This window comes from Dendropsophus ebraccatus, chromosome 9 (genome assembly GCF_027789765.1).
Source record: "Dendropsophus ebraccatus isolate aDenEbr1 chromosome 9, aDenEbr1.pat, whole genome shotgun sequence".
In the NCBI taxonomy this organism is placed as follows: domain Eukaryota; kingdom Metazoa; phylum Chordata; class Amphibia; order Anura; family Hylidae; genus Dendropsophus; species Dendropsophus ebraccatus.
The window spans coordinates 97,858,901-97,930,989 of record NC_091462.1 but is presented as its reverse complement, the minus strand read 5'-3'; the positions used below and the strand labels follow the sequence as shown (position 1 = coordinate 97,930,989).

At 44.0% G+C, this 72,089-nt stretch overlaps 1 protein-coding gene and 1 long non-coding RNA gene across 2 annotated transcripts; both read right to left on the bottom strand.

Annotated features, from left to right (window-relative positions):
- Positions 1 to 31,828: 31,828 nt before the first annotated feature.
- On the bottom strand, positions 31,829 to 36,558 carry LOC138800411 (uncharacterized). Its single transcript, XR_011364457.1, has 3 exons — positions 36,441 to 36,558; positions 34,334 to 34,475; positions 31,829 to 32,009 (listed from the first exon to the last, which is right to left on the bottom strand). It is a non-coding gene; the product is annotated as an uncharacterized lncRNA (long non-coding RNA).
- Positions 36,559 to 45,948: 9,390 nt separating this feature from the next.
- Positions 45,949 to 49,271, bottom strand: LOC138800410 (noggin-2-like). Its single transcript, XM_069982067.1, has one exon. The coding sequence runs from the start codon at positions 47,776 to 47,778 to the stop codon at positions 47,122 to 47,124; it is 657 nt and encodes a 218-aa protein (XP_069838168.1). The 5' UTR covers positions 47,779 to 49,271; the 3' UTR covers positions 45,949 to 47,121.
- Between the last annotated feature and the right edge of the window lie 22,818 nt (positions 49,272 to 72,089).

The following is a 72,089-nucleotide window of genomic DNA, read 5'->3' as shown; positions in this document are numbered from 1 at the left end:
GAAAGCCTGTGAGTCTATGTGTAGGCAGGGAAGGAGGACTCACAGGCTTTCTCTATGTGTGGGCGAGGAAGGAGGACTCACAGGCTTTTTCTATGTAAGGGCAGAGAAGGAGGACTCACAGGCTTTATCTATGTGTAGGCAGGGAAAGAGGACTCACAGGCTTTATGAGTAGGCAGGGTAGGAGGACTCACAGGCTTTCTCTCTATGTGTGGGCAGAGAAGGAGGACTCACAGGCTTTTTCTATGTGTCTGCAGGGAGGGAGGACTCGCAGGCTTTCTCTATGTGTGGGCAGGGAAGGAGGACGCACAGGCTTTCTCTCTATGTGTGGGCAGGGAAGGAGGACTTACAGGTTTCTCTATGTGTAAGCAGGGAAGGAGGACTCACAGGCTTTCTCTATGTGTGGGTGGGAAAGGAGGACTCACAGGCTTTTTCTATGTGTGGACAGAGAAGGAGGACTCACAGGCTTTCTCTATGTGTAGGCAGGGAAGGAGGACTCACAGGCTTTATGAGTTGGCAGGGTAGGAGGACTCACAGGCTTTCTATGTGTAGGCAGGGTAGGAGGACTCGCAGGCTTTCTCTATGTGTAGGCAGAGAAGGAGGACTCACAGGCTTTCTCTATGTGGGGGCAGGGAAGTAGGACTCACAGGCTTTCTCTATGTGTCGGCAGGGAGGGAGCACTCACATGCTTTCTCTATATGTGGACGGGGAAGGAGGACTCACAGGCTTTTTCTATGTGTGAACCTAGAAGGAGGACTCACAGGCTCTGTCTAGGTGTAGGCAGGGAAGGAGGACTCACAGGCTTTCTCTTTTTATGTAGGTAGGTAAGGAGGACTCACAGGCTTTCTTAATGTGTGTGGTAGGGGACTTGCAGGTTTTCTTTATTTGTGGGTGGGAAAGTCAGACTGACAACAGTTAAACAGCACATTGTATAAAAACAGAAAACGCTAAATCAGGTAATAGAGAACTGTACATCCCTGAACTCACTGCCTTCCTCTTACCCTATGTAGCCCTCATATAGGAGACCTGGCAGAGCCACTTTAAGCGCCCCCCAAACGTAGTCTTCTCTGGCCATGAAGATTGTGCCTGAAATACACTGATGTGGGATTTGGCCCAAATTAATGTCACCATCTCTATTTTCAAGCACCAGTCATATATTTTATTCACATATGGAGAAAATAATGTATAATTCAGGAGTCAGACACACCAAGGAGCCAGCAGAATCTTTCTCGGATGCCATAGAGTATGAGAAGCTGCGTGCCAGCGGTAACATCATCACTGGGCCCCGTCCAGGCTGCATTAAGCGATTAGTCCTATAAATGTATATTTTTATCATGGCGTGTGAGCTGCATCATGTCTCATTGATCAGGCCTGAAACATAGAAATGACTAATTCTCAAAAGATCTATTGCCCCTAAATCTCTGCTAATATGAGCACTTTTGGCTTAGATTTCCCTTTAAGTCATTTAGAAGATGTTCACTTTCAGCTCAGTTCCATTCAATGTACATCACCTTATATTCTATAGAAATGTCCCAGTATTTTTCAGCTTTCTCTCATGATTCCTAGTTGTGTCTGTAGATAAGTGGACATATATGATAGTAAAGGGACAAGGATGTATGTGCCACAGAAGCAGACTATGAACAAAGGTGTAGGAAATGAACTAAGGATCATGGGGGCAAACAAGGACAAGGTAGATAGAGACGTGGCTGTGTTAAAAAGCACCCAAAGGGAGCCCCGTTTTATTCTTAGCTATAGGGACCCCCTTACATCTATGTAAATCTTAAGAACCGGGACCCCAGTCAGAATGTAGTGGTGGGTCCAGCATGCACACCACTGCATAGTTCATTGTCTATGGCACAGGACAAATAGGAGAGCGCTGTACTCTACTATCTCCAAGAGTTTTCAAAAACAATGAGTGGGTGACCCATGGGGGATTCTAGGGGTACTGATAAGGCTAGGTGATGTGATTTTACCTGCTTGCACCGTACCTGTGGGACTAAACCTATATATACATCCCTCTGAATGAGAACGAGATCAGAGCGTGACAGAAAGATGGTCTGGAAGGAAGAAAGGAATGTGAACTCTGGCTCACAATGATATTTTCCAGGAACTCTGTCGCATATGTTACGTTTGCAACACTTGAATATACTGCGCATGAGTAATACCAACCTATATTCTATCTATAAAAGTTAACACAAAACAATAAAGGGGGCGCTTCCCAAACTTATGTTACTGATGCGTACATCAGCTGTCTGTGTCTGTGATTTTAAGTTGTAAGCAGAACTGCAGCTGCTTACTCTCAATTAGGAACCATCCTATCCTGGGGAGTTTCAGGCAAAACAAAAGTTAAACTTATCAGGGTCCCACCGGTTACCCAACTTGTGAAACTCTAGCTATTGTAAATCTAGCCTTTGGCTGACTGGCTGTCGGAGCATGATGGGAATAGTAGTGTAAGGCTGGGTTCACGCTACGTTTTTTTCATCTATTTTTTATACGTTTTTGCAAAAACAGATTTTATCGCACACAAAAATAAAGTAAAGTACGTTTTTGTTTATGTTAAAAAAAAGGGTGCATTTTGATCAGTTTTATTTTATATTCAAAGTCAATGGAAAAACTGATGCACACAACTGCATCCATTTTTCCATGAAAAAAACTTGGTGTGAACCCAGCCTTATATAGGAGGTTAGTTTTGCAAGTGCTGTAGAGTCACAGGTTGGGAAACACTGCTTAAGGGTGCGTTCACACCTACAGGATCCGCAGCTGATTTGATGGTGCAGATTTCATGCTGTGTTCAGTTATTTAAATGAAATCTGCTGCGGATCCGCAGCAGAAAATCAGCTGCTGATCTGGTAAGTGTGAACGTACCCTTAAAGGGGAATTCTGGGTAATAGTAGGGGTAGTACTGGCTATGGCTTGGTTTTAGCTAAAAATGTTGTGTAGTCCTTTTATGTTAGTGTGGTAGGAAAGAGAAAGGGGTAAAGTAACCCAAGTGAAGACTTGGAGGCATATATGGATCTTGTCTTTGAGGTCAAGCTCCACCCCTGAGTGATGTCACCAGCTTTGACCAGCCCTTACACCCTACATCACATCTTCCTGTCATATTTATCTTTATTGGGGCATTAGAAAAAATTATATGCGTTAACATTATGCTGCCTTTTGCTGAGCAATGCCAAAAGCAGAGGAGCAGACAGGGAATTAGTGCAGCAGGTGCTGCATACTTATTTCCAGCTGAGCAATAGTCTTTTGTGTACTGAAATGCTCTGCAACAGCTTTGGCTGGGAACTGTCTGGAGTACTCTGATAAAGAGAAGAGAGATGCGTGTGAGTTGAGTATACTGAGTATACTGTAAACATGACAGGGGTCCTTTAGACCACCTTATACCCCCAAACCCTTTCCCAAGAATGACAGAGACATCGCTGGAATTGAATCGGCCACAGCAGCCTTTTTATTAACAAAACAACACAAATAATCTAACTACCACCTCTCAACTGAGGTCCTGTTACTGTCTGACGGAGACGGTCGTCAAGGCCCAAATATCCCTGGCGGTCCCCCCGGTATTAGCAATCGACACAGGATTTGCCCGCAGCCGATAGCACCCCTTGGCTCACTGTCAGCCCCTTAACACCTGTGTCCATCCCGTATATTTCACAGTCCAGGGCTTAGGCCCCCCGTGAACCCACCTAATTCTTATAGGCCAACCGCCAGCCCATCATGTGCCTCAAATTAACTAGGGAGTCCAGAACCTCCTTGGTTCCCCCCCTACCTCTATCACCATGTAATGTACTCCAACCTCGAGGACCCTCCCACCACCCTGCTACAGCCGATGCGACAAACCACCGTCGCCAACGTAAAAAAAACAGCCTGTCCCTACCCAGACCACACACCCGCAAAGCGAACACTTCCATCACAACCACCAACCAAGGGAGGGAGGGTGGGAAATTCCACTCCAGCACTGGATCACTGAAAAGTGGCTGTCCCCTTCCTCTCTGTAGCCCCCTATATCACTTTTTCTCCCCCCCCCCCAAGCTCCTCAGACCCCTCCAACCAATCCCAGCTCAGCTCCCCTCCCCTGTCCCCTGTCTGCCCTCGCTGCCCTTTACATGACCCCACTGCACAAGCTGCTGGTCCCTCCAAACCCTGTCATGTCGGCTTCCCCTAAGGGCCCTATTCCACCGGACGATTATCGTTCGCATAATCGTTAACGATTAACAATCTCAAACGACCGCTATTGCGAAAGACCTGAAAACGTTCATTCATTTCCATGGAACGATAATCGTTTCCATGGAAGGATAATGCATTTCAACCGAACGAATATTGTTTAGATTCGAACGGTTTAACGATAATCTGAAGGATAATCGTCCGGTGGAATAGGGCCCTTAGGCTAAAGCCCCTAGTACAGCCTCTCTTTTTTCCCATCTCCCCAGGGCTTCACCCAACTTCTTCAGCCACCGATAAGTGGGTCGTGCACATCTCTAATTTAGGATGGAAATCAGTGCATCCTGGGAATTGTAGTACTGAGCAACTGTTCCACTAGGGTGTAGTGAGAGGACATGGTAGGGCAAAGGATTACACACCCAGAAAGTAAATTTTTGATGATTTTAGAGCTGGGGCACACAGGCAAACAATGTTATGTGCTTCTGCAGCATATTTTATGTTTTCACCTGATGTCGCAGTACTAATTATTTCTCTTTGACTGTTGTAGAATTGCTGCAGTAACTTCATGTGAACACCAGATGTCACTATTGCACTTTCCAATATTTTTCTGCATTACATCATTTGTGTTAACAGCGATTTTGGATCACCTTCCTCAACTTTCAGTGGTAAATCTTGAAGTACTCAATTTGTTATATGAGTGTTGTAGCCTTAAAACTGGCGTGGCGTCTGCCATATTTCTCATTTATAACCCTGGATATTTTTAAGGGCAGTTTATGGTTCTTAAAGGGATTATCCAGGATTACAAAAGGCACAGCAACTTTATTACAAAAACAACGCCAGCCCTCTCTTCAGGTTGTGTGTGATATTACAATTCATCTCTATTTACTTCAATGGAACTGAGCTGCAAAACCCACACCCAAACCGAGGACAGGAGTGGTGCTGTTTCTGGAAGAAAGTGGTCATGTTTTTCTCAGCCTGGTTAACCCCTTTAATTGAAATAAACCTATGGCCTTATTCACATGTCCAGTAAAGTTGTCCGTAATTGCGGATCACGTTTCAACTTAGAGCAAATTGATTTATATTGGGCTATTCACAGAGTGCGTTTTAAGTATTATCAGTAATCAGTTCTGTAAAAGGATGTCATATCTGTGATGTTCGGAAAAAAACGCGGATCAAATCTAAGCAAACTAGTAATATTCACATTTTATGGATACGGATTCAATTACATATGTAAATACGGATTATTTTCCTTTGATCACAGAATAAAAATAGCAGGAGGTTTTGCTGACCAGAAACATTACTGAAGGTGTGAATGAGGCCTAAGGGATAGGATTTATTAGAAATGTTTTGCAGGTAGAAGAGGTCAGACCTGGAGCAGAGCATCATTTTACATCTTGCTCACAATGACATTGTGTTGTGATGCAGGAAAGCTGCCGCATGATAACACATCTAGCTTGGTGACAATAAGATGTGAAAAGCATTTCTTATGCAACATGTTATTCAATGTAACAGATTTTTTTTTTTTTGTCATCTTAGTCTATAAAACCTTTATTATGGGCCAGAATTTGTGTCTGCAATATCATGGATAAACCTGGAGAGATAGAGAGAGAGAGATAGATGTAGGCCCGGATTGGTAATCTGGCAGATCTGGCAAATGCCCGGTGGGCTGCCCTGATTGGCAGCCTGGGGGCCGCATTGTCTGCATTTTTTAATTTCTGTATTAATGTAAAGCTATAGCACAGGGGCTGGCCACTGTGCTGCTTATGAATCTTACAAAGAGGGCCCCTGCCAGACACTGTGAGGGCCGCCTGCAGCCGCAGACTGGCACTGAGGGCTGCCCGCAGATGCTGACAGTGTCATCATCATCATCATCACAGTGACATGCACATGGTGCCGGTCTGGATGCTGCCGCAGACAGAGTGCACACATTGCCAGACGCTGTCGCTGACGGCTCAGAAGAGGAGGAGGAGAAGACCATGTTTTGTAGTAGTGCTGTGCCAGCTGTCTGCCACATGTGTGTGTCTACTATTTGTGGTGTGTGTGAGTTAGATATGTCCTGGGCTGGCCTGTTACCTGCTCTGATTGCTGCCCTGGGGTCCTGCCGTGGAAGGTGGCCTGGCTGGCTCCGTCTACTGACACCTTAGGTCTGCAGGTCCGTCCATGTTGTGGAGGTGAAGAAGGCCGCAGGTGAGGTGTGTGCAAGAACTTGGAGTTCTGACGTTCTCCATACACTGATTCCTCTGCCCCTCACAGTGTCTCCTGTCACTGCTCCCCGTTCTTACACTAATCCCTCTGCTCCTCACAGTGTCTCCTGTCACTGCTTCCCTTCTCCTTACACTGATCCCTCTGCTCCTCACAGTGTCCCCTTATCCTGCCACTTCTTCCCTTCTCCTTACACTGATCTCTCTGCTCCTCATAGTGTCCCCTGCTCCTGTCACTCCTCCTCACAGTGTCCCCTTTTCCTGTCACTGCTCCCCGTTTTCCTTACACTGATCCCTCAGCTTCTCAGTGTCCCCTTCTCCTGTCACTGCTCTTCACAGTGTCCCCTTCTCCTGTCACTGCTCCTCACAGTGTCCCCTTCTCCTGTCACTGCTCTTCACAGTGTCCCCTTCTCCTTACACTGATTCCTGTGCTCCTCACAGTGTCTCCTGGCACTGCTCCTCGTTCTCCTTACACTGATCCCTCTGCTCCTCACAGTGTCCTCTTCTCCTGTCACTGCTGCCCTTCTCCTTACACTGATCCCTCTGCTCCTCACAGTGTCCCCTGCTCCTGTCACTGCTCCTCACAGTGTCCCCTTCTCCTGTCACTGCTCTTCACAGTGTCCCCTTCTCCTGTCACTGCTCCTCACAGTGTCCCCTTCTCCTGTCACTGCTCCTCACAGTGTCCCCTTCTCCTGTCACTGCTCTTCACAGTGTCCCCTTCTCCTTACACTGATTCCTGTGCTCCTCACAGTGTCTCCTGGCACTGCTCCTCGTTCTCCTTACACTGATCCCTCTGCTCCTCACAGTGTCCTCTTCTCCTGTCACTGCTGCCCTTCTCCTTACACTGATCCCTCTGCTCCTCACAGTGTCCCCTGCTCCTGTCACTGCTCCTCACAGTGTCCCCTTCTCCTGTCACCTCTCCTCACAGTGTCCTCTTCTCCTGTCACTGCTGCCCTTCTCCTTACACTGATCCCTCTGCTCTTCACAGTGTCCCCTTCTCCTGTCACTGCTCCTCACAGTGTCCCCTTCTCCTGTCACTGCTGCCCTTCTCCTTACAATGATCCCTCTGCTGCTCAGTTTCCCCTTCTCCTGTCTTTGCTCCTCACAGTGTCCCCTGCTCCTGTCACTGCTCCCCGTTCTCCTTACACTGATCCCTCTGCTCTTCACAGTGTCCCCTTCTCCTTACACTGATTCCTCTGCTCCTGACAGTGTTCCCTTCTCCTGTCACTGCTGCCATTCTCCTTACACTGATCCCTCTGCTCCTCACAGTGTCCCCTTCTCCTGTCACTGCTCCTCACAGTGTCCCCTTCTCCTGTTACTGCTGCCCTTCTCCTTACACTGATCCCTCTGCTCCTCACAGTGTCCCTTCTCCTGTCACTGTTCCTCACAGTGTCCCCTTCTCCTGTCACTGCTCCTCACAGTGTCCCCTTCTCCTGTCACTGCTCCCCAGTCTACTTACACTGATCCCTCTGCTCCTCAAAGTGTCCCCTTCTCCTTACACTGATTGCTCTGCTTTTCACAGTGTCCCCTTCTCCTGTCACTGCTGCCCTTCTCCTTACACTGATCCCTCTGCTCCTCACAGTGTCCCCTTCTCCTGTCATTGCTGCCCTTCTCCTTACACTGATCCCTCTGCTCCTCACAGTGTCCCCTTCTCCTTTCACTGCTCCTCACAGTGTCCCCTTCTCCTGCCACTGCTCCCCCGTCTACTTACACTGATACCTCTGCTCCTCACAGTGTCCTCTGCTCCTATCACTGCTCCCCGTTCTCCTTACACTGATCCCTCTGCTCTTCACAGTGTTCCCTTCTCCTTACACTGATTCCTCTGCTCCTGACAGTGTCCCCTTATCCTGTCACTGCTGCTCTTCTCCTTACACTGATCCCTCTGCTCCTCACAGTGTCCCCTTCTCTTGTCACTGCTCCCCTTCTCCTTACACTGATCCCTCTGCTCCTCACAGTGTCCCCTTCTCCTGTCACTGCTCCTCACAGTGTCCCCTTCTCCTGTCACTGCTGCCCTTCTCCTTACAATGATCCCTCTGCTGCTCAGTTTCCCCTTCTCCTGTCTTTGCTCCTCACAGTGTCCCCTTTTCCTGTCACTGCTCCCCGGTCTACTTACACTGATCCCTCTGCTCCTCACAGTGTCCCCTTCTCCTTTCACTGCTCCCCTTCTCCTTACACTGATCCCTCTGCTCCTCACAGTGTCCCCTGCTCCTGTCACTGCTCCCCGTTCTCCTTACACTGATCCCTCTGCTCCTCACAGTGTCCCCTTCTCCTTACACTGATTGCTCTGCTTTTCACAGTGTCCCCTTCTCCTGTCACTGCTGCCCTTCTCCTTACACTGATCCCTCTGCTCCTCACAGTGTCTCCTTCTCCTGTCATTGCTGCCCTTCTCCTTACACTGATCCCTCTGCTCCTCACAGTGTCCATTTTCCTGTCACTGCTCCTCACAGTGTCCCCTTCTCCTGTCACTGTTCCTCACAGTGTCCCCTTCTCCTGTCACTGCTGCCCTTCTCCTTACACTGATCCCTCTGCTCCTCACAGTGTCTCCTTCTCCTGTCATTGCTGCCCTTCTCCTTACACTGATCCCTCTGCTCCTCACAGTGTCCCTTTTCCTGTCACTGCTCCTCCCAGTGTCCCCTTCTCCTGTCACTGCTCCTCACAGTGTCCCCTTCTCCTGTCACTGCTCCCCGGTCTACTTACACTGATCCCTCTGCTCCTCACAGTGTCCCCTTCTCCTGTCACTGCTCCCCTTCTCCTTACACTGATCCCTCTGCTCCTCACAGTGTCCCCTGCTCCTGTCACTGCTCCTCACAGTGTCCCCTTCTCCTGTCACTGCTCCCCGGTCTACTTACACTGATCCCTCTGCTCCTCACAGTGTCCCCTTCTCCTTACACTGATTGCTCTGCTTTTCACAGTGTCCCCTTCTCCTGTCACTGCTGCCCTTCTCCTTACACTGATCCTTCTGCTCCTCACAGTGTCCCCTTCTCTTGTCACTGCTCCTTACAGTGTCTCCTTCTCCTGTCACTGCTCCTCACAGTGTCCCCTTCTCCTGTCACTGCTCCCAGGTCTACTTACACTGATCCCTCTGCTCCTCACAGTGTCCCCTTCTCCTTACACTGATTGCTCTGCTTTTCACAGTGTCCCCTTCTCCTGTCACTGATGCCCTTCTCCTTACACTGATCCCTCTGCTCCTCACAGTGTCTCTTCTCTTGTCACTGCTCCTCACAGTGTCTCCTTCTCCTGTCACTGCTCCTCACAGTGTCCCCTGCTCCTGTCACTGCTCCCCGGTCTCCTTACACTGATCCCTCTGCTCCTCACAGTGTCCCCTTCTCCTGTCTTTTCTCCTTACAGTGTTCTCTTCTCCTGTCACTGCTCCTCACAGTGTCCCCTTCTCCTGTCACTGCTCCTGGTTCTCCTTACACTGATCCCTCTGCTCCTCACAGTGTCCCCTTCTTCTGTCACTGCTCCTCACAGTGTCCCCTTCTTCTGTCACTGCTCCCCTTCTCCTTACACGACCCCTCTGCTCCTCACAGTGTCTCCTGCTCCTGTCACTGTTCCTTACAGTGTCCCCTTCTCCTGTCACTGCTCCCCTTCTCCTTACACTGATCCCTCTGCTCCTCACAGTGTCCCCTTCTCCTGTCACTGCTCCTCACAGTGTCCCCTTCTCCTGTCACTGCTCCCCTTCTCCTTACACTGATCCGTCTGCTCATCTCAGTGTCTCCTTCTCCTGTCACTGTTCCTTACAGTGTCCCCTGCATCATGTTAAGGGACACACTGTGTATTATCCTGAATCATAATAAATTACAGGGCATCATATTGTATTTTACTGGATTTTAGGGGTAATAATGTATGTCATAATTAATATCACAGGGCAATGTTCTACTGGAAATCTTGTGTCCTGGCATCATGTGAATGGTAATGTGATATGTACCACCTACCTAACCATTGGATACACAGAGTCCACCCTTCATGGCAGTGGGATCTCCTAATGGCAGGGTGGTATAGATTCTATTATCCAGTAGGTGGCAGCCAAGAGCCTTCCTATATGATCCTTCACCTATGCCTGAGAATTTAAAAGGGGCTCTTACATAACTAAGTCTGAAGCAGCAGAGCATGAGGTGGATTGCCAGCTCTACATAAACCTACGGTGGCTTATAATTCTGGCCTCACTACTGAGCTTGAGCTGTATATATCCATCAGCCTCCATGTATAAATAGAGGCTTTGGGATCGTATACTTTGCATTCACTTAAAAAATAGGGTTCTGATCCAGACACAGGTTGGTTTGTTAACCTTCTTTTAAAGGCATCACTGTATATTGTGCAAGGATCCATTGGAAATAAGGATAAGGGAGCAGTATTGTGAGGAGAGCTGTCAGGCAGGAGCCCTCAGTCAGCAATACTGAGAACACTTCCAGTAACACTTGTATGTAAGCGCTTGATGTATTCTCTGGGTTAGGAAGCAGGAGCCGCACCGTTTACTTTTGCCGTAACTTTTTTTCCCTAGCCCAATCTGTACTTCTTCCTTGTCTTCTTTAAAAAAAGCAGCCCACATCTTGGCAGGCCTTCACTTTGGCCGCCTGCCCAGACGTCAATCCTGTCTTACTCTAAGTTTGGCAATGGTCTCCCATTCTATTTATGCAGCCCTGCAGGTCTGCAACCTGAAGTGGCGGCCTGACTGATAAAATATATTGAAAACTAATATATATATATATATATATATATATATATATATATATATATATATGTAGTATATATATATTCACACCACTGCCATATAAATGAGGTAATGTGCTAGTGGGGTCACTTCATCGAGAACCTAATGCAATCACTAGATCTGTCATCAGCTGCTGGTTAATCAGATAAAAAGCTTCACTTTCTGTGAACAATAAGTTGAGGTAACACAAATAAATCCTGCTCCTCATGCCGCCATATGGAACCATTGATTTTTGGTGTGTAAAATGGTGCAGTTACTAGACAGAAAACCAGAGTTTCCATACTCAGCAGCAGCAGCGGGGGCTTCAGCAGACATCACATCTGTGATTGTTATTTCTATTTCATGTCTTTATCACTAGAGATGAGCAAACCGATTTTCTTGTAACGTTTGTAATAAGTTTGTAAAAATGGCGGCCACACAATTTAATACACATAAAAAACAAAAAAGGGCCTACGCTTACCTGTGTGGGTGGATCTCTGGTGACCCCCACCAGCTTTTTTTGTGTATATTTCTTATCACAGCATGTTTTCGTTTCAGGGTTGCAGTGGGGGATGAAAAACTGTAACATTGTAATGAAAACATGCTGTGATAAGTAAGTATACACAAAAGAAGCTGGTGGGGGAGAAAGCAATCAGCAATACACCAAGTATTTTAGGCGATTAAGCAGTGGCATACAGTTAGTTTTCTGTATGCTAGCTTTGCATGGACGCAATCCGTGTGTATGCTGATTGCTTTCTCCCCTGCCAGCTTCTTTGGTGTATATCCCTGTGTATGCCCATTGCTTTCCCCCCTGCCAGCTTCTTTAGTGTATATTTACTTATTACAGCATGTTTTGTTCCATTGTTGCTGCTTTTACTTTTCAACAGGAACATTGCAACAAAAACATGCTGTTTTAGTGCGGTTCATTAAAAATTCAGTCTGGACAATCCCGAACTTTGCCTCAAACTTTTCTAAACTGAACTTTTAAAAAAGTTTGCTCATCTCTAATTATCCCCGTCATGTGACTTGACTGAGTTTTTAAAAAATTATTACATGAATTCACCATAGTGCGACATCACTGTTAATATTAATAATGATATTTTTTATAACTATAGCAACAACATGTTCCGCAGCCCTTTACAATTTTGGGAGCACATACATAGACAATATCTGCTAGATTGACACTTGTTTACTGAGCCTACTACATGGCTCGATGATCGTTTAGCAAGGGCTGCACAGACATTGTTAGCGATGTCTGTACAGTACTTGCCCTAAACTGTTAGACATTACTTCTCCACTCTCCCCGTCTTCTCCTGTCCTCTGCTTTCATTCCCTGCGCTGTGGCTGCAGCTTCAGAGGCCAATGAGTGAAAGCAGAGGGCAGAAGAAGACTGGGAGCGTGGAGAAGTAATGTATAACAGTTTATTCAATCGACTGACTGTGTCTTTAGGTCCGGACCTAAAGTCATCAGCTGCTGTCCGCGCATCGCTACGTGTAATAGTGATGCGTGGACAGCATCTGATGACTTTAGGTTCGGACCTAAAGACACAATCAGCCGATGATCGTTGTCTCTGCAATTCGGCCAATTATCGCTCCGTGTAATAGGGTCCTTAGTTTGTTACTTTTGTTTCATGACATCACTTTGTGCCTCATCACTATACCATGACATCACTCTTTGTTATTTGTGTTCCATGATGTCACCTTGTCCAGAGATAGAAGTGGAGGGAGGGGGCTGTTACAGATTCTGCATTGGGCTTGAAAACCTCAAGTTACACCTCTAGACGACAGCATGGTAGATCACAGTCAGGGATTTAGACTATATAATAATATATACTTTTTAGATGTGACGCTGATCTCATTGAGTTGTCCATGTTCTTTTGTACCTCGGTAGTGAATATGATGAAATGAATTATATAAGACGCATACAGTATTGCAGTAGTACATGGCTCAGAGTAAGTGTCCCCTTCGTCTTGACCCTCCCAGCATACTTAAGTGAGATCCTATGACACCACGGAGGGATCGGGTGGCAGACACCCGGAATTCCTTCAGTGAAAGCTTGCCACACATAAAACTATCAGATTATTTCACTATACCTCCAGAATGCCTGGAATGAAAGCCTGCGAGAAGTCAGCTACGTGCAAGGAATATTCTTACTATTATTGGATCATATTACAAAACGCTAATCCCCGTCTGTCACTTTGTTTGAAAGGTGCAGTATGTCTATCAGATACAGCCGTACGCAGGGTTTCCAGCCGTGCCAACGGTTTTGTCGGCCCCAGCAGTACTTCATCTTGTGGGTTATATAGGATTTGCTTACATCAGGTAGGATCGAAGCAAACGACTCTGCAATTTACATTCCATCAGAAAATTATTGCTGAATTGTGCTCAAAATTAACCCGTCAAGTCAATAAAGGTCACTTAAAGGAACATCGCTCACTGCCTAGTGTGGGGGTCGAGGGGGCGGAATATGACACTGGGAATCAAAAAACAATCCCTATGTCATGCTCCACCCCTTCTGTCCCTGCAATATATATCAGTTTTAATGTTCCTAAATGGTGTCCCCCCCCCCTCCTCAATGGCATCCTTGGCAAACCCTCCTGGATAATCAGATTGATGTGGCCTCGCAGTTGTCACTTCACCCCCTTCCTGTTAGTGTTTACTTTCTTTCTCCTAAAACACCGCTGTCCAGCTTCATTACATCTGAAATAAACCATAAGAGGTGATATCAGGATAATCCACACTTGGCAAGGGAAACCATCATGAACACTACAGATGCTGGCACCGCGGGAGTTCAGTCCTCACAGCAGATGCTGCAGCATAGACTATGTGTCTTTATGTGGCAAAGTTCCACCCTGGTACTCTAGCACAAGTTTAGACCAGCACTTTATTGTAATGGCTAGGAATCATGGGAAACATCACTGGCGGAACTACCGCCGTAGCAGCCGTAGCGGCTGCTACGGGGCCCCGCCGCATCAGGGGCCCGTGACGCGGGCCCCTGGAGCTGACATATCCTGCAGCACCCGGCGGCTGAGCATGCCTCCCGGGTGCTGTAGCCGGGGGCCGGTCCCGTGCTCCTCCCGACCCGGAGACTCCTTTCCCCAACCATAGGGAAAAGGAGTCACTGGGCCAGGAGGAGCACGGGACCGGTCCACAGCGCTCCTGTCACCCCCTGTCTGATACGCGGCTGCCGTCTGATGCCGCGTCCTAGCCCCAGCAGCGCGCGTATCATAGAGTTCTGTGTGGGCTTGTGCTGCGGCCCCGACTTCCGGCACAGAGACGTGTGCCGGAAGTCGCGGCCACAGGCCCACACAGAACTCTATGATACGCGCGCTGCTGGGGCTAGGACGCGGCATCAGACGGCAGCCGCGCATCAGACAGGGGGTGACAGGAAGAAGGCTCGACGGGGGAGCGTGTTGTTAGGTGAGTTTTTTTTCTTTTTTTTAAACTTGCTTTTCTCGGGGGGGGGCATCTATAAGGAAGGGGGGAGGAGAGAAGGGGGCATCTATAAGGAAGGGGGGAGAAGAGAAGGGGGCATCTATAAGGAAGGGGGGAGGAGAGAAGGGGGCATCTATAAGGAAGGGGGGAGAAGAGAAGGGGGCATCTATAAGGAAGGGGGGGGAGAGAGGAGGGGGCATCTATAAGGAAGGGGGGAGGAGAGAAGGGGGAATCTATAAGGAAGGGGGGGGGAGAAGAGGAGGGGGAATCTATAAGGAAGGGGGGGGGAGAAGAGGAGGGGGAATCTATAAGGAAGGGGGGGGAGGGGGGCATCTATAAGGAAGGGGGGAGAGGGGGGCATCTATAAGGAAGGGGGGGAGAGGGGGGCATCTATAAGGAAGGGGGGGGGGGAGAGGGGGGCATCTATAAGGGAGGGGGGAGAGAGAGACCATCTATAAGGAAGGGGGGGAGGGGGACATCTGTAAGGAAGGGGGGGGGAGGGGGGCATCTATAAGGAAGGGGGGAGAGGGGGACATCTATAAGGGGGGGACACCATAGGGGGAGAGCAGGCCATCTATAAGGGGAGAACATAGGGGGAGAGGGGGACAACATAGGGGGAGAGGGGGATATAAACGTACAACATTGGGGGAGAGGGGAACATCTATAAGAGGACAATAAAGGGGGAAAGGGGGCCATCTATAAGGGGACAATATAGGGGAAGAGGGGGCCATCTATAGGGGGGGCAACATAGGGGACCATCTATAAGGAGACAACATGGGGGGGCATCTATAAGGGGGACAGCGGAGGGGGGCAACATAAGGAAGCTATCTATAAGGAGGGGTGACAAAGAGGAGGGCCATATACTAAAATGGGATCACATAGAGTCAGCCTGCCCACTAAATGTGGGTGTAAAGGGGCCAATACAGATGTGCAGTTGTTAGAGATGAGGATGGTGACAGAGTGTGGAGCCTAATATGTCTGTCTGGCAGATTCTGTGGATTCGTGGCTCGGAGAAGTTCTCATAACGGCCCAGGACAGATGGAAAAGAAAATGAAAAGGGAAGAACTCCGATCAGAGAAGACGTCTCCTGTAAGTCACCTGATGTAACTGTACTGTAATTTATATGGTGTACAGGACCTGTGTAGAGCTGAGTGTGTTGATGGCATAGTGGTCGATCGAGAGGGGGGGGGGTTTGCTATGGGGCCCAGCCATTTTGCTATGGGGCCCAGCCATTTCTAGTTACGCCCCTGGGAAACATGGAGATAGTATATCATGTTTCCGCGAAAATAAGACGTCCTCCTAAAATAAGACACCCCATACTACTCTATCCTATAGTGTAAAGTAAATCACCCCACCAAAAGAAATGGCTCCCCCTACTCCAAATTTGGGCACTCCTGAAAGTAAGGCGCCCCCCGAAAGTAAGGCTGCCCGGCGCCACCCAGGACTTACCTAATCCCCTCGTGGAGCTTTACTGCCGGCGCCCCAGGCAGCTTGGTCCATGGCCCCCAACGTCCGCTGTGCATCCTGACGCACGCTCCACACTGCAAGGACCCGCCACTGGGTCCCGATGCACAATGCACGTCCCGACGCACAACGCTGCCACCGCAAGGACCCTCCATCTGCTGCTGGACCCATCCCGCAAGGGTGTGAGTATTCCGGCAAGGTTTGTGGGGAGATGGGGGGGGGGGGGGAGAGAAATAAGACATACCCTGATAGTAAGACATAGTGCCTGTTTTGGAGTAAAAATTATTATAAGGCACTGTCTTATTTCGGGGAAACAAAGTATCTAATGCCAATACACATGTTTAAGCTTCCATACACATGAATACAAAGTTGGTTCAACCTACTGATTTTGGTGGGACCAACTCAGCACAGCCTCTACGATTCTTGGACTATGATGATTTTACAACTTTGCAAACAGCCATCAGCTAAGAAACAGGTATAATTTGTTTAATTCCCCTATCTATCAGCTATCTGCCCATGTGTGCAACTCTGAGCATGATATACGGAGTCCCTTATCCAAGATTATAATTTATCCCCTGCCCACAGAATGTGTGATAAGTATTTGATCTGTACCTCCTAAAACAGGGGTCCTTTGTTCCCCAATGTCGCTTGCGGACAGGGGATCCCCAGTTTTTTAGAACGGTAGGTATCTGACTCCCACAGATCCATTGTCCTCCATGGGGCAGATTGCATTCTCAACCATCACTCCAAGGTAAAATCATTAAAGAACCCCTTTAAGCACCTACCTACCATAGAGACATACTTCAATGGGACATTTGGAGTGAGAAGCCCCAGTCCTTATTGGCCCCATGGTTTTTTTTTTATAGGTGTGGAGAACATATGAAGGAGTGAGAAATTAATTTAAAGGGGTAGTGCAGTGCTACACATTTATTCACTAACTAACACACATTACAAAGTTATACAACTTTGTAATGTGTGTTATTTAAGTGAATGGCGCCCTTCCGCGTGTTCCCCCCACCCCCAGAAGTGTGGTGCATTATACTCACCGAATTACTGTCGACCCCGGCCGCCATCTTGAGACAATGACGTAATCTTCAGGAGGCCGGCTGGACCTCTCCAGCCCTCCCTCATGCCGGCGCCCCTCCAGCGCATCTTCAGCTGCTCAGCTGCAATTGGCTGAGCATACCCATGCTCAGCCAATCGCGGTTGAGCAGCTGATGACGCGCCAGAGGGGAGCCGGCATGAGGGAGGGCTGGAGCGGTCCGGCCGGCCTACTAAAGATAATGTCATTGTCCCAAGATGGCGTCCGGAGTCGACCACACGGGGGTGGGGGAAACACGCGGAAGGGGGCCATTCACTTAAATAACACATATTACAAGGCCATGTTTACACGGCGTATTGCAGCGGCCCGTCTTTGCAAAGATCATCCCGGCCGGTACTGCAGTACCGGACGGATGATCTTTATAGCCGTAGAGTTCTGATGCGGGCGCATCAGCGTGTGCCCGCATCAGAACTCCCCATAGCACACTATGAAGCAAGCGGCCGGAGCCGCTCGCTTCATAGTGTGCACTGACATGCTTTTCTACGACTGCTATTCACTGAATAGCGGCTACAGAAAACTGACATGTCAGTCGTTTGCGGCACCGCTTGGGATCCCGGCTGGATCGTATACTATGTGTATATGCTCCGGCCGGGATACCATAGAGGAACATGCGTGTCTTTTCGTACAAAGTACGGCCGTTGTTGCCGATTGCAACAACAACCGTACTTTTATGCTGTGTGAACATAGCCCAAAGTTGTATAAGTTTGTAATGTGTGTTATTTAGAGAATAAATGTGTACCACCGCACTGCCCCTTTAAGGGTCATGGAAACATAGGATTCATTTGTCTCATTACCATGATGGGGGGCGGTGTTTGATCTTCTTTCTCTGGTGTACCCCATTGGTCATTTAATTTGTAAATTCATTCTTGTTCATGAGACAGCTTACCTCTCACCCCTCCTATATAGCTCCACATATTGGACAATTCTCCATAAAGTACAGGGGGATAGGTTTCTGATGTGGCGATAAGAGCGGGGAGATTTGAGATGAAAAGATCATGGGTAAATGTCAGTGGTTTTCAGAGATTACATTTCAGTGGGCACATGGGAACGGGGCAGAGGATTTTAGGAGACAAGAAGAAGTCAATTTACAAATAAGATGAGTTCATGGGAAGAGACAGCATGAAGGAAGGAGGGAGGGTGAGATGTTTATGGAGATGTCTGCAGAACGTGGGCAAATGGAAGAAATCTTTAGGACAAAGCCAACAAATAGGAGGAAAATAAGAAGCAACATAAACATGTGTAAGGAGGCTTTAGGCTTGTTTTTTTTTCTTCTCTTGGCTTTTAGAACTAAGGGGGGGCTACTAAGATCTACATAAATAGCTTTTAATCTCTAGCAATCCATACTGGAGGGCAGCATTGTTCATATGTTTGGTGTAATCCATTTTACATCTACATCCTTTATCCAGAGAATTATACTTTAACCTTCCATATGAATTATAGACTCAGCAATAAATAAAGAAAAGCGGAGGCTAGGAGACAAAATGTCCTCTGCTGGATGCTCCCACTCAATGCCGTCAACATGCGAGTACATACTGTCACTCTATGTAGGCTCAGACTGCCCCACCGTGGAACAGGTTGATCTCCTGGTGGGCCCCATTCCTCTGCACTGGTTGTCTGCAAATCATAGTTACTTTGTGGTATTCTTGCTGCATCCTGAAGGTCTTAGAAGACACAGTTAATATTTGAATATACAGTAACTTGAGGGGCCCCCCCTAGAGTCACTTCTGCTTGCTGCCATCATGCTCCCATTCTGGTATTGGATAAGTGCTGGTAACATATAGCAATATGACCTCGGTTTTAAAAAGGGGGTTTAGCTATAAGGGTCCCGTCATGATGAATTATCTGCATTCTCCAAATCCATCAGTTAATACTAATTTTCAAGGGGTTTTCTGAGACTGAAGCCTTGATGGCCTATTCTTTTGGGTCCTATTACATTAACAGGCCGCTATCACCCTGCGTAATAGCGCCAATGACTGGCCCATGATCGAGCAGATGTTCTGTTAAGAAAAACTTTGCTCATGGACTGCACATCTTCCCATGTAATAGGGGATGTGTGGCCTACACATGACAGCAGCATGAATGATTGAGTGATCGAGCGATCGAACCACGATTGTTGAGCCTTGTTACAGGCTCTGTAAACCAGCCCCGATCTATGAGATCAACACTTGTTGGGTCGGGTCGGGTCATCTTATAGGGCCCTAAGACTAAATTTATGATCCCCCAGGTCCCTGCTAATGATCAAAACAAAGGGCCTGGGGTGTTAGCTTGAGCATTATGGGTCTTTCATTCTGTACCCAAGTATAGTGACCCATGTGTACAAATAAGCTGCATTCACATTTCATAATTTTTTTATTTATTGGAAACAGCAAGCTTGTCATTCGTAATGGGGACAATGGGAGAAATGTATCTGCACCCAGCTCAAAGCTGCAGAAGACAACAAACCTATACACGAAATCAAAGGCAGGCAGTACATGGGCAAAAAAACACTAGCTGCTGGCCATACCCAGTGCTGGTAGACTCTGAAGATACCCAGGGCACTGCTGGGATGGAAGAAGACAGAACTGATAGAACCGAATGTGAATGTGTTGAGTATCGGAATCGAGGAGAAGGTCTAGGGCACATGCCACTGGTGCGCAGTGCTGTCACTACCACTAGTGTCCACTAGGTGCGCTGTCCTTTATCTAATACTCGGTTTCTCAGCCCGTATCTCTGCCGCCTTGCTCTGTAAGGTCATATGCGTAGATAGAATTCCAGACAGTAGGCACATGGTGGTCCGAGGCTGACTGTACTCTGTTTACATGCTTCCCATAAGGGCCCTCAGTGTCTACACTTTCTAAGATACAGACTTGCTACTTGGCATTTGACAAGATGCTAGATGCCACGGCACCATTCACCTGCATATTCCCTATACGTGTAAATAATCGGCAGTCTATGAGGCTGCTGGAGAATGAATTCCTGCCAGTCTGTGAAGGGGTTACATTTTTGCTGTTATTAGGGGAGTGAGCAGCCTGGTCTGAGGTAGCATTATGTACAAGTTCTTTACCAATCTGTCAGTGTTATTAGAGAAGAAAGCAGATCTTTTATACAGAGGCATTTTATCAATTCCCCCTGGCGTTCAGGCTGCAGTAAATATCCTGATCGGGAACTAAGTGCATTCATAACCCCTCTTCAGCTACACACAGCTTATGAATAGTAATTTGTTTACAGCAGTTGCCAGTTAAATTTCAAGCACAGGGCTCAGATTTTTTTTTATTTGCCTTGTCTTAACTAATAAAAGCCCTCTGTGCCTGCATAGGCTCATACAAGGCTATCCTCCTCTGCACACTCATCTAATACCATGCCATTTAACCTGTTGTGCATCTCAAGACGCCTAGTCTGCATATTCTTCGGAGCAGAAGTCCATTGATCATATCTTGGTGCCGGGTGGTCTAGATTCCTAGTCTCAAACCTGTGGCTCTTTGGCTGTTGCAGAACCACATGCAGTGGTCTTTTTGGGTAGGTTCAAATGTGCGGATCTGCTACAGATTTTCTTTAACTGAATTGCTTTAAATTAGATTGCATTAATAGGCTATGTTCCCACTACGTTCTTTTTGGAAAAGAACGGACACTGATTAAAATGATATCAGCGTCCGTTCTTTTCTGCAGGGGCGGCATTGCATTTATTGCTGCCCGCTGTTTTCCGACATTGTTATTTTTAAGCCCATTTGTTACAACGGGTGTCAAAATAATGAACACGCCTTTTATTTCCGGACGCTGTTCACCAGACAGCGTCCAGAAACAATAACTGTTTACACAATGTAAAGTACGTCTGGAGGCTGTTCTTTACATTGTATGCATGGTTAATTGATTTGCGGGCACACCCAACGGTGCCCACAAGTCAATTGTAAATAAAAAATATGTTCCTGCAGCCAATACAGCAGTATCGGCTTCAGGAGCACACCGAACGCTGCCTGGCGGCTGGCAGTATAACACTGTCCATTGTGTAGCAACGGGTGGTGTTATACATTGTGTGAACATAGCCTTACACAATTTTTTTTTTCCATTTTCTGCAACTAATCTGGAGCAGATCTGCAACAAACCCACATGTGTGAACTTCACTGGGTGAAATAACCAAGAGTTCTGGTTTTGTATAGGCCTCTTGCATGGGCTGATATTGCTCCATGTAATCAGCTGATGAACAAACAACCAAACAAGCTTGTTCATCAGCTGATCACTCAATTCTGCCCTGCTTAAAAACCATTGGACATTAGCCGCACGTCTCTTTGTATAAATGAACGGCTGATAGCCGGTTAAAGCAGAAGTCCAAGCCATCACTGAGCCATGTAACAGACGGATCAGCGAGATCTGCATTTGTCTGCCGAGCACATCAGGCTGCGTAATGCGGCCTTAAGGCTGCATTCAAATGTTCCGTAAAATTGTCATTGCCATTCACGATCCATGCTGCGACTTCCATCTTCTGCGCTCCTGTTCTCTCTGCAATCTCCGCTGCCGGGGGTGGGGGGGTGGGTTGTTGCATTTCTATTGGGGGATCCGTGCCGCGATCCTCCTACAGTCATTGCAGCGTGGATCGTGGAATGAGTCCTAACCCAGAACAATTAGCTTTTCTAATTTGTGGCCATATACATTGTAGCCGCATGCATAGATGGTGCTGCCAGTTGGCGAGATGCTCCTACAATACTAATATAAGGGGGTTCTATGAAGATTTCCAATGATGCAACTTAATGGCTATGTTCTCACAAATCCATTGCAGATTTGAGAGCAAAGTCTGCCGTACAATCCGCATATCACATGCAACTTTTGTTGCAAATTTGATGCCGATTTTACCTCTACATTGCAAGTGGTAGAATCTGCAGGGGAATTTAGCAGAGTTGAGCTGCTGCAAACTTGATAAAACTTGATGAAATTTGTTAAAATCTGCACTTTTTCCGCTACATGTAAACACATTATATTTTATTTTCTTATTTTGTGAACAAGTAGAATCACCATCTGTTGCTATAGCAGAATAAAAATATATACGTATTATATTCTGTGCATATATACACTTGTTCGGTGCTTCCATTATAAAATAATCTATTGAAACTTTCTCCAGCAAGCAGTAAAAGACTGTACAAAAAGAAAAGCATACACCCTGGAAACTGTCCCTTTAAGAGAATAATCCCCGTTCCATCTAACAGCTTCATCAGTCGGCTAAGTGGCGCCTACGATTTAGAAGGGAGCTTCTAAGTCCCCTGATATTTGAAGTGTGGAAAGCCAGGTCCTCTCTCTCGCCTGGCATCCTGCCCTGATTTTTTTCCTCTTTAAAGAAGAAACCTCTCTTTCTATGCACACACATACAGGAGGAGTACAGAGACACAATACAATGAAGCATATATCCCCCCCCTTCCCCCCAAAAATACCCCTCTGCTGGCATTTCCCTTCCTCTGCTGCCTGCAGCATTTTTACTGAGCGGGAGCTATTGAGAAGCACTCATCCATTCAAGCCCTTGTACGTTTTTTTTTTCTGGATACTATGTTAGAGTCCTCAATACGGGTATCGTGATGTGAACTTGACAGCCGCACAGGATATAGATCTATTTGGTATTTTTAGGAGACTTGGGGATAATCTCTTCTTAGAGGAAAAGGAAAGTTTGCGTCTGTGGTATGGGGGTTTTCAAAGCGTACGTAAGTAAGATAAATGATTGTCTTATAGGTGGGAGACGTGGAGACACATTGATGTATAAATGCTATATAAAATGATCCCCCTATGCAAATACGCTAAATACATGAGCTTCTATACTTGCTTGATGCTATACAGTAAACAGACACAACCTCTGGCCGGGAAGAGAAATAAGCCCATTATGCCTTTCTGTTTGGCTCTTAGCTGGTTTGGCACTGTGAGACCATATGGAGGGGGAAAACAGGGGTCTTCTCATATCAGCACCTCTTAAAATAGAAGCTAATACAGTATAAGGCTATGTTCACACTGCGTATGATTCCGGCCGTAGTGCGAACCGCGAATATACGCACGTAGTTTTCAGGTTGATGCGTTCGCTTGAAAGTATACGATATACGCCCGCACAGTGCACACTACGTATGAGCTTACGGCCGGATCGTATACGGCGCCGTGAAAAATGAACAAGACCATTGTTTGAGGACGGAAATGTTGAAAGTCACGGCCGTGGATTTCCATGCGGTCCCGTACGAAGTACTTATTTCAGCCAAATTGAACTTGATTTTTCGATCCAAAAGGTTCTGTGTGGTGTACGGGGCCGGGCGAAGATTTCCAAGTAAATGACCTGTTTCAGATCGCTTCGAAACAAGCTAGGGAAGCATAACTGTACTACGGGCGTATGTTCGCGGTTCGTACGCATCCGGCCGCATGTCTATTTTTCCCACGCCCGTAGTTTCAGCCGCACATGTACGGCGGCGTACGAAATGCGGCCAGACTCGTACGCAGTGTGAACATAGCCTTTAGTGATGTCACGATACCAGAATTTTGAGTTCGATACCAATACCAACTTTTTTTTTTCAATGCTCGATACCAATTCGATACTTAATAAATTATATTTTTTTAAAAAAAAAAACACAAGAGTAGAGATCCCCCCCGACTATGGCTATGGGTCAATCTGTAGTTTTATTTAGTAGCACGTTTTTATTTGGTATTGAATTTGGTGGTTTCTCCGCTTGCACCATTTACCGTGCGTCATCAGGAAGGTGATAATCTTATAATATGCACAATAACACTTCAGCTATCAGTAGCTTATCAGTAGTTATGTAACACACACTTCAGCTATCAGGGGGGATGATGGGAACTGTAGTCATGTAACACACACTTCAGCTATCAGGGAGATGATGGGAACTGTAGTCATGTAACACACACTTCAGCTATCAGGGGGGATGATGGGAACTGTAGTCATGTAACACACACTTCAGCTATCAGGGGGGATGATGGGAACTGTAGTCATGTAACACACACTTCAGCTATCAGGGGGGATGATGGGAACTGTAGTCATGTAACACACACTTCAGCTATCAGAGGGGATGATGGGAACTGTATTTATGTAACACACACTTAAGCTATCAGGGGGGATGATGGGAACTGTAGTCATAGCAGAGTTGAGTGAGGGAGCCGCAAGTTAGAACTTAGCAGCGGAGGGAGGGGGGCATGGCCGCAAGTTAGCAGCGGGGGGAGGGGAGCATGGCCGCAAGTGACGGGGGAGCCGGGGCAGATAGCAGAGTTGAGTGAGTGAGGACCGGGCCGCGCGAGTGAGTGGGGACGGAGCAGCGGGTGACAGGGGAGGAAGCCGACAGCTGAGGAGAAGTGTTGGCAGAGGCAGACTGACTCGCAGTCGGCACGCAGGGTGATTATTGCCATACCTGTTCTGCACATGCCACGGGAAAGCCCTGTCAGCACTGTAACCGGAGGCTAAAATGGCCGAACAACACTGCCAGGGACATTATAACAAGGCTGAGGCGGGAGAAACATCCAATCGACTACGGGAGGCTGGCCAAAGGAGGGGAAGTTAACGAATCAGGTAAATTTTAGAAGCTGGGGGCGGCAAACAACAGCAAATGACAGCAGGGGGGAGGGCAAGGGCTCCTCATCTTGCCGCCGGCCATGTTTTCCAGATTATCCTCTGTTAAACTGCGCAGTTGTTGCGCAGTTTAAAAATAAAGTATCGATACCAGGGAATCCTGGTATTGAACCGGTTTTTGCCCTGAAATATCGATAGTAGAATCGATATTTCGGTGCATCGTGCATCCCTAATAGCCTTACAAGGGTGTGATTGTGCTATATGTGAGGGCCAGGTAGATCAGAACTAATATTGTGTACATTTTCACTAATCGTTCAGTGTAATTGCACATTGCCCATTGTTTTGCTGGGATCAGAAGGAATAAACGATCATAGTAACGATCGCAACTAACGACTATCGTTCTGTGTAATATGGTGAACGATTTCAGGTTAATGATAAACAATCTCGTCTGTGATTGTTTATCGTTAGCCGTTAAAAATCGCTCCGTGGACCCTAACAGGACAAATGGACCATATATGTATGACATAATAGGGCAAATGGGTCATCAATTTTGTATAGCTAAAAGTCATATCTGACACTCTGACACAATTTTTTTATCTTCAGGTCCCTGAACACAGGTCCTAGCATCATCTAGCGTACGCATTGTCATATGTGTCACAGAACACAATGTCCTGACAGTGTATAAATAGGCAACCATCTTCCCTCTTCTCCCTCCCTGCAACACTGTCATCCACTCTGAGAAATCGGCTCAGCATTGTCCTTGTTTATGTCCTGTAGCTAGGGATCAAATTACAAGCAAGACAAGTCTATGAAGGAGGGAGGAGGGAGATGGGAGAGGGAGTGCCTGGGTGCACAGGCATAGAGATCCAAATAAGAGGCAACTCTGAAAGTAAGTGATCTTGTCCAGGACTTTGTAATGTTGCTGTGTTTTAGGCTGTGCACAAAGACACAAAAGTAAAGGATCTCCTCTTCTGAGTGTAAAGATGCCTTATGTGGGAGAAGAGAAAATTACAGATTTAGCTTGCAAAGCAGAAATCTGCAGAAAATACCATATATAAGATAAATGTTAGTTAGATATAGCGCTGGTGTATGAGCTGCAATGCACAATGTTGAACCTGTATGCAAAGCTCCAAATGGACTGACGTGGTAAGGTGGCCTGTGTTCCCCTGGACTATATATATCCCCACAACCCCTGCTGTGCTCGATGCCATAGATATATATCACTTTCTTATAACCAGGGGCATTGTAAAGTGTGAAGGATGGGTCCTTGGTAAAAAAAATTTAAGAAACATCTCTAATACCTATTCCCATATTCTGTATACTCAGTGTGGGCTCTTACGGACAAGAGCTGAAAGGGGTCATATAAGTTTAGGTAAATAAAGCTGAACTACCAGAACATCTAGTGCTCTTACTTTCCAATATAGACTGCGCTAAATGTCAGCCCTTAATAGTCAGCGAGTGGGGTATTTGTATACATACATGACATTTCGGATGTGTTCGTGGGGATCCGCACATCAGGTATTGCATCCATATTGACTAAAGCATATAAATAACTTATGTTTACTAATATTTAAAGGGGTTTTCCCATTAATCTCTAGAACAACAGCAGCCATGGTGAGTAAAGTGGAGGTCAGACATTAATTTCTGTATCACATAGTTTTGCGTGAGATTCAGAAATGGATGCAGTATGGTGGGGTTGTATGGAGTGAGAGTCGTCAGAATTTTGTATGGGAGAAAGCTTTCAGCCAAATAACCAAGGATAAATAGTCACCATCTGGAAATTTTTGTCCAATAGTGAAACGTCCTTACAGTCAGGGGCACTATTAGATGGCTTTACCCCACACTGGAAACAAGTGCCAGTCTTACAGATCAGTGCTTGTTTGAGCAGCAGGCCAGGGAGGGCCACACAAATGATGTCTGGATCATTCATGTGGCCCTTTGTTGTCATCAGGCATTGTCCAACACCACCATTTTTTGATAGGTCAAAACAACCTGATCCGCCAATGAATGAGAGTTTGCTTGTTCATTGGCTCGTCACTGGTCCTGTTACACAGCGTTATATTAGCCTGTTTGACCACCAATGGTCCTGTATAAGAGTACCACAAAAGAAGTTTCTTTGAAAGAATATTTCCAACCAGATCACATTTGTAGCAGAGAGTAATCTACCGTAGACCTCCCCAAACCGCTTGTACCTTCAGATAGCTGCTTTTAATCCAAGATCTGTCCTGAGGTCTGTTCGGCAGGTGATGCAGTTATTGTCCTAAAAAACAACTTTTAAACTGGCAGCCCCGTGCCCAACGGCCGTGGCCTAGATTGTGTATGCATTAGGCTGGCACAACCTCTCTGTCCCTCCTCCCCGCCCTCCTCATCATTATGAATGCTCCAGGCAGATTGCTTCCTATTCCCCACCTGTGTGTATAATGAACATGGGCTGGATCGTTAATACACCTGTGCAAAGCTCAAACAGCAGTAAATGTTCCTGGATCATTCCTTATGATGAGGAGGGTGGGGAGGAAGGACGGAGAGGATGCACCAGCCTAATGCATATACAAATGTAAGCCCCGGCCGTTAGAAACATCGCTGCAGGATTAAAAGTTGTTTTTAGGACAATAACTGCATCACCTGCCGAATGGACCCCAGGACAGATCTTGGATTAAAAGCAGCTATGTGAAAGTACAAGTGGTTTGGGGGGGTCAGATTGTGGGTACGGAGCTTTAAAGAATCATCAACTCAACGAAGGAGATTGAATTTCAGAAATTTTCAGCATCTGAGCTGTGTAGGTTAATACAGCAGGGCACCTAGAAAGTTGCTAGCGAGCTGTTATTAGAAGAGTGAGCCAGGGTAAATAAAACTGGAGAAGGCTCGATGATCCTTCTTAGAGTACTTTATATAGTTTATCTGAGATACTCAAGGACTATTATGGGAGGACCTCCAAAGACGTTGCTGGGTTAATTGGGTTTGTGTATGGGGGGAGGTGGGGTCATCATGGCCTGAATAGGGTCACTCAGGGTCACTGACTTGACAACATTCTGCTATATATGATGATTGACTGTTGAGGCTATGAATGTAGAGATGTTGGTTGATGAAATGGAGACAAAAAAGTCTGGTTCTTTCAGCTAATATTAGGGAAAGAGGTGTGAGTAAAGTTCCCAAACGTAAATTCTGCAACCAGGTATCTTCTTATGGCAGAGAGTCCTCTCCAGGTGTAACTTCTCATTTGTATTCTCTATAACTGTGGCCCTACTTGGGGGATTTATAGGATTCATTGATCATTGTTTCTGTACCATTGACACTGATAGTTAAAAAAGTCAATGTAATAAAGGCTACTTAATGTTGCAATTGTTGCAAATTAGAAGACTTGTGGGGCCTATTCTGCTTATTGCTATTTCTTGTTGGTGCTTGTCCATGTCCCCTAGAGTGCTCTGTGTGTCATGTTCATGTTCCCTAAAGTGCTGGTTGTCATGTCTATGTCCTATAGAGTGCTCTGTGTGTTATGTTTATGTCCTTTAGAGTGCTCTGTGTTGTTTATGTCCTCTAGAGTGCTCTGTGTGTCATGTCCATGCCCTTTAAAGTGTTCTGTGTGTTATGTTTACATCCTCTAGTGAGTGCACTGTGCATCATGTCCATGTCCTCTAGACTGCTCTGTGTGTTATGTTAATGACAATATAGATGATCTTGTATACTATAGATATATGTATATTTATATATAAACACACAGTATAATAGCCGACAAACAAGCTGACCCTTCCAGAAGGCAGGAAATCAACAGTATAAAGTTATAGTATATGTTTTCCCTTCTGCAGGTTTCAACTCTAATGGTCAGTTTTCCCTTAGCTCATCTACAGAGTTAATGGAGACTAGGTCATAGGGCCCTATTCCACGGGACGATTATCGTTCGCATAGTCGCTAATGATAAACGATTTCAAACGACCGCTGTTGCGAACAGCCTGAAATCACTCACCCATTTACATGGAACGATAATCGTTACTTATGATCGTTCTTGCAGTCGTCTTGTCGTCGCTATTGCGTTTGTTGCTTCTGCGAACGACCGAACAACGTATTCAATGCGAACGATTTGCGAACGAGCAACGATAAAAATAGGTCTAGGTCTTATTAAGCGATCAACGATTTCTCGTTCGTCGTTTAATCGTTAACTGCTATTCAACCGAACAATTATCATTTAGATCTGAACGATGTACCGATGATTCGAACGATAATTATCCCGTGGAATAGGGCCCTTATGATGTCAGGTCTGCTCTTGCTTCCCGCTGGTTCTCGGCTCACTGCCTGTGCTATTACACGCACAGACAGTAAGCAGGGAACAGCAGGAGGGGCTGCCCATGTACCTGTACACAGGGCAACACACAACTTGTTCTATTACACAAAACCATTACAGCCAGTAATCAGCCAAGTAACGCTGATAATATTTTCGTGTAATACGGTCTTTAGACCATAGCCACTCCCATGGATCCTCAAGGGATCAAAATTCTGACAAAAAAAACTCCTTCCACTCAATATTGGGTAAAACAGGTGCAGGTCCAAAAAGTGCATAAACATGATACAATTTCAAAGTGTCATGACTAGGGATGGTCCGAACCGAGTTCGTTTCGGGTTTGTACGAACCCGAACCCTCGGTAATGATTCCCGCTTTCTCCCCGCTCCGTGGAGCGGGCGGATCCAGCGGGAGGACCGCCTGGAAAACTGGGATACAGCCATAGCCAGAGACTGTATCCCAGTTTTCCAGGCGTTACTCCCGCTACATCCGCCCGCTTCTTAGAGCGGCCAGACAGCGGGAATCTGCTGCCGGTTCATAAGAACCAGAACCTCGGCAGGTTCGGACCATCCCTAGTCATGACACTTGAAAAAAATAAGCCAATCTGGCTTTAAAACGTTCTGTGTCATGACACTTGAAAAAGAAGATTTGAAACACGATTATCAGCCTGCCGTAATCAACCAAGTAAGGCGGATAATCATTTAGTGTTACAGGGCCTTTACATCCAGTGACTCACGGGTGACATCTGTACTGATTGCAGTTATTTAACCACCATGAAGACTTCTTACATCCATATTTCATCACCGCACACACTTGCCATCCTGCCGTTCCTTTAACAGTACCAAGCTGTTGTTTTTCCCAGTACTGTGCCTGCTACTGTCCCTGGTTCACTTATGACTAAAGTTGCCCTCCTCAACAATACCAAGGTTATAATAGTGCCTCCGAATAGTATTGCCCCTTGTGCTTTACATAGTAATAGTGCTCCATTAGTAGCATTGACACAGTAACAGGGCCCTCTTTGTGCCTTCATACGGTAACAGTACCTCCTTTGGGGCCGCACTCATTAATAATGTATCCATATATTAGTAGTGCCCCCGTAGTGCTTCTTCACAATAGTAGCACTCTCTTACTGCCCTTATAGAGTAATAGTATCCCCTGAGTGCCCCTTTAACTACCTCTACACAGTGTTAACGCCCACTCACAGTTTAATGGACAATAAAAATTTTTACAGTTTGCACTAATACCTGGAGTGTTCACAACCAAATCTGTAAATCCTTTTCCTTTTCAGACTATAGCTATAATGCTAGATTACCCTTTACACATTATTAAAATACGAATTAAAATAAAGTTTATTTATGGCACATGCTATATGCATAAGTAGAGTACTAGGAGTCACTGGGGTAGACCTTAAGAGTTCTTTAGTCTTCTGCTGTAATGTCATCCATTAACATTCCAGATACACTAACTCTTGAATGATTAAAGGGGTATTCCGCCAATCACATCAAAAAAATAAAATGCATAAAATGCATAAAGGAGCACTCAGCGATCCCCCACCAATCATTTGCCACCGTTTCCACTTTCCTACTCTGCTCCTATCCCCGGATTCAAACTTTTACAAATGATCCCCGTTTTACCAACCGGAAAACTATATCTCCCAACATGCATTGCACCTCAGAGCCCACTGCCTGATACCCACCCACCACTGTTGGACAGTTAGGGCCCCATTCCACCAGACGATTATCGTTCAGATTATCGTTAAATCGTTCGAATCTAAACGATAATCGTTCGGTTGAAATGCAGTTAACGATTAACGACCGAACAAGAAATTGTTGATCGCTTTATAAGACCTGGACCTATTTTTATCGTTGCTCGTTCACAAAACGTTCACAAATCGTTTGCATTAAATAAGACATCGTTCGGTCGTTCGCAGTAGATACGAACGCAACAGCGAAGAAATAGTGAAGAAAAAACGATCGCAAATACGATAAGTAACGATTATCGTTCCATGGAAATGAGTGAACGTTTTAAGGTCTTTCGCAATAGCGGTCGTTTGAGATTGTTAACGATTATGCGAATGATAATCGTCCGGTGGAATAGGGCCCTTACAGCTTGCCTGGCCTACAGAAGAGACTGGGGAGGGAGGGGGAGGACATAGGAGTGGAGACAGAGTGGACCAGGAAGTGAAGATTTTCAGCTGCTTCAGGATGTGAGTCCACCTCCTCTCCTCTCCACAGAATTTTATAGGCAGCAGCTGTAATCTGATCCCTCAGTATACTGTTAAGCCTTCTTTATCTATGACTTCCAGTAGACAGATTTTACTACTTAACCAAGAGTGAGTGATCATTGTATGAAGAGGAGAAATGATAAACAGAAAGAAGCTTTCTGCAAAGTCTATTATCACTATTTTTACTATTAATTTATGGGGGAGGGGTGAATCTAAACAATGGTTACTGTCAGGTCAGCGCTCGCTTGCTCCACGTTTCCCACTCGCTGTTGGGGCTATTACACATGCAGATAATCGCTTTGTGTAGTAGGGCCTTTAAAGCCTCAGCATGCCTTATGGGAGAGTCAGTGTTTGCATCCTACAGTATGATACTAACATCACTGGTAAGTCACTGACCCCCAAGTGCAATAGCCAATACTGCCGCCAGCTCCTTTATCAGGATTATAAGATGCTGACACTACACAAAATGAATAACTATTCATATAAAAGTTTCCATTTTTCAAGTTTTTAGGAAAAATTTGCCCTGAAGTTGGAGGTTCCCTTCAATAAGCATATAACTATGGCATCTTTCCAATAAGTCTGAAGCTTGTAAGAAGAGGTTGGTACGGAATGAATAGATTGCTCTAGGGATGGGGCCCTGATGTACAACATCTTGATTGGAAAATTAAATGAAATATAATACAAGCAAAAAAAAAAGTATAAATGAATAGAAAAACAGATGGATCAGTGAAGTATTAGAAGAAACTCTGTTGAACATTTAATTTGGTTCCCGGAAAAAAAAAGAAGTTGCATACATTGAAACCTTCCAGAAAATGAGCAGGATGTATTCACAATAGTACCTGTGTGGGATTTGTTCTGGCCGAGGTAAACAAACCATGAGGACAGGTGAAGAGATACAGGCTCGGGGCTGTCAGCTATCACTCCGAATACTATAGTGGTTCTTCAGTGGTGCATAGCTGGAAACATTCACAGTAGTGTTATCCACACAATACTATACTGTATGCCGGGATCACCATCATATACACAATCAGGAACAGAAAATATTATACATAGTAAACCCTGGTGAATATGCCATAAGGAGAGACGTCACTCTAGATTTCCTATGTCCTCTTACATAGACAAGGGGGGATGGGGGGATCGATAGCTAAGGAGGCTGTTTTGAATGGGCCAATACTACCTCATTCCTTAAAGAAGGAACAGAGGATGATTATGAATAGCTACCCTATAGAACTGGTAGACAAGACCAGCAAAAAAACTATGAAAAAAAAAACACTTTACCATGTGTTCCTGAATTTGAATTTCCATTTTTAAATGCAATTTCTGTGCAGGATCTCTATTTTGACACCCCTTCTATAGAACTTTAAAGAGTTTCTCCAGTTGTGGGCTCAGTTTTTTTTTTTTTTATCGCATCAAGTTTGAATTTGGCACAAAAATATGTTTTCACATGCACTTTTTTCTACTACTATACATTAGGAGATGGAGCTTCCTATTCCGTCTCTAGAGCTCCCATCTCCAGCATAAGACACAGCACTATAGAATTACACTGGAGACAGGAGAGGGAAGCTCAATCTTCTAATGCATATTGTATTTGTGGGGAGAATGGGCGCTCGGAAATATATTCCAGCACCATATTCAAAACTGATGTATATTAGAAGAGTTAATATTGTGCCAAGCCATTTTTTACAAATTACTGAATTTACACTTTTTAAGGCTATATTCACACTACGTATATTTGAGGCTGTATATTTCAGGCTGTATAGCAACCAAAACAAGGAGTGGATTAAAAACACGGAAATTATCTGTTCACACACTGTTGAAATTGAGTGGATGGCCGCCATTTAATGGCAAATATTTGCTGTTATTTTAGAACAACGGCTGTTATATTGAAATAATGGCCGTTATTTACTGTTATATGGCGGCCATCCACTCAATTTCATTGTGTGAACAGATCCTTTCTGTGTTTTTAATCCACTCCTGGTTTTGGTTGCAATATGAGGACCACAATACTGACTGAAATATACATATTGTGAACCCAGCCTAAAGGGGAAGACCGGCGCCAGGCCAAACAATTATTCCGGGCTGGGGGATCATAAAAAATAAGTCATATTCACCTGTCCCAGTGCCCACACAGCGCTGCGTCTTGCTCCTGGACCCCAGCCAGCTGTCTTCTTAGCTCCACTCTGGCTAAATTACGACCAGGTTGACAGATGCCTCGCTCAGCCAGTTGTTGAGTGGGGACTGACACTGCTCCAGTGACTGATTGGTTGAGTGGGCTAAATCCCACCCGCTTGTGACATTAAACCAGGGTCGTAATGCACCTGGAAGAAGAGGACACCTGGCATGGTATGGCAACCCGGTAAAACAGCGCAGCGAGGGTGCGGGGACAGGTGAGCATATTGTCTTTCATTTCCCCCTACCCCCTGATCATAATGATTTGTCATGGGGCCATTTTGATGGTTTATATAGCTAATATATTAAGATAACCGTTCTTCAGAGTTCATGGCAAATATACAGCTCATTAAAAAAAAATTATATGGCTGCCAATGGACGGTTATGATAAAAACTCCACAAAACTTGTTTTTACCATCTCCTTATCTGTGCCAAAACACTCCAGGCAGTACATTGCTCCTCCTGCCAAGCCTATTCATCCCTCATATATCTGTATGTAGCTCCACACCCAGATTTCATATTTGCAAACTACCTAAGGAAATCATCAATCTATCCATTACAGCTCCGCTAGGGGTTGTCATCATATTTCCTGTCCTGTTCAACAAAGTTCTTACTGGATATGAAGCAATGTGGTCAAACAAGAGGTTGTATCATTCAATAACTTCCCATATTTGCTATTGATTTGTATGGTTAGGTTGAGAGGTACAGTAGTGATAACGTAAAACAGTGTTTCTGGAAACTCCATAAAATTTGCCAGTCGAGTCTGAGTTTACATTTTCTGGAGACTCTTTTTAAAGAGAATCTGTCAGTAGATGTGGTGACCAGTGAGGCACGGGGGAGTTCTGGTTGGTGGTCTCCCTGCTGGGTCAACTGGTACGGTGGTGTGGTAGCTGAGTGGGTCTAGGGTCTAGGGGCACTAGTTACTGTAGCCTGGAGTGGTACAGGATCCACCGCGGACACTTGACACCGCACCAACACAACATAAGATTTAACCCAAGTGTACAGGTGTGTGTGGGGGCGAGTGCACAAGGAATAGGCCAGAGTCCGATGCTTTAGGAAAACGGAACAGTTTACTTAGGAGAACATAGTGCAATACAAGGAAGGTACTTACCTTAGTAATACGGTCCAGTGCAATACAAAAAAACCCCACAATCCTGCGAGTTACTTAGGTGCTTGTAGTGGAGGTAGAGATAAGGTGCTTTGCAGTAGAGAGAATAGAGAAGATGGATTGCCTGAGTTGCCTTGTCCAATGCCTGGAATAGTAGAGGTGTATAGGAGAGATATAGAGAATTCTCGTACTCATGGATGACCTATAGTCTTACCGCTTTCTGCCCCCTAGTTGCGGGCTACCTGTCCTAGGTGGGTAATATGGGCCCTAGGCCTTGTCATCTGGGCTAAGCCAACTTCCAAGACTTCCCGGTTGTCTGGCACTGCACAGTGGAATACATAGGGGGAGATTTATCAAAGGGTGTAAAATTTAGACTGGTGCAAACTACCCACAGCAACCAATCAAAGCTCAGCTTTAGGCAGTGCTGAAAGGAAAGCTGAGCTGTGATTGGTTGCTGTGGGCAGTTTGCACCAGTCTAAATTTTACATCCTTTGATAAATCTCCCCCATAGACTTTTCATACCTTTGTACCTCTCTTTTAGAGAGGTTCCTGGCATGAACAAGGTGTTCCCTGTGCCGCTTCTCTCCCATTGTAGAGTTATAGCACTGCATAGTGGTTCTGTTGCTCATAAGAAAAGGAACTGTGGTTTGCTTAGTGCGTCCCTGCCAGAGGACCCGCCTCAAACCAGGCCCTGGGTTGGCTATGTTGTTCCCTCTCACCATGAATACAGACTACAACTACTCTGACTCCTCCCACAGGAACTAAGTCCTAACTACAGGGGTCTGTCTAACCCTGCCAGTGATTGGTGGGTTGTGTGTGTGCAAAGATAGGCTAAAGAAAGGTGGGAAAGCACCTGCGCCTGTCGGTGGGCAAATGACAACATGTGACACACAACTGTTAACCCTTGGAAGACTTCAGCAGTGCATAGAAATAAGTTACAAACAGACACAGTAGTGATGCCTAATGGGAAAAAACGCTAACTGCAGTGGATACCTCATCCCACTTGTGTGAACCCGAGGGAGTTACCTTACTCCAGTGCAATACAGGTATATGTAACAGTGTAGTAGGCTCTCAAGAAATGGGTGAAATAATATTATAAATGTAGCTGTAATGATTTCAACAAATATTTAATACTGCAATTCATAAACGGCAATAATCTAGAAGCATAGAAAAATAAAAATACAATGAAATAAAGATACACGTATATATCTGATAAAACGTCCACATGGACAATAAAAATATCCAATAAATGGTGGAAATGTATATATATAAATATACTAAAAAGAGAGCCAAGTGGTGAGCACCGCGCCGGGCCCAGCGCGGTCACCCCACTTTAATAATGGCAGTCCCGAGTCACGGTTTTTAACCTAGGCTCGTATTGTTGTTGAGCCGGTGTACTTGTACTTTAGATAAATAATACTCCTTTTAGAATGAGATCATGCAAGGGAGAATTAAAAGACAAGTAAATGGTGGTGGGATATCCACCTCTCACCCTGCTGTTGATATCATCTGCAGTCAAATGCGGTATTGTGATGGTAATCCGTGAACCAGTCTCTGCAGTCAGCTTGGGAGCCGTGTGATCGCGGTCTAGTGCAACTATGCGTTGACTTGAGTTGTTTGTGGCATCCGCGTGGATGGAAGCGCGCGCTCCTTCCGGCTGATGTTGTGTAGGGTGCCAGGAAAATGTGGCTCCGGTTCGGGATCTGCGTTTGTAAACTTAGGTATAGTTTCTAGAAGGCTCTGTTATCCTGAATTCCCAGGACGCGTTTCAGGAGATCTACTCGCTCCTTTCCTCAGCAAAAGGAATCTGGATAACTGGATAACTGAATTGCAGTATTAAATATTTGTTGAAATCATTACAGCTACATTTATAATATTATTTCACCCATTTCTTGAGAGCCTACTACACTGTTACATATTTGATTTCTATTTTTATCCCGTTAGCGCCGGGACAGTAGTGCACTCGATAAGGGTGGTTTCCATTTCTATGGAACAGGTGTAGCAGACCTCCTTCTTTTTCTTTGCAATACAGGTATAGCTTTATGCTGTCCTATCTAACGGCAGCATAAACTAGTGACAGAGAATCTGAAGAGAATGATGTATCACTTACATTGTTCTGTGCAGCTGATCCAGAGATCTCCTCCTGAATAACATGGGCAGTAGGTAGTCCTCTCCATTATGTGCATGAGCCCAGTAGTCCTCGTTGTTCATAAAAAGCAGAAAACTCCGCCCACCAGCTGGTGGCAGTTATCTATCCATGCTGTGTATAGGCAGTCAACTGTCAGCCAGCAGCTGGAGGGCGGGGGAGGGGTGTGGCGAGAATCCTATTCTCCTGCATATCAGGAGAACGGCTGAACAGAATGATGTAAAAAATACACCGATCTGTTCACCGTTTTCACTAGTTTATGCTGCCCTCATGTTAGATGTGACAGACAGGAATACCCCTTTAAAAAGGTACTCAGCTCTGGCAAAAAAACTAAACAAAATTCTTTAAATCAAATGGTTCCAGAGTACCCCTTTAAGTTACTTTTTCTTCAACTTTAAATACTGCTTGTTCCAGCCATATTTATGTCTAATTAATTAGAGTATGATTTGTGTAGAAAACAGGAAAGGGAGTTGCCGATTCCTTTACAGAATCCTTCCGTAATACTGGTATAATTTATAGTACCATTACTCTGCTCTTAAATCTTACCTCATTGACAGCGCTTGTCATTGGCCGTAATATATAACTGCACCTATTAGCGCTTCCAGCTCTTAATGTTCATACAACACTAAAAGCGTCTAGCACGTATAAACTGTTACAGGAAGAGGAACACATTATATAGTAGTCTCTCAATATGCAATGCAAATCAAATAAGTTTGAGAGGTTTTCACTTTATCAAAATTGTACACTTGAAGTATGTTGTTAGTGAATTCTGAGTTAATAGAGATTGGTTACAAACAATGTCTCCTTATTCTGGAGGACCGGTCCTGTCCTATAGAAAAGGGAATCGAACAGCATATATCCGATGCCAATCACACCAATACTTTGCTGTGTGAGCCGGCATCTTCAATAAAAACATTCTTTATTTCTGGCTGACAGTGTCATATAGGCGGGTCTGTGACACACTCAGCTCCCGGTCCTCCTCAAGAATGATTGACAGCTGTCTCATGTTCAAATCCCGCACAGCTGAAGATGAGACAGCTATCAATCAATCTAGCGGAGGTGAGGACGGTCTGAAGACCTCTGGAGAGCCAGTGATGTACAGCTGCATGGGCAGAACACAGCTGTGGCCTCCTGTACTGAGGCTTCATCCGGCCTCACACTCCTCTCCCGTCTGATCACGATTAAAACCTTTCATGGGGTGTTATCCCGTAATGAGATTTGTAACCTAAACCAAAAAGGAGTTGTTTTCTGTACGGTTGTGTTTTTCTGGCTTTGAAATAATTGATGGAGCTTAGTGGGAGGCCTACGCTTGTTTGATGCCCACTTATCATCTCTGTGCGGCCACTTTGAAGAATGGCGTCATCCTTGGCATTGATGGTTGCTACCCTCAGTGTATACATTGATTTAAACACAGCCATTTAAACACAGCCTATAGGAATGTATATGCTCAGTTAGATGGCTTTGAGGTTCTTGGCAAACCTTTTGATCAAATAGAAATCACCATCTTACTATGTTAAGGTGAACCCCTGAGAGCTGGTCCGTACACTAACAATGGCTTCTCTCAGACTATAAGTCTACAAAACTGGGCATACAGGATCCAACTATACTCTGTTTAAAAAAAAACCAGGAGATGGGTGGAGTGCATGACTAAAATGAGGTAGCCCCCCTCCCCCCATGTGTAACACAGAAAACAAAAAGATAACCAGCACTCCACTCACACTTGTTCACACTGTGCAGTTTACACGCTGATGTGACTAAGGGTGGTATTACACGGAACGATAATCGGCCGAATTGGCCCGATTCGGCCGATTATCTCTCCGTGTAATAAATGCAACGATCAGCCGATGACAACGATCATCGGCTGATCGTTGATATAGGTTAGAACCTATTTTTGTCAGGGGCCGACCGCGCACCACTGCGTGTAATAGCGGTGCGTGGCCGGCGACTAACGATATACATTACCTATCCACGTTCCAGGGCTGCTCCTGCCGTCTGCTTCTCCCGGGGTCCCGTGCGCGCTCTAGCTTCACAGCGGCCAGTCAGCTGATAGGCCGCTCAGCCAATCACAGGCCGCGGCGGTCACGGCCTGTGATTGGCTTAGCGGCCTACCAGCTGACAGGCCGCTGTGACGCTAGAGCGCGCACGGGACCCCGGGAGAAGCAGACGGCAGGAGCAGCCCTGGAACGTGGATAGGTAATGTATGCCAGTTTAGCAAGGGCTGCAAGGACATCGGTAACGATGTCCTTGCAGCTCTTGTCAAACGATTATCGGGCCGTGTAATAGGCCCAGTAAACGAGCAACGATCTAGCAGATCGCTGCTCGTTTACAGGTATTATCGGGCCCTGCTCGGCCCGTGTAATACCACCCAAAGACAGACAAGAACAAAAAAATGCTGCGGCAACCTGCAAGTGTCAGGTTTTGTATATTTGTAGTCCGAGAGAAGCCTTTACTAGTATAGGGACCATCTCTCTGGGGTTCACCTTAGCGTGCGGAGATGGCATATTCTATTTGATCAAATGATTTACTAAGAACCTAACTTTTTAAGAATTTTTTTTAATCTTTAGAACCGTTTTTTATTGCGTGTATGATGGAAGGAGTATATGCGGTGCGTCCTGACACTTGCAGGATGGCGCAGCATGTTTTTGTATGTCTGATAACATGTCAGAAGTTATTTTTTAAGTAAGAACAGGGCATGATGTGAGGGAATGCATTCTGTGTACAGCTCTACAGAATATGTTGGTGGTATATAGTTATGACTAATAAATGCAGTTTATGTAGGTCCATAGTTTACATCATTCCCCAGTGATAGCATAAGTAGTCAGACAGAGTTGGGATGGCACATACCACTTGTTTGGTGATATAATTAGGTTTAAGAGCTCACAGTTTTTCAAAATTGTGACTATGTTTAAGAGCATTGCTTTGGTGTAAGAGCTCCCTGTACTGGATGGGAGGGGGAGCAGGTTAGGGGCATGGTCTGCATAGCAGGGTCTACAGCCCTGTACTCTGACCCAGGAAGTCTCCCTTACCTTCCAAATTATAGCAGATCCACTTCAGGCTGGGGCTTACATCAGGGGACAGGACTAAGGAGGTAATCTCTCCATAGCTGTAACCCCTCTCTCCCTGGACAGACAGTGCTGAATTTTTGTACCCACATCTGCCCTGCTCCTTCATGCTCCCTGTAGCGTCTGTCAGCGTTGGTGTTTCCCATCATTGCCATCATGTGGATCTGCAGCTCCATCCTTTATCTACAAATTGCGGCTGTTTTTTTAAGGTTTATGCACTTACTATACATTATACTCTACATGCTGATTGCTATACTGTACAGTAACTTATAATATCACATATCCAACTGTTTCTAAATCTTTGTTTCATTTGTTTTATATGTTATTCAGAATAAAAAAAATAACTATTTTTGGGGTGTGGAACCAATTGTCTGCATTTCAGTAATTTCTTTTGGGAAGTTTTGCTTTGGTATAAGAGTGGATATGGATTACAAGCGCGGTCCCGGAACGAATTATGCTCGTAATCCAAGGCACCACTGTATTTCTATTGAGGCCAGAACTAGGTAAAGTATTTGTAACTATAATGCACATGTAATGGTAGATGATCTACCATGTGGTTGAGCCTCTGGTGTGATGTGTTGTAGTTAGCACTTAGCCTTGTGTATATTGTCACTTGTGTAGAATAGATGACAAATGACGCTCCATCTCTTTGTTTCCAAACTCCGGCCCTGTAGTCAGTACAAACATGGAGCCGCCTCTCCTCCTGTATAGCTGGCAGTGCAGCCGTCATCAGGTTACACAGACACTGATGTTTATTTTCCCTGCATATTAGGAGACATTGGGCACTAGTTCACTATCTGTTCATTGTATCTGATTGGCTTTTTTAGAATATTAGCAGTGTAATCTCTGTCGATCTCCCCTAGGTGGCACTGTAGCTCAATTTTTTTCCCTTTTTCATGTTAATCACATTCAGTTTTAGCAAGGTAAATGGGTTTAGAATAAAAAGAAGCAGCAAAGATAAAGACCACAGGTAATAAAACAATGCTAATAAGAAGCCGCTGATATCACATATAACTAGGTATGAGAGTGTCTCTTTAGGTTGTCAGAAGTGGCGATGTAAAGTAGTCATCCTCCGAGCAGGGATTTTCTGGGCTTCTGATAGTAATTACATGAAGTGCTGCAATACCTGACATTGATGTGCAATGGGAATTTACATTTATACATTTACAATGGAATACTATACCAAGCATGGAGTATTTTGGTCTATGTTATGGCTGTGACCTGGGGAGATTGCTTAGGAGGGGACCTCATAACTATATGTAATTGTATCTGTGGCCTGTACAGAGGTTGGTGCTGTGGTATTCTGTACCCAGGTCTGTAAGTATCAGAATCAAGGGAATTCTTTACCTTATGAAAACTATGGAGCTCTGATTGCCAAGCAACCAGACACTTCTGCATGTTCTTCCTCAGAGTTGGATGTCCAGAAGTGCTAGAAAATGACGGCAGATCCGGTGGTGGGCTATTTAATGCCCACTAGTGCTGACAGGAACGCAGAAGACAGGAGCGCCTAAGACAACTACTCACCTACTTCCCCCATGCCAGCACAGGGGGAGTATGCGAGTAGTTGTCTTCTGGGCTCCTGTCATCTCTGCTGCCGGGCGGTGTGGGGGGGGGATCCATGCCGTGATCCGCACTAGGACATGGACGTGGAATAGGAGCGGCCGTAGCGGACCGCCGCTATCCTCTATGGGCTGCCCGGACGATATAGCGGTCACCCGGGCAGCCCCCCCGGCAGCTCTTCCCGGCCCCTACCGCACTCACCCGCTCACTGCCACTGCGTGGAGTAGCGGCGGCAGCGAGCAGGGAACAAGGAGCAAACTAGCGCTAATAGGACTCGTTTGCTCCTCACTGTGAAATAGGGGATTAAGTGTTCTGTGTGCTTTTTCCCTACCGTCCCCTGGCTACCCTGGCCTGCTTCTGACCACATCTCTGCTTCTTTTATGCCCCCACCGCCAATCCAATTCAGAGATCCTCCACCCTTAGATTCTCTGCAGCAAAGACATCTCTATATAGAAATTTAATGGTTAAAACCAGGGACTCTCCATGGTAACTCCTACTCTCATTTTTGCTTCAAAGAAACTTGATCGGCAAGTAAAACATCTTCATGTGGTGGCCACCGCTAGAATTTGCCTGACATTTGTCCTCTGCTTTCGCTACTCCTTGTCAAGCATTGAACAAGGCAAACTTAGGAATCACTTGGTTCACTTTATTGTGAATGTCTTACTGTTAGGGATCTTAGAATCATATTACATGATCATTCAGATGACTTGTAACAGTAGATCATGTTTTCACGATCTATGGATTCCCCCGTAGACCAGGAGGAGCCCGGTTGCTTTGTCTTTGGTTGACTATAAGTCATGTTCATCATTATTATCAATTGTTTAGGTTTTGGGATAGAAGTTAGGGTTAGGGTCAGATGAAACCCTCTGTGTCCTCTTTATGGCCCCAACCCTCATAGACTGAATGGAGCCCCAATAGCGAAATAAATCAGTGTCTTTTCTATCTGTAGTTTTCCAGCTGTTGTTTAACTATAATAGGAAGTGGGTCGGTAGCAATCTACCATGGAGATCAATGGAATGCAAGTGGGAAGCATCTTCTATGGCCGGACGATGGGGGTGAGATATATATGCATTCAATCACCATGCTTTATTGAAGTAGTCAATGGAGATTTACTTAAAGGGGGGTATCGGGGGTCCATACATTTTCATAAATAATGGTCTAATGACAGCGCATTAGATGTATACTAATTTCCTAATGAAAGCTGTGTAACTGGGTATACGAGTTGAGGACACGACTGCATAGAGGGCGGCTTATTCTATGTCATTAGTTAATAGAGTCATACTTCTAAGACTTTCCCACCTCTATACCAACATACATGGTTTATGGTTTTTGTAGCCATTAGAACAATTTATTAAGAAACATTGATTTTAGAAAAAAATTTTTGCCTGTAGCAGGTTTTCTAAGGGTTAATGGTGGGTTCCATTTGTCTCAGGCACCAGAAAACCTGAAATAACCATGTCCCATGGATTGCTATGGGACACAGCAGGTCTCAGTTTGGCTCCAGTCTGTACCCTGTCAAAAATTGTTGCGTGCACAAATTGAAATCCCCGGTTCATTGGATTTCGGTTTTTCACAAATCCTTTCCAATTCAACTGGCTGATAGCTCCCTAGTGGGTACGGGGCGCTGAGGATGAAGGTATGTCTTGTACCTTCATCCTCGTGGCCATTCCTGTGCACTTTTAATGTAGTCTTGTGTTTGGTAAGGCCGTTTGGAGCACTGCCCTGGCCTCGGCCGACCAGCTTCAATGATAAACATTAGAAAGGACGGGCCAGATGGGCGCTCTGAGGGTGGTGAAGTGCTCAAAATGGCCTTACCGGACACAGGACTACATGAAAACTGCAAGGGAACAGTGCTGAGAGTAAAGCTAAGAGACATACCTTCATCCTCAGCTCCCTGTGCATAAAAGGAAGCTATGAGCAGGTAGATAGCCATAGCCACACTATTGGGTGACTCCTTGCATATAGCTGCATACAGTTCCATTGAAATTAAAAACCAAACATGTATGCATAGAGCTCCCCCTAATGGTATCTGCAGGCAGATGAGTTTTCTTTTCTTTTTTTTCTTTGAAGGTGGTTTTCTGTTTCCTTAAGGATAGGCCATCAATATCAGACTGGTTGGTTGAGGTCCAACTCTTTGGCATCCCCGACAGTGAGCTGACTAATGGTCCTACATTGCTCAACCTTTGCCAGGTACAACATTGCACATTCGATAGCTGTTCTACCTGATCTTAAAGTCCCCATGCACTTTAGACTATTTTTAGGGTCCGTGCACACAAAACTGGTGGAATTGTCCGTGGCGGAATCCCGCCAGCCTTCCTGTCATAATGACTATGACAGGCTCGTGGGCCTCCTCTCTCTGCATCTCTCCATGCTGAAGAATGGACATGTTCATTCTTCAGCCCGGAGAAAGGAGGCGTGCAAGCCTCCCATAGACTGTCATTACGACAGGGAGGCTGGCGAGATTCCGCGATCGACAATTCCGCCGCGGAAATCTGCCAGTTTTGCTTCGTGTGCACAGAGCCTTTAGCTAACCTGTATGACCGTCCTGAACAAACACCAACAGATAATGTTGTTGATGATAGGGATCGGCCATGATGGAAAATCACGGCCGACCTCTTATTTCAGAGAGAGACATGCCACAGCAAAAGCACTCTTTCTGTGGCTCACCCCTCCCCATGGAGAGCACAGGAACGCTCGGCTTTAGTGAATGTTCCTGTGTATGGGGAGGGCTGGCAGGAGATATATCTGAGGTAATGGCGGCCTTTACAGCTGGGATGAGCTGCAATGCCAGATACAAATACGACTGCATGTTCGGAACAGTAACTGGTAAGGTATGAGGAGGCTACAACGTAATGAATGCCATGGCCCCTTAATCAGTTAATCGGCTGGGATGACCAAATTTAGACTCCCAGTCTGGAATTGATAACCATATAGATAAGGGGTTTTCTGGGACTCTGTCATCACTCTGCCAGCATAGCTCCGTACATAGATTAGTGGCCGTACCTGACATTGCAGCGCATCTAACTCAAATGAATGGAACAACCTGCAACACCAGATACAGCTGCCCCCGAATATACAGTGCAGTGCCTACAAAGAGATGAGCGCCATGGCCCCTTCCCTGGACAGATAGACCTTATATAAGTCCTAGAAACCCCCTTTATCTCTATAGCAAGTTTATTCGAAGCTCAGTATCAGAAGAACAGAGCTCTGACCATTATCATAAAGACAGATACTAGTCAGCATAGGATTTTTACCCCAAGAAATGACATGGTGCTCATTCTTCTTACACCAGTCTTACTTTTAGCAGGGTAGTATTAATATCGGGCGTATACGCAGGACTCATGCAGCTGTCACAGACCTGGGGTCAAAAAAGCTTTAGTGGCAAATGTTCCGTCAATGTGTGGCCCCAGTCGTAAGGCGGCCATAGTCAATGGTGTTTGTCGACATCAGGGTTGGAGTTTATATGTATGCCTAACTTTTTACACTGTTTACTGAGCAAGTTGCTTGTCCTTCTGCTCTGCCAGTAGCGTAGGATTTACCCAGAGGAACTACCCCTAGTAGTAATAGACAGGATGTTACACATTACACGGTTGTTAAATGTAAGACGCGATCACGTGGTAAGCGCACACCTGTCTCTGTAGTCATGGGAAGGACACGTTTATACCATACCATACATAACATTAGTGTTAGCGTTCATAACTCCATCTCATACCTGCAAGGTAGGTGTTCTTGTCCCAATATCTTTATAATAATGCATTGGATTACCATCATGCACCTAGACCAGGGGTAGGGATCCTTGGCTCTCCAGCTGTTGCAAAACTACCACTCCTATCATGCCTGGACAGACAAAGCTTTAGCTGTCCAGGCATGATGTGAGTTGTAGTTTTGTAACAGCTGGAGAGCCAAGGTTCCCTACCCCTGACCTAGACAATTGGTGGAGTTAATTCTTTCAACCCTTTACCTGCTGATTATTTATTTTAGGTTATAGACAGTAGTGTTTAATTGGAGGCTCCTGGCGCTGTAGTTTTGCAACAGCTGTAAAGCATGTTACAGAGCATTGCTTCTAGTGGTGTTCTAGGCAGGCACTATACAGCTGCAGCACATGGCTTCCTAGTACGGAGCTGCAAGAGCTCCATGTGGACGAGGGTTACCCTAAACCTTGTTATTGATACCAAGGATGTCAGTGCTTCTTATTGCACTTCACAAAGTCCTGTTATAGGCAGTGTACATGTATGTGGTAGACCCCGGTCTCTTTGATCCCCTTTGGAATTCCAGCTCTTGCCCAGCGGAGGGGCTTTGTAACACGTCACACACATATATGTCAAAGGGCTGTTTGTTTCATTGTTATGCTTTAAAACGTGTTATAGCGGCTAGACTGGGATATAATCAATTTCTCAATAAAATAAATCCATTACCTTCCCCAGGCCTTTGGTTTCAGCCTATTAAACCAGTTGCTTTTTTTTCTTTTTTGTTTTGTGAGACGCTTTGATGTAAGACCCCCATAGTTTTACAATGAACAACCCTGGTGCTATCTAAATGGCTTAATACATTGCCGGGGCATTGTCTGTGTCCCGGCCACTCACTCGCTAGTCAAAATCTACAGATTAGGGCAGGTTTAATAACACATAACCATTGACCGTGAATAGGTATCTTATATTGATCACTATGAAAGTCAGTGCTACGTATAACCTACATAAATATATATATACCTTCATTCCTTCCAACCATCCCGTCACATAGAATAACACAGACATCAGGGATTATATTGAACCACTGAGTGTTTATTTGTCGCTATAATGTCTTGCTGGTTTATGACGTTTACTCTTATTTGTTGTTATCTTTGTTATTTAGATGGTATTTACACTGTTACATGAAAGAGAAATTTCAAGTATTATATTTGTCCATTATTTTTATAGCTACATCTGTCCGCCTGTTGCTTTAAGTGTGTGCAAACCGTAAAATAAATAGTGTGGACAAAGATATCCCGATATGCACCCTAAAAGTAATACAAGTAAACCAAGATATCACTCTCTTATAAAAAATCTGTATAACATTCATACTATTAATTTATAAAGTTGGGAAAAAAAGAGAAAAATAGGTCCAGAGAGAAGATTATTCTGTAGAGCCGGTGGTGGGCCATGTGGATGGCCTGGGAGACCCAGGGGTGGAGATGGTGTGGCATGGCTAGGGTTAAATTAAAGGAAAAGCTATGATGCGTTATGGATGGATGATAGATAGATAGATAGAAAGATAAAATAGATAGATAGAAAGATAAAATAGATAGAATAAAAATATGTGGTCCATATGTCTCATATTATACAATTACCCTCCAAAAATAAAATACAGCTAGCAACAGTAAAGAGGAAAAAAAAATACATCAATATAACGTTAAAAAAAATCTATTTTATTTACAAAAGCCGGTGACTCGAATTTAGATTCCCTTTTCTGTTTTGTTTGTACGGTTTTCTTTCTTTTTTTTTCATCCTTTTTTTATTTTAATTATGTTAAAAAGCTATATTACATATAAAAATAAAACATCTGTTTTGGAGGTGCTTAGTTCTGGAGGCTTTTATCAAGCTTTAAAAATAATATACATAGCAATAATACAATAATAATAATATGAATAATTATACTTATCAACAGTGCAAGGTTGGGGAGGATAACACTTTTTCTATCTCTTTTAATACTGCATAAATTGGTTATTAACCCAACAGAAAGAAACAAAAATATTAATTTATGGCAATAATTCCTTTTTTTTTGTTGGTGTTCTCATGTGTCCCTGTCTGGCTTCGCTTTGTGAGTACCTTGGTACGTAACTCCATGGCATAGCCCAGAAGGGGTTAAGGGAGTCCACTCCCCCACCTCCAAAGTTTTCTGCTGTCAACCAGTTGAACTGTGATCGTATTCACTATCCAGTTCCCCAGTGTCAATGGCAAAAAAGCACCAGGTTTCTTGTCCTTAACAGTGCAAGGATTAACCAGTGACCCATTCAGCCCTCACGTCCTTTCACCGATGAGCAGCAGTTAACACGAGCACTTGCACTCTGATAGTATGGGATACTGGAAAGGGATCCATGTGCAGAACCGTTGCCTTGACCAGCCCTGGCAGTGCCACCTTAAGAAAATCTTGGTGACAGATTTATGGGGCCTGCAGTACATACCCTCTGGTAAGGAGCAGGACTTTTCTCCAAAGCATTGTCCTTCCTTGATGAACCTTGGCCAAAACCTGATCCCTAAGTCCTTCCAGGTATACAGTACCGGGCAGTAGGTGTAAGCCCACAACCACTGCAAGAACTTCCGTCTGGCTTTCTTGCCTATCTTGATCCTGCCACCATAAGGTGCTTCACTGAGGTCCATCTTCTTGAGCTCAATTGGTAGCGAGCCAAGGGTTTTAGTTTTTGTCAATGAGTCCTGGGTGGACGTGTTAACAAGGTTGGGCAAAACCACCGCCATAAAGTTAGGGTCAAAGTTGCTGCCAAGTTTTTTCCTCAATGTCCTCTCATCCAAGTCCTGCTCTTTGGGATCCTGCTCTGGATCCGGCTGCTCGATAACAGGTAAGACAGGTAAGTCTCCGCTTGGAGAAGGTCGAAACCTAAGAAATGGTTGACAGGACCCCTGATGGTGCACTAAAACCAGACAGGAGCAAAGAAGAACTGCTTGAGGCAGATTTATCCTCTTCATGATTTTTTTGCCCCCTTTAGAGAAGAACTAAGTTCTCCCACCCCCCTCCCACTGGAGCTTTTGTCTCGAGAAACTTTCAGCTGTCAATGGAAAGAGCTAATTTTTTTTTTGCAAAATAATCCAGGGAGAGCCCTTAGTAGGTATGGCCTCTGCCGCTGGAGCACATGGGTTCTAGTAAATGTTATTTTCCCAAACAAATCTCTTATATTCTTTCCTCAGCCTGTTTGGTAGAGCTCAGAAATAGACACAAAGTCCAGAGAAGATGCTTTAAATAGATCAGCGGTGTGTGTGACACACACACACAGATGGATATACTGTATGTGATCTCCAGCCTTGTGGAGCCAGGAAGTTTCTCACAGAGAGGTAGCTGTGTCCGTCAGCAGGGAGAACCACACAAGGAAAGCAAAGATATTTAATTAACCCCTTTCTCCAACGTTTCAGTCCTCCCCCTTCCCTCTCTCTCTCCTTTCTTACTCCGGTGCAGGAGCTGGCTCGCAGGACATAAAAATTCACAGTGGAATAGTCTCCATCCCCATGGTGACATCCAGGACAACTTGTCTAGACTCTGCAATACAGTCTGGGCTCAGACAGGAGCCAATGGTATAAAAATAATTAAAATTAATCCTTTCAAATTGGGAAAATTATAGGCAGGGAGCTAGGCTGCCAGCGTATCCAAACCGTGCACTTTCCAAGTTCTAAGTCTTAAACTTTTGTGGACAGCTACTTCAAAATATTTTTTTTTTACAATCCTTAAAAAAAAATCATAAAACGCAGAATCATTTAGACAGTTCCAAAATCCCAGAAGAGATCCAGACCTGCGTTGAGGTAAGGCTTCATCTTGGAGTCCTGTATTTTTTAATTTTTAAAGGAATCCTTTTTTTTTTTTTGCAGAAGGAGAATTGGGGTTTTGTCACAATCCCTCTGGCTCCAGTCTTTGTACGGAGAGGGTAGCAAACCTCTTTTTTAGGAGCAAATGAAAAGACATAGAGAGCAGTGAGACAGCAAACACATGGAGCTGTGTGTGTGCAATAAGGGAGCCCTTTTAAAGCAAGGCTCCTTCTTTCTTTCTCTGGCTTGGGAAAGAATGCTGCTAGGGTGCAAATGAGATGTTGCTGCTTGTGAGGCAGGAGGATTAAAACCCTCTTTTATAATACAGTATGAGAGGCCGAAAAGAGAGGAGAAGAAAAAAAAAGCCACACAGACTGTGCAGTATCACATTGCCAAAGTGAGCCTTATATCCAGATGTCCTTCAGAGTTCAAGCATGGTGTATACCATTCTGGCTTCCTCTGTGAATGGCCCCAGGGTCTTGTGTCTGTCTCAGTGCAGTGGCCAGATGGGAGCTGGTAAGCAGCAGGTTACTGATGTCTGAGAGCCGGTCAGCAAGTGTGATGTCCAGGCAGGTGCTTTGCAGGGTCCTGTCCTTCCTCTGTACCTGCGGGCCACCCTTCTGTGTGCAGAGCTTGCAGCAGAGTGACTTTTCCCCACTGCTTCTCACTCCTGAATGTGCTTCGCTCTACTGTCCAATGCAGGTTAAATATCTCCCCCTGATGGTGTGAATTGTTAACTGACACTACCCACTGCAGTCACTCCCCCCAACACACTCTCACATACTCTCTGACAGCCTTTCCACAACAACCCTCACCAGCCTCCCCCCCCCCCCCTCCCTGCTCAGACCCCCTAACCAATTGAGTGTGCCTTCTGGGTCCTGCGACCCTGGGACGTCTCTTGTTAATCCTGTGCAGATTTCAAGGGGGAAAATCACACACTCCTGGTAGTCTTGTTGAAAATGTTCATCTCTGATCACTTGATCAGTATACGAGAACATTCTAATAAATTTCATCATATCAGCGGCCAAAAAGCAAATAAAATTCATTTTTACTAACCAGTTCCTCTAGTTCTCTTGGGGTTAATAGTGCAAATACATATATCATGCATTAAATAGCATGGAGGACCTACAGTATATCTAGTTAGTAGGCACTCTGATCTGATTTAACAGACAATGCAAAACTTAGCCGAAAAGCCAACCTTGTCCGTCATAGTCTTTCCTTTAGTATATGTTTATCCCAGGCAGGCTTACAATTCAGACTGATGTGAGTGGATATATAAGGTAGTTCTGCATTTATAGACTTATAGCCTGGGCTGTTTAAAGAGTTTATCCGATTTACAAAACTCAGGTCCATGTTCTGCATACAATTTATTGATATGAATGGGCACAGTGTAATTCTTTTCATCCCCTGTGGTGGCGCTGCAGGAAAACAGAACACTAAGGGTCCTATTCCACGGACCGAGGAGGGCCCGATCAACAATGTAAACGAGCGGCGATCTGCTAGATCGCTGCTCGTTTACTGGACCTATTCCACGGCCTGATGATCGTTGAGCGAGGGCTGCAGGGACATCGTTACCGATGTCCTTGCAGCCCTTGCAGCATCATACATTACCTGTCAGGTCTTCTCCGCTCTGTCTTCCTCCCCGGGTCCCGCGCGCTCTATCTTCAGAATGGCCGGTCAGCTGACTGGCCAAACTCAGCCAATCACAGGCCGCGGCGGTCCCGGACTGTGATTGGCTGACCGGCCATTCTGAAGATAGAGCGTGCGGGACCCGGGGATGAAGACAGCGCAAAGAAGAAGCCCTGGACAGGTAATGTATGATGCTGCTGCTTGTCAAATCGTCGGTCGGCCGCCGCGCACTGCTATTCAACCGTAGCGATGCGCGGTGGGGAAACAATGATTTTAGGTCTGGCCCTAAATGAACGATCAGCCGATGACACGATCATCGGCTGATCGTTCTCTCTATGTCACCAAACGATAATCGGCCGAATCGGGCCAAATGGGGCCGATACGGACGATTATCGTTACTGTGGGATCTAGCTGAGAAACACTGTGTGATCAGCTAATTATTATCAAGAGACTGGGCTAACAAGTAGGGATAGTCCAAAGCAGAGAACCTCCTCAATCTTTCTCAGTCTTTTGCAGGAATTTACAGAATGATGTGCTCACATTTAACCTTAATAATAATCCATTATGAATAAAATGATCAGTATGGGATGAGTGATCATCGATCAAAAACTTTTTGGACAATTGTTATTCAGCTGACATTTTAGTTTCATGACAACAGAAGTAAAATAAATCAAAGATTTAAAGCAGAACGACCCCAATGGATTTTAGCGCATGGACAACTGTACAAAAGGAAAAATTCTGTAAAAGGAAGATGCCTACTATCTACGACCCCAAGCATCCAGCCAATGTCATTAGTAGCGATAAATGAACACCGGAAAAAGTTAGGTTCTATCAAACTCGAACCTTGTCAAACCTTCTGCATTTGATTCCCGATGCCTTCCCGTTCTGTGGGGATAAAGGAGACAGCCCGAGTACCCCCTGGAATTCCGGGATACAGCCTATTACCTAGGCGTTATCCCGGAATTCCAGGGGGTACTCGGGCTGTGTCCTCCTTCCCCACAGAATGGGAAGGAATTGGGAATCAAATGCGGAAGATTGAACAAGGTTCGAGTTCTATAGAACCTAACTTTTTCCGGTGTCCGATCATCTCTAGTCATTAGGGCCTATCTAAGGACAAGGAGGACTGGAAGCAATGATATAGCCCCCACAGAGCCCTGATACAGAGCCCTGATCAAGTCTGCATGGGAATACATGAAGAGACTGGAAGATCTGAGCAGCAACATCCACAGAAGATCTGTGGTTACTTCTCCAAGATGTCTGGAACAACCTCCCCGCTGAGTTCCTTCATATACTGTGTACAGTCTACCTAGAAGAGCAGATGCTGTTCTGATGACAAAGTAAGTGCACAGAGTGGGGAGCAGACTGATGGAGACCAGGCATGATAGGGAGTGGCCTGGGAAGTGGAGGCTTTGGTAAGGGGAGGGTTAAAATGGAAGGGTGAAGCAGGGAGCATGCAAGGGTCAAGGGCAGAATAGTTTGGTTACGTAGGAGGGACAGAGTATAGGGGTGATGTGGGTGGTTATTCACCGGGGAAGGGTGAGAGCCTATAAGTGAGGCAAAGATGGAGGTAAAGCATCACTTGCATGCTGGACCTGCTACAGCCCATGTTAGCTTGGTCCCAAAATAGGGGTGAGGGCTTGAGTTTGAACTTTATTTGTCATGACAGCCTGCGGTAGGGAGGTCTTGCAAAGCACTTTAAAAATAGGGTCTGGTAAGAGGGGTCCGTCAGAGGGCTGGAACCCCCCCATTGTTTACTGGTGATTATGGAGGCTGAATATGGTGATACTCCCAATGGGATTGGTCTTAGGAACCGAGAAGTAAGTGGAATTGCTATCTAATGTAATTCGTCATTCACCCCGGGCAGGGTGTCGCAGCTGAAAGGTGTTTATTATCAGTGCTGCTAGAGTGGGACCCTGCCAGACCTCCCTACACTGTACGTCATTGGTATTATTATTACTTGATACGTTTCTATAATGTTTTTATAATGTTATACTGTTAAGCACTTTACTAAAGAGGCTGTTATGGCTGTTTATTCCACTGTCATTTGACTGGGGTTGGAAAGGGCAAGGGGAGGGAATGGTGTAGTAGATGTAGGAACACCAGCGGTTCAAGGCTGTTCACACCAAATACTGATCTGATAGAGATTTCTCTTCTGTTCATTCAATTTTTGGTAACTGCTAAAAAATAAACTATTAACTCTTCTATTCCTGAAAGCATTCTTAATTGGGAGCTTTTTTCCACACCTCTAAAACTTTTGCTCAGTACTGTATATCAGGGACATGAACACATTAGATTACAGCTTACATTTCCTGCTTATTCTTTACTTTTCTATAGTAAATCCCAGTATTCAGTATGCAGCGCGCAGTGGGGGCTAGGTAGAAGTGAAAATCTATACGCCTCTTCCAGTGAGTACTGCATCCTAGCAAAGAAAACAGTGCCAGTCATACATACCGTAAAGCGTCTATCCACGTCTATGATCAATTTTACAGAATTTTTTCAAATACTTGTTATGTCAATGATTATTTAGTAAAGCAATGAGAGAGTTTTAGTTTTCTCTTAAATTCTCAGTGTGGATGATTCCAATGTGGTGCCGAGAGTCCTGCTGAATATATATAGTATGTAGTATATATACACTACCGTTCAAAAGTTTGGGGTCACCCAAACAATTTTGTGTTTTCCATGAAAAGTTACACTTATTCACCACCATACGTTGTGAAATGAATAGAAAATAGAGTCGAGACATTGACAAGGTTAGAAATAATGATTTGTATTTGAAATAACATTGTTTTTACATCAAACTTTGCTTTCGTCAAAGAATCCACCTTTTGCAGCAATTACAGCATTGCACACCTTTGGCATTCTAGCTATTAATCTGTTGGGGTAAGCTGGAGAAATTGCCCCCCACGCTTCTAGAAGCAGCTCCCACAAGTTGGATTGGTTGGATGGGCACTTCTGGCGTACCACACGGTCAAGCTCAATGGGGCTCAGATCTGGTGACTGCGCTGGCCACTCCATTACCGATAGAGCCGCCTGCTGCTGTTGTAAATAGTTCTTGCACAATTTGAAGGTGTATTTAAGGTCATTGTCCTGTTGTAGGATGAAATTGGATCCAATCAAGCGCTGTCCACTGGGTATGGCATGGCGTTGCAAAATTGAGTGATAGCCTTCCTTATTCAGAATCCCTTTTACCCTGTACAAATCTCCCACCTTACCAGCACCAAAGCAACCCCAGACCATCACATTACCTCCACCATGCTTAACAGATGGCGTCAGGTATTCTTCCAGCATCTTTTCATTTGTTCTGCGTCTCACAAACGTTCTTCTTTGTGATCCAAACACCTCAAACTTGGATTCATCCGTCCACAACACTTTTTTCCAGTCTTCCTCTGTCCAATTTCTGTGTTCTTTTGCCCATCTTAATCTTTTTCTTTTATTGGCCAGTCTCAGATATGGCTTTTTCTTTGCCACTCTGCCCTGAAACCCAAAATCCTGCAGCCGCCTCTTCACTGTAGATGTTGACACTGGTGTTTTGCGGGTACTATTTAATGAAGATGCCATTTGGGGACCTGTGAGGCGTCTGTTTCTCAAACTAGGGACTCTAATGTGCTTATCCTCTTGCTTAGTTGTGCAACGCGGCCTCCCACTTCTTTTTCTACTCTGGTTAGAGCTTGTTTGTGCAGTCCTCTGAAGGGAGTAGTAAATACCGTTGTAGGAAATCTTCAATTTCTTAGCAATTTCTCGCATGGAATAGCCGTCATTTCTAAGAACAAGAATAGACTGTCGAGTTTCAGATGAAAGTTCTCTTTTTCTGGCCATTTTGAGCGTTTAATTGACCCCACAAATGTGATGCTCCAGAAACACAATCTGCTCAAAGGAAGGTCAGTTTTGTAGCTTCTGTAACGAGCTAGACTGTTTTCAGATGTGTGAACATGATTGCACAAGGGTTTTCTAATCATCAATTAGCCTTCTGAGCCAATGAGCAAACACATTGTACCATTAGAACACTGGAGTGATAGTTGCTGGAAATAGGCCTCTATACACCTATGTAGATATTGCACCAAAAACCAGACATTTGCAGCTAGAATAGTCATTTACCACATTAGCAATGTATAGAGTGTATTTGTTTAAAGTTAGGACTAGTTTAAAGTTATCTTCATTGAAAAGTACAGTGCTTTTCCTTCAAAAATAAGGACATTTCAATGGGACCCCAAACTTTTAACCGGTAGTGTATATATATATATATATATATATATATATATATATGTAATTAACTTATTGACTACCAAAAAATTATACTGCACAGTAAACTGTAATCATATTGCCAGCTGATCACTATGGATCTGACTATCCTCTCCTATCTAAACTTCATCCTAGGTGGATTTAGCCAACAGTATGAGATGTATACTGTTCACGACAGATGGTGGTGGTGGAGAGAAGCGTTGGGTATAAGGGATTCTCACTATCTGACCCTAATGTTGCAGGACAACCTCTTTAATAGGATCCACATAGAGCAGGATCAGTCAGTTTTTGGTATCCCAATATTCCATGAAAAAAATTGGCACTGTAAAATTGGAGGCATAGCTCCATGACAGGTATGGTTTAGAGGGAATGTTGACTGCAGTGTATTTGTGGGTGCCCGGTTCTGAGACACTGTAGAAGAATGCACCAATCTCTCTACCAACATTCTTCACACAGACACCGGGGACCATTAAAATATGGAAAATAAAGATGCAGATCAAATAAGAATTCTCTTCACACACCAACCAATAAAAATAGGCAGCGTTGGTGGCCCAGATATTTCGGCATCTATAAATAATTTTCGTTTAAAACTTTACTTTTTTATTTTATTTTTCATCTGCACAACAGCACAAAGAAATGTATTTATTGTTCTGGCAGGCACATTTTTACTGCATTTATATCAGTTACACGGTTTCAGAAAATTGGCAGGAATAACAGTGTTCCAGTGTAAAAATCGTGGCAATTACTTTTTACTGTGTACACCTTGTGCGGCTGAACACCTGTACTGCGTGGCTGCTGCAGTGTCGAGAGGTATTTTTATATGTTTAATGACCAAGCTCTGCTTTGTAAACTGTGTTGTGGCCATTGTGCTCATATACTGGGGAGTTTACTTCTGCCCCATACTGGAAGATGTGGTGATGGTGGGTGGATCCATAGTATATTGGATATATAGTCTACATAGATTCATAGATAGATAGATAGATAGATAGATAGATAGCCAAATAAGATGTGATAAGTAGATGTCAAATACACATGGATTTAAAATAGATACGTAGATATGAAACAAGTACATAGATGTGAATAATTTCTAACGCTCGGATTACTTTAAAGGGGTAGTTAAGTACTTATGAGCTGCTTAATGTCCTGCAGGAAGTGGTGTGTTTTTTCCAGCCTAACAAAGTTCTCTCTGCTGCCACCTCTGTCCATGTCAGGAACTGTCCAGAGCAGCAGCAAATCCCCATAGAATACCTCTCCTGCTTTCCAGACTGTAAAAAATACACCCCTTCCTGCTGGACTAATAAGTTCTGGAAGACTTAAAGTTTTATTTAATAGAATAGGTGGCACTTTCTGGCACCAGTTGATTTAAAAGAGAAAACATTTTGCTGAACTACCCCTTCAAGCTAATCTGAATAGTTTAAAAGATACATTAAATACATTTATATATATATATTTATATATATATATATATATATATATATATATATATATAAAAAAATATATATATATATATATATATATATATATATACATTCCTCCATCAGCAGTTGCTGAGCTAGATGTCCAGCTACAGGTGATCCATTGACCTTACACCAACGTTGTCAAAATCTATCATGGTGCGTGGTTGGAGGCAGGAAAGGAGGTTTACCCTCATCAGCCGTAAGTCCTGCTTATGTCTCAAACGTAGTGATTGCTGGAGATTGGACAATGCCATGAAGAGGTCTCGCCAGACCTTCTTACAGGTATCAAGAAGCATAATGTAGTTGGACCCTTCTAGTCTTTATTCCAGGTACACTCTGTGGTTATGGAACCAGTAGTATGACCATTCTTTCTCCGACGAGTCCCAGGAGCTGTTTTCCAACAAGACTCCAGGCCACATCTTACTCATGTGAGAAGCCTTCATGACCCAAACATGCTACCATGGCCTGTGCTATCTCCAGACTTCTCCCTTATCCAGCACATCTGTCATGTCGGTGTTCTGCAATTGAAAAGGGAGCTGTCATTAGTGGATCTCGGATAATTGCGTGCCAAAGTGCATACAGCATAGCAGCCATTAAAGGAGTACTCCGGCAACCCCCCCCCCCCACACACACACACACAAAAAAAGGAACACAATTTAAAAAAACTGATCCTCCGGATCCTTCGAATTTCCAGCCAGCTGCATCCCCGCAATCTTTGGCCGCCGCCCTCACTTCCGGGTCCAGATGCAATGAATGGGAGAGAAAAGGCTGCTGGTGCACATGCGCATCGGCAGCCTTTTCATTGGCTGGAGCGCATCCCATATCTTCCAGCAATCTTCTATCTTCTAGATAGTAGATAGATAGATAGATAGATAGATAGATAGGAGATAGATAGATAGGAGATAGATAGATAGATAGATAATAGATAGGAGATAGATAGATAGATAGGAGATAGATAGATAGATAGATAGGAGATAGATAAATAGAAAGATAGATAGATAGATAGATAGATAGATAGATAGATAGATAGATAGATAGATAGATAGATAGGAGATAGATAGATAATAGACAGATAGGAGATAGATAGATAGATAGATAGATAGATAAGAAATTCAAAATGAATGCAGCACTCGTGTAGCGATGAATGTGGTGCCAGGCGGTATATACCAGCGACCACCCGGTATAGGTAATATAAATCAGAAGAATACCGCAGCACTCATGGGATAGAATTCAACACAACGTGTTTATTTCCCCAAACCGCGACGTTTCGCTCTCCACACTGAGAGCTTTTTCAAGCAGTGGTGGAGAGCGAAACGTCGCGGTTTGGAGAAATAAACACGTTGTGTTGAATTCTATCCCATTAGTGCTGCGGTATTCTTCTGATTTAGATAGATAGATAGATAAATAGATAGATACATAGATAATAGACAGATAGGAGATAGATAGATAGATAGATAGATAGGAGATAGAAGATAGATAGATAGATAGATAGATAGATAGAAGATAGATAAAAGATAGATATAGATAGATAGATAGATAGATAGATAGATAGAAGATAATACATCATGTACACTACCAGTCAATCAGAATTCCATGTAGCCACAATGTATTTTAATAACCCAAAGTAGTTTTTATGAGTGAATGCAAACACACAAGCATACATTTTACGTTGTTTTTTTGTTACTGACTGTGGTTACATTTACTGGCATATGGTGAAGGTAAGTGGGTCATTAGTGTACCATCTAGTTTTTTTTTTTTTTTGGGGGGGGGGGGGGGGTGTTCAACCACTGCTATGGAGGAGCATGAAGATGCTGGGAGGGGGGGGGGGGGAATGAACAGTGGGACAGAGGCTGTTTTCAGTTTGGAGAAAGGAAGGCCTGTTACAAGGCTCGATTCAGGTCATTATGAAACACACAGACTTACTTACAGCTTAATGGGCCACTTCACATCTATGGACTGACTTGACACAGTGAGTTATAGTTTGTGGAGCGTGTAAAACTGAAGATATATATAGCAGCAGTTGTGAGTTTATGATGCTCTGACTGATTCACGTAGCTTTTTTAATGCCCCCCGAGAACTCATTGGATTTTGAGCAAGTTTTTATTGGCTGTTGGTTACTCAACATGACGTCTAACATGGCTTACTCCAGCCCATGACACCGACCAACCCTCCTATTTACACCTCTGGTAGATGTGAGACCTATACGGCCTGGCTCCTGTCATCTTACCCTGTAAATAGTATTCTACTACATCTCAAGGGCCATTAGACCTAATAGTATGTGTGTTTTCTTACTGTCAGCACATCCTTTAATCCATTGAGTCATTCTATAATCTGAAATTTACAATCAATCTAGTCCTATGATTTTAAAAGGGGGTTTCCATATTAGACAACCCCATCCCATACTATAGTTTCCACCTGCCAGATGTTCATGTTTGGTGCTGCAAAGAGTACAAGTCATAGCTGCTGTCATTGAGTACCAAGATTCGCCATGGACATGGGTATTGATTTAGGGAAGTAGAATTCAAGCTCTCTGCCTTATATATCATGGGGTTTAGGATCAATAAGAATGTTTAAGATGTATACATAGAAAATATGCTCGAAAGAGGTTGTGTGGGATGGAGTTTCCTAGAAATTACCTTAGTTGCTGCAAAAAAAAAAATACAGCATACTCACCTGCCCTGATCCCCCACTACTGCAGTTCTGATCACTTTCGGTCCCTGATGCTCTCTGTTTCTTCTTGCTTTTGATGATATTCTGATCCTGCAGAAATTTCCTGCTCAATCATTGGACAGACAGTTATTGGTTGAGCAGGCATTTTCTGCAGGTTTAGGATATCATCAGAAACAGGAAGAAGTAGAGGCCAGGAGTCCTCAGGGTGGCAACAGGGGTCAGGGCAGGTAAGTATGATTTTTTATTTTTTATTTTTATAGCAAAGTGATACAAAATCCTATGCAAAGAAACATCCTATAGTATATTGAAGACAGAAGAATACAATGCTCTTTACCTTCAGGATGTCAGCAACTGTCTAAAAGTCTCCTTCGCCTTGCAAAAACTCTTAATTGAAGACAGTAAGGAGAAGGGAGGAGTAGGGGTAGGAGGGGCATGCAGCTGCAGAACCTTTGTGTGTATTTCAGACTGTATGCTGGCTTGAAGCACACAGTACATCTCTAATAAGGAAACCATATAGTTTGTAATAAAATAAATATTTTTTCTTTTTTCTGAAATATAATGGGGGGGTTACAAACATAGACAGGATCTTGTTACAGTATAACAATATCAGTACAATAATGGTAAAATTGTAGGATTTCATCTAAGGCATTACAGAGTCAATGAAGCAAATAATAAGAATGAAAGCTTCATTATTATAATAAGTATCAGAGTCCTGTCTGGGCTGCACTCCTGCGCTCTCACCACCAGAGGCCGCTGATGCTTTCTCCTAGCTCCGCACATACTCACGTAGACCCAGGCTCCAGCCTGTTTATTGGTGCTAAACAGTTTATTATGAGGCCAGGCAGTGATAATGAATGTGTTCCCTTGGAAACAGCATCAATAATAGCAGAATAGCTCAGGCGCCAAACCTTTGATAGCGAGAAAGAGCTTGGTGTCTCTCTCTGTTTATCTATATGTCAGCTTGTGCGCTTGGCTGTAATCACATGTATATACATATAGTATATATATTTATAGTGTGTCGGTGCCAGTGGCAGACAGTTCCCAAGTGCATGCTATCTTGTATCCCAATTTTACAGGACTACTCTTCTCAGGACTATTGGACCTGTTTTTTTAAACCTATATTAGGCTGATTTTGTCGCTTTACAGGGTTATTTTTGATAACGATGTATTTGTAATACAACCAACATGATACATCATCGGTCACCATGATGAAATTACCCCTGCAGTTGTATTAACCCAATAAGATAGACAATGCAAGTCACAAAGTCTCCTAGCAGCACAGAATATTGATTCAATGTCCCTTGTTCTATATGGATATGTCAAATGTTATTAAAGACTATACAATATTTCATCATGGACGATTTCGGCCGTTAGAAGGATCAGCTGACGATAAGCTTGAACCTTAGTAATCTGTGGACACATGTCACTTCCCTGTAGTGCCACCACAGGGGAAATAAAGTATTACACAACACCAACTTCAGTAATCAGTAATGCAGGACATTAGAAAGACAGGAGACAGGAGAAATCAAAAGAGGTTTCTTAAATAAGACAAGCCCTTTAAATTGAAATTTACCCTAAAAACCACAGTATGTATATATGTTGCATAAAATATACTCCAGAGCTGCATTCACAATTTTGCAAGCTGTTGATCTCTCATTTCCTAGTATACCATGCTTGGGCACTGTGTGTGTAGAAGCACAGCTCAAGGTTCCTATTTACCTTATACATCTGTTGGCTGAACACACCGCTTGCTCCAGGTTCGGCCGTTGGTACAGAGCGAATGGGGCCACCTGACACTCCACCAACAAAAGAAAAAAAAAGCGCTGCGGAATCTGTTGGCGCTATACAAATAAATTTATTATTATTATTATATCAGTAGAGATAGGGGTCGGGCATGATGGAAAAATCACTACCCGACTCCGTTGTTCTCTGAGTGATAAGCCGCCAACAGGGTAGTCTGACTGTGCCTTACCCTTTCTCTTCCCACAGAGAACCCAGCAACGCTCAGCCGTGCTGAATGTTCATGTTTATGGGGAGGAAAGGAGAGATAACTGAAACAGATCGCTGATCTCAGGGAGACCAGCTAAACGAAAACACTGCCAGCTGCCGGTTAAAGTGCTCAATACAGTGAAATCCTAGGTGCATTGCTCCCTGGGAAACATGAATATGCAAAAGAAGAGCCTGTGGAGCCTCATTTAAGAGTCTCAAAACACAGGACTAGCCTTGGCTGGGTCCTTCCCAGAGGGATATCTGACTAGTCCTGTGTTTCGAGACTTTCGAAGGAGGCTCCACGGGCTCTTCTTTTGCATATTCATGTTTCCCAGGGAGCAATGCACCTAGGATTTAACTGCATTGAGTGCTTTAAGCAGTGTTATCGTTTGTCTGGTCTCCCTGAGATCAGCGATCTGTTTCTTTTATGGCTTTACTAGGCATTGCTCCCACCTAGCCAGAATCCTGCTCCACACTGATGAGGGGCAATACCCTGAAACAGCTGTATGTAGATGGATACCTGGCCTTGGTTTTTCCCTTGTCATTACATTTACTTATAGGGCCACTTAATATGGTGGTTTTGGTGGTTTCCCTACAGGAGCCATCTCTTAGCTGGGTCTTTCCCGGAGGGATATCTGGCTAGTCCTGTGTTTCGAGACTCTTAAATGAGGCTCCAAGGACTCTTCTTTTGCATATTCAGGAGAGATAACTGTCAGCCGAACAATCTAACCATCTCAAGATGTCCACCCCAGACTAAATAAAGTTGCAGGACGCATGCCTAGCCCGAGCTTTGTTCATCCCTTATGGGACTATCTTCGGTAGTCCTATAGATAGATAGTTGGACCCCCACCAATCAACTGCGGATAGAGGATAACATTTAACAATCAGAACAATTAGAAAAATGCAGCAAACAGTATGTCCTTGCAGTTATTATGTGCATGCTGGGTTTGGTTGGGTCCCATGGCGGCAACAACATGAGGCCGTACCATTACATACCCTGGTGCCCATGGATGGCATAGCATCCATCGATCAGCCCAAGAGATATTAAATGGTGTAATTATAGTAGTGTGAGCTTGGACCATAACAGTCATAGTGAAGCCACAATAAAGCATAGTGCATAGTAAGTGTTTTGCGGTAAGATCTCATTACACTATAGTAGTATGTCAGACCAAATTATATTTTACTACATAGGGAATGCCGAGTCTATAAAACAGATAAGATCCATCGGGAAGTGGGGGCGGGGGGTTATCATGGTCTCACTTGGATATGGGTCTTGCATCAGCATGTTTGTGCAAACACATAATCTGCCTGCTCCTTAACCCCTGAATTTCTATCCCCTGACATCAACATTGAACCCCGGCCAGAAATTGGACACACAGCTGGCTGCTGATGCTGACGGCATTACGGCCACATTCTCACCCACAGCCGTCACTCCCAGAAGACATGACTTAGCTGTTAGCACAGCAGACAATGACAGGGAGAACAGTGGACACAACCAACAACGTGACGTCAACCAGTGTCTTGTAACCTTGTTTACCAACTCCATTGTAACAGGTGCCCACGGTCAGATCCTGCACAACACTGCGGCAATATGTTTTATATTTGTCAGAATTAGGCTCTCTTTGTGATGTATAATGCTGCTACTTATCAATTAGAATTTCATGTCAAGTGAACTAAAGAAAATCCTATAGGATGTGATTCCTACAGAGGAAGTACGGTATATGAGGTCCTCCCTCTAGGCCTTCTAATGAATGAAACAGCAAAGTACAAATTGCGAAAAGAACAATGGTAGGCTGAGATATCAAGAAAAGGAGACAAACAACATGAGATGCCATATGGAGTGCCAGCCCTTTAAACCTGCCATCAGGTACATAGACGATGTTCTCTATCAGTGTCCTACATTGAGTGGCAAGGTCTGCGATTCTGGTACATCATATTGTGATGCTCTTATTGTCAGCCATGATTCTCCACATGGTATACATTATGTTAAGTTATTTAGTCCCCAAGAACATATCTCAGGGACCATGTTTGCCGGGAGAGCACTCTTTGCTTCAGGACCTCTTGTCCTTGCTGGTTAATAATGTGGCTTCATCAAGTAGCAGTGGAAAAGGGAAAAATGAGAAAACAATGTCTTTAAATTTCTGTTTTTCTTTTCCATTATAGGAATAGAAAACTAAAACTGATGTCGGATCTGTCACATGACAAACATCAACGGCGCCTAACAAAACCCATTGAAGTTCATTGAGGTTCTCTTATGGCATTTGTCATTTTGCCAGAAAAAATAGCGTAGCATGCTTTGTGATCTTTAACTTAGGCACCTAAAGGTCCCCATACATCTTAGACTTATGTCAGCCAAACCCATCGCTTACGGAGGTTCGTCCGCCAGTATAAGCTGGTAATAGGGGTTTGCCATGACAGGGGTGACAGATAATGTCAGTGGTGATAAGGGTCAGCCATGATGGAAAATTACAACCATCTCCTTTGTTTAGAGAGAGATAATCTACCCATAGAGAATACAGGAATGTTTGGCCGTGCCAGACGCTCCTCTGTATTGGTAGAACGGGCGTCGGGAAGGACATATAACTGGCGGTCAGGTGATTGTACGGACATCAATTACTGAAGGTGTATGGGGGCCTGTACACTAATGTGGCTTAAACCGAAAGTTTTTTTGATATAATTTTGTTATATTTTTTCAATATTTGGGGCAAGTCCCTTAAGCTTAAGTTAAAGTTACAGAACTACCATCACAAAGATTCTAGCCTGCAAGTCGCTGCCAAACTCAGTTCTCGTAGCAACTCAAAGATTTGTTTGGAGCTTGAAAGAAGAAGAAGAGGAGAAAGATTTTTGTAAGTTAAAATGTTGCATCTGGTGTGAATAAACAACCGCTATCTAGAAATAAGTTCGGGAGATAGTACGACCTCAAAAAGTTACTTTTTTATGGTTAAAAATCTTTTGCTCTGTCTACAATAACCATTTATAGCACTGATATAGTCAACTCTAAATGATGAATGCCATCACTTGATATTCCTTGCCAAAAAAAAAAGAACATTGCTCCATCTTATTTGGCAAGTCCGAGAAAATAAAAAAAAATCTGTGCTCCGTGTGTATTGTAAGTGTCAGATACAATCCTGCTCTCGACTTCAACTATTGTGTATTCTGGATGACCATTTATTTTCTGACTAATGTACAGTTGCAAAATTACTGAAATGCTGAAAATCTGCTAGTTCCTCGTGTGAATCCTTGTAAATAATTTTCAGATGTGATTGTCCAAACGCCTTCAGACCGTCCAACACGTTCTGAACTTTTTTTTTTTTAAATAATGCATGACGCTTCGAACAAAGAAACCTTTGGAGAACTCTGTTTCCTTAAAAATGCACTTGTCGGAAAAAAAAATAAATTTTATTGAAATTCCTCCTTATTAGGATTAAACATTTTGGCTGTTCAGACATTTCCTGCCCACCCTGTGAGACTCTCAATCCCATCCGATTTCATACTGAGCCAATTACAGAGGGCCAGGCCTCAAGGCACTAGCCGTCTACCTTTTGTGTGCGAGACGTCAGGAGAGCCTTATCAACCCCCAGCTCTAAAAACCTCATGTATTTGATAAAGAAAGGTGGGGAGACGTCCCCAGAGGAGGGGACCTTCTGGGAAGAATGCTTGGAACATGGATGAGGAATTTAAATCTAGACAAGAGGCTTAGCAGCATTAAAGCTATTTCTTCATTGTTCACATTTTTCATGCTAACTTAACTTTCAATGGACTACAAGACAATAACTCAATAATTAGCACGGGAAGGTGATAAAAAGGGAACTGAATGGGACTGGATTAGTTTATGGGGACATTAAGCATCTAGAGAACCTGGAGACAGCCAGGAGAGGCATACATTAGTGATCACTCATTTAAATGGCTTTATTCTAATGCTGAAGCTCGAGTAGTAATCAAGAGAGATAGACAAGTCTGGTCTATGTCCAAACCGATAAAAAAGCCAGGCTGAACAGTATGGACTCTCTTTGTCACTCATGTTAATAGTTGGCTTACGTAGGACTAATGTAGTTGGTCTTTACTTATCCGAAGAAGATTAAAGTCTGCAGAAATGTCGCCAATGTACCTCCAGGGATCTGCTCCCCCCATGGGGCTTACTTATAAGTAGGGCCAGGGGACATGGCCTAAAATTAAAACCTCATTCTTTTTATAAATTAGTCAGATTTTTATCTTGATTTTATTGTTTTTATGCTAAACAAGCTAAAAAAAAAACAAAAAAACTTTTTTTTGTACATTGTTATCGGTTGCACATCCCCCGTTTACACAGAGAAATGTGGGGCCAATAATGATAGATTATACCACGGCACTAAAGATCCAATCTTCAGCTCGTCATCTGATCACTTTTGCATGGGCCGATTCGGCTAATTGAGCATTTCTATGGTATGTTTACACAGACAGATTTATCTGACAGATTTTTGAAGAAAATCCTAAGGAACGAACAGGTCATAAAGGAAAGACTGAGATTTTTCTGCCTCTCAAATCCATTTCTGGCTTTGGCTTCAAAAATCTGTCACATCAATCTCTCTGTGTAAACGCACCACTAGGAACTCTAGTTGCCAATAATCGTCCTGTGTAAAAGGGCCTTTAGTGGGAAAAATTTTGGCATGGAACAAAGAGCTCTCTATTTATACTTCTTCCCCCAGACGTTTTGCCAGGATTGGAATTAGTCAAAAGAATGGTGCTTACCTATAACGGTGCCACATTAAATGTCACTGACTAGATTCCTGTAGTTCTAGTACTTACCTCTGGTGACTATGGCCTATTTTCTTCATTTTATAATGGTGTTCATATACTGTTGGTATAGAGAGCTGTATCTTAGTTTTGCTAGAGTGCTTTCCAAAGGAGATATAAATAGTTTTTTTAAAAAAAATATTTTATGATTTTAGCATTATACCGGTAATTAAATTATTACGTAACAAGGCAAACCTGAGTAAATCTTTTTGATAGTTACAGTATGATGTTATGTGTTTTAGTTTTTTTTTTTTAAATATAAAGTAAAATTGAGCTGTAGGCTTGTCACATGAAGTAGTGCTATGTCTTAACATAAAGCAGGAGAGTATCTTTCATTAGAAAACAAAGCACATGATATATGTGATCAGGATCAAAAGACGGAGAGTATCAGTCAGTTCTAATAACATTTACTGATAACAGGAGTGCTGCGCTCAAAGCTCAGAGGCTCACGGTGGTATGGATACACTTAAAGGGATTATTTCTTAAAGGGACAGTCTTTGGAAAATTTGGCAAAAAAATGGCTTTCACTGATTTAAGGAAAAAATCCAATCTGGCTAAACCTTCAATAACAAGATTTTTATGCTGCACTCCACTCTCACACACTTTCCTTATATAATTACCTAGTTAGTACGTTTGAAAAACCATATGAATAGAATGAAGGGAAAATTTGGCAAACAGCGGGACTGAGGTCACCTTGGTGAAAGCCATATAGTTATTTGGCAATCCCAACTAATTTATTCTACAGGATATAATATGGAGAGCTGCAAAAAGAGAATTATGGGTAGATTCTGCTAAAGTATGTAGTAAGCTCTTATTCACAAGTCATTGAGGCGGTCCCCAGTGGTTTCTGCTTGCCCTGTCAGCCTTAATTGATAGATCTCTCCATAAACCTGAAAAGGAGAGATTTTTAACCACAGCTGATGGGTAGAAACAGCTGGAGACTCATGACTCGGGCAGCATATTTTTAAAGGTGAACCTGTCATATTGAAAGTGCAATTCAATTCATCGAGCCACATCACAGAGGGGCAAGGGTTTCCTCCCAGTGGAGGTGAGCCGGCCCGCCTCTAGTGCTGGTGCCCGGGAATAGAATGACAACTGGGCCGTGGTTCAAAAAAAGGGATTGCGGCATTGGCTTTCCGGCACCGTCACTGTTCTATTCATGTGAAAAACTTGAAGTGAATGTACTGCTGGTACATTCGCTTTAATCTTCATCTAACGCGTGTTTTTTGTCTTCCCTGTCGTGATGTGCCACTGTTCTTTAGTGTTCTCCTTTCCCCCCCACTTCCCCTTTCCTTCCTTGTTCCCTCCCCCGTCCCTGTTTGTCTTCTTTCGTACTGTTTTTTGATTCCTACTTGACTTGTGTTCGGTGTCGGTCACGCAGCCTTGTCATTGCACGTGTCACACGTCATTGGGCTTCACGGTTATTGGAATCTAGAGTGGCTGTGGCCCTACTATATATGATACAATGCTCCACATCCTATTTTTCCTATTCTCACTATATTTTGTGACATGTTTATCGATTCTTACACTACAAGGTTTAATTGGCAGTTTTGTATACGCCGATCTTTTTGTTGCTACTTGTACCTTTTGTTTGGAGTTGCACTGTCAATAACTGATACCTTGTATTATCTGTTTCTATGTTTATATGGAAAAATCTTTAATAAAATGAGAGTTCTCATAATCTTCATCTAACACATAATATAAATTTATCAAATATAAGGTTAATAATAGAAAAAAAGACTGAGACCCCTGTAACAAGTGATGCTTACCTTGTTGATTGCAGCCTCAGCTGGTTTTTCATAGAAAACCCCTTTTGACTAATCTAATTTTTGCACTAGCAAAGGCAACATTGTAATTCAGTTAGATTCACATCCAGGCTTAGCCGTTTCTTCATTGACTACATGCATGAGGCCATCTTACCATTGGAGACAAATAGTGGGCCCATTCATTCAAATCGTGATTGATAGTCTGGAGACTCTTCTCGGAACGCCCCTGTAATAAAAACAATTCATGTTTTAAATTATTAACAAAGACGTCTTGGGGATGTTTATTTTGGAAAATAGGCATCTTGGGAGCTTCTAAATTAATATCTTTAAAGAGCTATAGAAATACAAATGAACAAAGCATTTTTGTCACCATGATTCATATGTGAAGAGTTCAGATTTGACAAGCGGCGCACCATAAATTTAACACATTCAATATATGTATACAGAGTAATACCATGCTTTTTCTTAGATTATGTCTATGAAAAGGTAGTCTACTGTAAATCATTTGCTTGGATGACCTTCTTCAGAACAAAAAAAAATTAAGGATTTTTTGGAGCCATAAATATCCAGACTTATGAGCTTCACGTTGATCCATTAGTTCTTCATTTTGCTTAATTTTGACCATCAATCCATGTTAGTCACATGGGTGAGTGGTCTTTACGTTATTCGAGAATATTCAAGGAGTTAAACCTCGAGGAACCAAATTCCATGGTATTCTCCCGGGAGGCCAACAGAATTGTTGAGCTGTTCCCCACCAGACTGCATTGGAGCCTCTTCGTACTGTGGAAATTAAAAGCAGGAGCCGTGGAACAGTGACAAAAATCTGCATTACGTTATGCCATTCCTTTTTTCCTTAAAGATGTTATAATACATGGTTCTTGAAAAATATCCAGCGAACATCATCAAAGTGGTAGACACACTTTATAAAGAACAATAGTTTTTTGAAGGGGCGACTGGGCGGGCGGCCCATCTTGTTTCCTAATCCTTTTTAATGCCAGTTCAAGCAGGAAAAAAAAATGGTTCTTTTTTTTTCTGAAGTGCAGATATAATTTGGGTTTGGTAAATGGAGCCAGCGGTATTAAATATGAACACGCTAAGCTGCATTAACCCTATAGCTGTGAAAACCATCAGAGAGTGAACATTATGTTCTGTTTGGTGGAACCATAGCTCTCTCTCCAGCTACGAATGGAATTTTTTTGTGCATATTTAGAAAATCTTAAAAGATTCCAAAAATAATACTCTGCATTCTTCCTGTTAACAAATCGTCCTTAAACAACATGATTATGATTGAGGGAGGGGGGGGGGATGTCCTTTTTTAGTTGAGATTAAATGGAAGGAAACTTGGTGTTGTTTTAAGAGTACCTGTCACAGTAAGACCCGCTGTGATCGGGAGATATAACCGGGAGAGAGCACAGCAGCAGCACAGGCCACTCCTCATCTGTATCTGCTGACTGGCTTATTCTGACAATGTTAGTCTATGAGGCTACGTTGTTGAAATTAGCAAGGAGCCGGGGATCGCGTTCTTTTCCTGTGCTATAGCTCCTGATCCAAGAGCATCTAAGCAGTGAGACCCATTGCTATCAGTAACTTTTGACATTTCTGATGTTATTTTAATAACAGTGACTCTTTAAAGATGAACTATCAGCAAGTTAAAAGACTGTACCCTGCTGATACCCCCTATAGGGCATGGGGTGCTGAAGATGAAGGTTAGTTTTTTACCTTCTTTCTCAGTGCCGTTTCTGTGCTATTAGCGGTTGAATCCCTATGCTAATTAGGCATTTTGGTGCAATTGGTGCACCAAAATGCCTAATTACCATGAGCTATTTTAGCATAATTGGTATAGAATTTGTAAAATTGTGCAAAAAGCATATTTTATTTTATTTTACTTTATTGTCAGGGCCATTCTAATAAGATACCAAAACAGTGAGCTGTTCATGATTGTCAGATACTGAGACGCAAGTTTTGTACTTGAACTCGGGTCTTATTCTTCAACTTTTTATGGCTCATATTTTCTGAAAACAAACATGTAAAGGGGCTGTCTCATCAAGGCAAATCCTTTCAGAACTGAAGCCTGTCGGGTGTATGCTGTAGGTCTGGCTTATAGAGCCCTGGTGATTGGTTATGAGGGGTTAGCCAAAGATTAAAACATCACTTGTTCACAGAATAGTATCTTTGGTGTGGGTCTAAGCACTGAAAGCGAGAATGGAGATTGGAGGTCCTCAGAGTGATTGGGGTGGCACTGCGCATGCTTAAACCTTTGACTATATTGGAAAGTCCCAGAGTAAGTGAATGGAGTGATAGCTGAGCATGCGCACTGCCATTCCATTTCCCTATGGGTCCCCCCATCTCACAATTAGTGGAAACTCATCAATAAGACCTGACCCGATCAGATACTGATCACCTAATCTGTGGAATCAAGCAGAGTATTAGAATTATTTTTTTTAAAAAGGAGGACGTTATACAATTTAAGGTTGGGTTCACACTACGTATATTTCAGTCAGTATTATGGTCCTCATATTGCAACCAAAACCATGAGTGGATTGAAAACACGAGAGGCTCTGTTCACACAATGTTGAAATTGAGTGGATGGCCGCCATTTAATGGCAAATATTTGCTGTTATTTTAAAACAACGGCTGCTATATTGAAATAATGGCCGTTATTTACGGTTATATGGCGGCCATCCACTCAATTTCATCATTGTGTGAACAGAGCCTTTCTGTGTTTTTAATCCACTCCTGATTTTGGTTGCAATATGAGGACCACAATACTGCCTGAAATATACGTAGTATGAACCCAGCCTAAAAAAGAAGGATGGCTTGACAGTACCAGTATAAAAAAAGAAATGGGAATATCGAATTTCAGTATGCTGTATTGTTTTCTCCTCCCGTAGATAAGATGCTGCCTGAAATTTTAGGCGACAACCTATTCCCCTATCTCCATGTATGCTTGTACTAGGAGGCATTAGCATGAAAGGGTCAGGGTAACTTTTGGTAACACTTATGGTGCGTTTACACAGACAGATTTATCTGACAGATCTTTGAAGCCAAAACCAGGAGCAGACTATAAACAGGGATCAGGTCATAAAGGAAAGACTGGGATCTATCCTCTTTTTAAATCCATTCCTGGCTTTGGCTTCCAAAATCTGTCAGATAAATCTTTCTGTGTAAACGCACCATTAAGATCCTATTACAAGGGCCAATGAAGGCCCAATCAATACTGTAAATGAAGTGCCGATCTGCTAGATCAGTGCTCGTTTATTGGGCCTATTACATGGCTCAATTATTGTTTAGCAAGGACTGCACAGACATTGTTAGCGTGTCCATGCAGCTTGTGCCTAAACAGTTAATACATTACCTCTCCACACACCTGGTCTTCTCCTACATTCTGTATGCGTCGCGGCACCACACGCAGCAGCTTTAGAGCGGCCTCTCTGAGCTGACAGGCTGCTCAGCCAATCACTGGCCGCGCCCAAAAAGCATACAGAGTGCAGGAAGAGACAGGGAACGTGGACAGGTAATGTATTAAATGTGTGGGCAATTAATCGCTGCCGGCCACGCACCGCTATTACATGTAGCAATGGACGGTTGGGGGGGGGGCAATGATTTTATTATTGATTCAACGGCTGATCGTTGTCTCTATTACAGAGCGATAATCGGCAGAGTTACACCACTGATCAGATTTATCTGATTGATCATCCAACCCTCGACATGATCTGTTTGGGAGAGTTGGGAAGCCCCCATACATATTATAGTTGGGCGATCCAGACAAAATCAATGGGTTTGGAAGCTGTATATCTAATGTGTTTGGCCAACATTACAGAGGCCTGGTTTACTGCAAACTTCTATGGTTTACTGCAAATTGCCACTAATTCATGGCAAGTATAAGTAAAGAACATGGTTACCACCAAAAGTATGGACACCCTTAAGAAGGGGAGTTGACTTTTGGTCATACCAGCAGAATTGTTTTTGTGCCTGTGGCGAGCTTAGCTGAGATCCTGAAATGCTACCTGTCAGATCCTAGAAATCATAAATGGCCCGTTTATTGTTCTATATTTATGGTACAACGGTAAACTGATGCAGATGTCCTCATTTCTTTCCAAAGCCCCTAAACTGAGCTGTAAGTAGCTGCACAAAATCCAGGCTCACAAACCCAAAATACCACTCCCCTCCCTGTCAACTCTAAACTAAGGGTGGGAACTTTCACTGACTTTTGTTTAACTTCGACTTTTGATGTTGGGTTTTGATTGCAGTCATGGATTTGATAAACATTTTAAACGATCCAACTTTTGTATGAAGACATCCCAAAAATGTGCTCCGTATATTCTTCAAATAATAACATTCATACTAATAACACATGAAAGATGAGATCTGTTTGGACTAAATATCAGAAGAATTTGTTTTTATTGACCATGAAAACCAATTTTACAACAAATACAGATGGATTTTAAAGCTGGGAAGTCTGCACCCCTAATACTTGTCGATAAAAATCGGCCATCGACTGAATGGACGTTAGAGCTATGGTAATAAAAAAAAACATTGTGGATGCAAAAGACTGCCGGGGGATTCCTTATTTTCAGGGGGATGCCTTATGTTAAAGGCGATTTTAAGAAACGTTGTAATTGGGTTTATTAGCCGAAAAATGCATTTTTATCATGAAAAAGCAGTTTGAAGCTCTCCCCCCTGTCTTCATGGTTTTGTATGGAGAGGGGAGGGTGGAGGGAGATGAGGCACCAAAACAGGACAACAAAGAGTTAATTTACAGCTACATCTAGGGGCCATCTCCTCTGAAGTCAGCACTGACCTCTCTGACCTCTGAATACCTGCTTTCACACAGCTCCCACTGTGTAATCCTTTGTTCTCTGCTGGCGACTAATCTCCCTCCTCCCCTCTACATAGATTACACAGAACTCGACTGATGTAAAAGAGTCAAGATTTCCTGATAATTAGCAGTGAATGAGAG

What these genes read in the sequence shown, in the direction of transcription:
- LOC138800410 (XM_069982067.1), bottom strand. Translation starts at nt 47,778, where the DNA reads ATGAAGAGGATAAATCTGCCTCAAGCAGTTCTTCTTTGCTCCTGTCTG.